General features: G+C 41.3%; 3 protein-coding genes across 11 annotated transcripts; 2 read left to right on the forward strand and 1 right to left on the reverse strand.

Annotated features, from left to right (window-relative positions):
- Positions 1-1,664: 1,664 nt before the first annotated feature.
- LOC115766308 (Ca(2+)/calmodulin-responsive adenylate cyclase) lies at positions 1,665-42,408 on the reverse strand. Of its 7 annotated transcripts, none has more exons than XM_030710187.1 (18): positions 42,152-42,408; positions 41,411-41,542; positions 14,687-14,948; positions 12,632-13,366; positions 12,438-12,565; positions 11,405-11,708; positions 11,034-11,288; positions 10,724-10,729; positions 9,507-9,701; positions 8,453-8,926; positions 8,192-8,382; positions 8,019-8,129; positions 7,663-7,903; positions 7,168-7,534; positions 5,852-7,095; positions 3,653-4,710; positions 2,300-2,967; positions 1,665-2,226 (listed from the first exon to the last, which is right to left on the reverse strand). In XM_030710187.1, the coding sequence occupies exons 3-18, from the start codon at positions 14,885-14,887 to the stop codon at positions 1,820-1,822; spliced, it is 6,585 nt and encodes a 2,194-aa protein (XP_030566047.1). In that variant the 5' UTR covers positions 14,888-14,948; positions 41,411-41,542; positions 42,152-42,408; the 3' UTR covers positions 1,665-1,819. The 7 variants fall into 7 exon arrangements, with proteins under 7 accessions (XP_030566047.1, XP_030566043.1, XP_030566044.1 ...); XM_030710183.1 differs by having other exon boundaries at positions 3,653-4,785; XM_030710184.1 differs by lacking the exon at positions 10,724-10,729 and having other exon boundaries at positions 3,653-4,785.
- Positions 42,409-43,196: 788 nt separating this feature from the next.
- On the forward strand, positions 43,197-48,971 carry LOC115766275 (SH3 domain-binding protein 5). Of its 2 annotated transcripts, XM_030710140.1 has the most exons (6): positions 43,197-43,470; positions 43,538-43,600; positions 43,674-44,092; positions 46,025-46,099; positions 46,189-47,418; positions 48,333-48,971. In XM_030710140.1, the coding sequence occupies exons 1-6, from the start codon at positions 43,429-43,431 to the stop codon at positions 48,559-48,561; spliced, it is 2,058 nt and encodes a 685-aa protein (XP_030566000.1). In that variant the 5' UTR covers positions 43,197-43,428; the 3' UTR covers positions 48,562-48,971. The 2 variants fall into 2 exon arrangements, with proteins under 2 accessions (XP_030566000.1, XP_030566002.1); XM_030710142.1 differs by lacking the exon at positions 46,025-46,099.
- Positions 48,972-49,543: 572 nt separating this feature from the next.
- LOC115766276 (integumentary mucin C.1) lies at positions 49,544-51,680 on the forward strand. 2 transcript variants are annotated; one of them, XM_030710144.1, is made up of 2 exons: positions 49,544-49,807; positions 49,876-51,680. In XM_030710144.1, the coding sequence occupies exons 1-2, from the start codon at positions 49,618-49,620 to the stop codon at positions 50,598-50,600; spliced, it is 915 nt and encodes a 304-aa protein (XP_030566004.1). In that variant the 5' UTR covers positions 49,544-49,617; the 3' UTR covers positions 50,601-51,680. The 2 variants fall into 2 exon arrangements, with proteins under 2 accessions (XP_030566004.1, XP_030566003.1); XM_030710143.1 differs by having other exon boundaries at positions 49,545-49,807; positions 49,861-51,680.
- The last annotated feature ends 844 nt before the right edge of the window (positions 51,681-52,524 follow it).

Raw genomic sequence — 52,524 nt, forward strand, 5'->3', positions numbered from 1 at the left:
TTCTCTCTGTCTGTCTCTATTTCTCTCTAACTTATTGCATCGCTGTGGTTCTGTGATATATACATATATATATATATATATATATATATATATATATATAGGTATTTATTGTGTATATATTTCTGCGTAATATCTCTTTAATTTTATATAATTTTTGTGGTCTGCATAAGTTAATCTGTGGGCTGTTTTGTTGTTATTTGCTTCTCTAGGTTAAATGTTCATTTGTTGTTACATAATTACGTAATATGTATAATATTTGCGCTCAGTGGCGTTCTCATAAATTGTTCACACAAAATATGGGCTTTATTTGTATTCTAATCTTTGTTTGTTTTTTCATTTTGTTTTTGTTTTCATTTTGTTTTTTTTTTTTTGTTATATCTGTTTTAGTTGTTTGGGTTGTACGTGTTTTGGGTTCATCACAAGACAGTTATCAACAATATCTTTGAGTTTCCCATAGTATTTGTGAATCATGTTACAATACATTCATAGCTTATATTTCAAAACGTATTAAATAGACATATACGATTTACATGCACATATATACATAGCTATACGTCTACAGATTAAACAATTTATGTTGCCTTATGGCAAATGAAGCTTTGCGTGAAAATTCGGAAATTGTGCAACAGCCAACAAAAAATTGACTTAGAGCCTTTTCGACATATTTTTTATTTTAGCAAAAAGCTCGCTTATAACTTAAATAATTATATGATAAGTACGTATCGTATGCATGTGTGTGTGTATGTACAAAAGGTGTGTGCGAGCCAGGCCTCAAGGTAGGCAACATTTTAACGCAGCAGCTAAAAGTAGGCTACGATAAATCGCACATGACGCTTGGCGTAAGACCAACAGATCAGATAGATATATAATATATATTTATAGTTAAGCAAATACAGAAGCCGTAAGTTTTCAATTAATAGCATTAACGTATTGGAACAGACCATCAAATTGTTACTTGCAAAATTTTTTTTTTCATTCAAATGTGCAGAGCGCGTACATGAAGGTTTAAATTTTAGGATAAAATATATATATATATATTTCGCTTTATTTACAACGTGTCATGCATTTGTTGTATTTATCTATTCGATTATTAAATAATATATGCCATACAGGTAGGCTACATAGTAAATGATGTACTGCTAGTATAGGTATATGTACTTATATAGTGTGTAACAAATTAGAAAAGTATATCTTATAGAGGCTAAGCGCACAAATTAATTATGTATCCACAAATCGTTTTTAATGGTAATTGTGATGGATTTGCCAATGTATACCTATAAGCATATACATACATACTTCGCATAATATCAATATTGGAGTTTATAGAATTCAAATCGTATTTAATTCTCAATACATTTTTTTGTTTTTGTGTGGGGTTTAACTGGAACGTTCAACTGGGCCAATGACTAAATATATCTATTTGTAATTATATATATTTATTTTTATATATACTATGTATATAATACCTAATAATGACAAAAAAAAAAAACCATACAATCCTATATATAAAGAGAGTGCCGTTGGCTACCATAAGTAGAAGAAATGGAAAGCAACGCATGAGAACTTGTGTCTCGTTTCTGTTTTCCTTCCTGTAAAACACATATGTATATATATGTATATCTATATAGGGTATATATATATATATATATATATATATATATATATATATATCTTAACAAACTTTGTTGTAGTTTTAGTATTGTAAATTAATAGACACCATTTGCATTTAGCAGTAACAACGTTTTGAGTGCTGGTTTTCTGTTTTTCTGGATTGCTTTGCGTGCTCATTAGCTTCATTCTTCCTTAAGTACAAATCTCTTTAACTTTGTTGTCGCTGCTGCTCCGTCGACTGTGTTGCTGCTGCCTGAGGTGCTGCTGCAGCAGCTGCTACTGCTGCAACTGCTGCTGCTGCCGATGGCTGCTGCTGTTGCTGTGCCGGCGACGCCGGTGGTCCAAACTTGCTGGTTATCTTGTGCGAGGCATTCACAATGGCCAGCTCATGCTTAGAGTCCAAATCACAATCGTACAGCCCGCTGAGCGAATCCAGGCTGAGCAGGCGCGAGCTGGCCCGACTCGACACCGAGGTGTCATCCACATCGGGCGCATTATACAGCGAGTTGACGTCCGACAAGGCGCCCTCAGCATCGGTCAGACCCGCCTCATTCAACAGCGAGATATTCTCCAGGCCAGGCTCATCGGTTATATAGCCTGTTGACTCTGCGCCGCCTTCGAGATAGAGAGAGAAAGACGAGTAGAGCAGTTATGGTTTGTTATCGAAAATAATTGCTGGTCTATTTACCTGTAGCTTCCTCGCGGCAATCATCGTCCGACCACTCCGATTGGCTCTCCAGCGGATTGGAGTCCATGGACTGGTGGTTGTGATGGGCCGCACCATACTTCAGTTCATCGTTTATCACATTCGCCTCCATGCGCAAGCTGCCATTGGTCAGCGGCGCCGTCTCCCCCCTTAGCTGCTCGTGCTCCTGCTCCATTTGCTCCTGCTGCTGCTCCAGCTCCTCATTCTGCGCCTGCTGCAGCTTTTCATTCTTTTGCTTGTTGTGATCACTCTGCAGCAGGCGCTTCTGTCGCACGTCGCGCCCCACCTCATCATCCTCGAACTCCTCGTCGGCCAGGTTGTCCTCCGTATCATCGCGTTCCTCCTGCTCCACATGGTTGTAGCGCTGTTGCTGCTGTTGCCGCTGCTGATGGTGGTGATGATGGTGATGATGATGTCGTTGCCGCTGCGACTGCTGCTGCGGCATCGAACCATCCAGCCTGTCGAGGCTCTCGTAGCTGTGCTGCAGCTCCTTGGAGCGCGGACGCTGCCGATGCGATCTCTGCTGCTGCTGCTGTTGCTGCTGTTGCTGCTGCTGCTCCTTGGCCGCATGCAGCTCCAGCATGGCCAGCGCATGCATCTGGCTGCGATTCTCGTGCAGAATCTCGCACGATTCCGTGTCCGAGGTTTGCCTGAAAATTATGGAACATGTTAGATGTGAAATCTCAATTTCACTAATTTGTATTTCTTCTACCTTGTCTACTATACGTACAATTTAAATCCCTATTTTGAACCGAAACGGTATGCTAATTTTTTAGTTCGGTTTGCATAAAAAAAAAATCTCGGAGCTAGGGAGTTCCGACCAACTAAGTCGTTGCCAGGGTGAGAGTATTAAATATATCAGCGCCTCAAAAATAATTAATTTTTGGCCTATCAATGGGAACGAGTAAAGAACATTTTTTGACCCATCCCCAAATTTTCGTTAGACGACATATATATACTTGTATCCAGCAATTTTGAACGTATTTTATAAGCCTCGTTAAGACGGCTTAACGTATTTTATTTGAAATCTAAAACCGGAATAGGCGGAATAGCTCAGGTTTGCTAAAATGGAGCTGAGGTATTTGCTTGTATCTTGACTAAGGTTCGATCACTTCTGTTAGATTGAAGATCCGGAGATACTTCGGATCCTATACAAGTGCGTAAGTGATTTGAGCTTGGTTATGGTTATGGTTGTGTCGATGGCGGCTGCTTGGTATTAGATACATATGGGGGCGGGTGTCGGAACCGGTTCAAGGAATTGGCCAATGGGTTATGGGTTATGGGTTATGGCTGGTTAGGCTGGTTAATGATTGCAGTTAGTTGTGCTTTACTCACATTTGACTGGACTCGGAGGGGTTCTTGTGGCGCGTTATTTCCTTGATGGCCTCGAGGCCGACGGGATGCTTGGATATCATGAAGCTGTTGCTCATGGGAAGCTTGCCGTTTACCTGGATGGCCATGGCGAGCAGATCGTGATCCTGCTGCTGTTGATCCTTATGATAGTTGTTGTTGCCGCTATTCGAGTTGCTGCCACCACTGAGATTGCCATTGCTGCTGGAGCCGCCCTCGAGCCCCTCGAGACCCTGCACGTGCCCATTGATGGAGCTCAGCTTGCTGTTGCTGGCCGAATAGCTAAGATCGACGTTGTGGCGAGCGCTGCCATTGCTGGTCGTTTGCTCGGAATTCGTTGCCACCGCCGTTGCGGTGGCCAGGCAGCGCGCCCGCGAGGATTCATTGAGCAGTCTTTGCAGTTCCCTCTCAAAGGGCGACTTGGTGGCAGCTGCTGATCCCGCTGCTGTCCCCGATACCGCCGCTCCTGCTGCTGGCTTCTGCTGGTAGTCAAAACTGTTGCAGCTGTCGCCTTTGTGCTGCGTGTTGCTGGTCGTGTTGCTGGTCGTCTGCTGGCCCTGGCTCTCAGTCGTCGAGCTTAGTTCAAAGTCGCGCAGCTGAGCCATGTCCACAATCGGCGATGTAGGATCCACTTGTATATCGCAGGGATAGAGCCATTGCAACGGATTCACGCGACCAACATTGTATCCAATGCCAATCCCAACGCCCAGCCCGTTGCCATGTCCGTTGCGCTGCAGATGGCCGCCATTGATGCGGGGCGAGTCCTCGTCGCCGTCACCCTCGCCCTCGGTGGTCTTCGAATAGCTCTCATCGGAGCTGCTCATAGATGGCGAATGCGGCCTGGAGCTTAGATCATCCGTCGATGACATCTCGCGACTCTCCTCAACATCCGTTGGCAGCTTGGGCAGCGGCTTCAGGTAGCTTCTCAGGGCCGGCTTCGGTGGCAGCTGCGGTAGCGGCGGCTGCTGTGAGTAAAGCGCATACTGCCGCTCCGGCAGTTGCTGCTGTTGCTGTTGCTGCAGGTGTTGCTGTTGCTGTTGCTGCTGCAGTGACAACATGGAGTTGGGACAGGTGTAACGTGGTGGCTCGTACTTTGGTGCATGCTGCATGGGCATGATCTAGGTGTTAGTCGTGAATGTGGGCGTGGTGCGATAGCATGCAAAGAGTGGAACATAGTTAGAGACACACAGATAGTCAAATACTTATATAATAAAAATACAATCAGTAATGGGGCATCATTCACAAGAGTCTGCACAGAATAGGTTTATTGTAATATATCAAAAATATTTGTGTGTGTGTGCTGTTGTGTGTGTCTGTTTATTTAGGGGCATGAACGGAGCTCCATCAGTTTATGAATACAATCTGAAATATCAGCTGCATCATTTTACTGAATCAATAGATATTATCTGCATTCCGAAATCTAAGATACCAACGGGATAAACAAAGGCAAGTTTTCTTTATATTTAACTATAAAATAGTTTTAAATATCTCACTTAATTAAAATATCTAATATCTCTAAAATCTCAAAAAGAGTTTTATTCTCAAGCTTACCTACAAAAGCAGTTTATATTGGAAGAAAAATGATAATTATATCGATTATTCATTAGATCCATAATAAATTACCGTCTACTGGTAACGAAATTATAGTACTCTCTCTCTTTCTCTCTCTCTCTCTCTCTCTCTCTCTCTCTCTCTCTTTCTCTCTCTCTCTCTCTTTCTCTCTCTCTCTCTCTCTCTCTCTCCCTCTCTCTTTCTCTCCCTCTCTCTCTCTATTGCACTTATAGTGGAAATATGGCCACATATTTGTCTAATTTCTGTATATTTCTTTTAGAATGCTCGTTTTCTATAAATATTTCGAACGGGTGTATACGAGTCGAGCCTAATGGCAGCGATTTGGCTCGAATCATAGGTCGATCCAGCAACTTTTTTTGTGTGCGCTGACACACACACACACACACACATTTACAAGGGGAATATGTACAAATAAACACACTTCATCCGTTGCTTTATGCATGCTTTGTATTAGTTACAAATGGATGGGTTGGTGGTTGGGCGGAGCTGGGTGGAGTCTCGGCTGGTTGCCTGGTGGATTTGCACGTTAGGTGGCTGCTGAGGGGTAGGAGCGGGCTTCGTTCAGAGTAGTATCTCTTTGCTCCAGATCATGAGGTCAACGTCTTCACTCACCTTGGCTACCGGTGCGACGCTGCTGGCATGCAATAGCGGCTCGCTCTCACGGCAGTGGCCATAGCTTAGGCTGGAGGACGATGGCTGATGCTGATTCAAATGCTGATGCTGGTGATACAGATGATGCAGTGGGTGATGCTGGCCATGCTGGTTAAAGGGCAGCGCCGGCGGCGGCGCATAGCTGCGCAGCTGTTCGCGCCGCGGCACCATGAAACAATCACCACCCAGCACACCGACCACACCCCCAACGCCACCACCATCGAGGCTATTGGCATGTGGATATGGCCGCTGCGCCGACGGCAACTGTTCCAGCTGCTGTTGCTGCTGTTGATGCTGCTGCAGCTGCTGATGCCTGCCACCGGTATTCGGATTCTCAATTATATTGAACTCGCGCAACATTACCGAAGGAATGGACTGGTGCTGGACCTGGTGCTGGTGCTGGATCTGGAGCTGGTGCTGGAGTTGGAGCTGCTGTTGCTGTTGTTGTTGCTGTTGTTGTTGCTGCTGCTGTTGCACTGCAGCCGTAACTGTTGCTGCAGTCGGCACCATATTTGTGGCCGAGTAGTGCAGCTCGCCATTGTGCCCATTCTCGCGTATATTGGGCAATCCACCATTGGTCATAAAGTTGGGCTGCTTCTGAAGCTTGCTGTTGAGCCGCTGCTGCTGCTGCTGATGTAAATGGTGGTGTTGGGCGGGTGGTGCAGGCAGCGGCAGCGGCTGTGAATGCTGATGCTGATGCTGCAGCAGCAGCTGCTGCTCCTCACCACACACATTGTACAGATGGCCATTGTCTTTTTTGCTATAGGTATCGGTGTTGAGACGATTCTCTTGGAACTGCGACGTCTTCTGGTAGTACTCGGCCGGATGCAGGCCACCGCCACCACCACCGCCACCACCAGCACCACCATGTGTGAGGGACTGATGCCCCTGCGTGTCATTCGAAGACGCCGCCGGCCGGCTGCTGATCATGGCGTTGCGCACCTCGCCATTGAGCGCATTGCTGCTGCTATCGCAGAGGAAATAGGTGACCATGTCGCCCTTGCCCTTCACCTTGATGGTGCCACGGCAACGGAACTCAAAGTGCGAGCCAATTAAACTGTCTACCACCTCCTGGGTGACCTGTGAGTAGCCGGGCACGCCGGTCGAATCCATGCGACTGGCCACATTCACCGTATTACCCCAGATATCATACTGTGGCTTCCTCGCACCGATCACGCCCGCCACAACGGGTCCAATATTAATGCCTGTTGATTGGTTTGGTTTATTATTAAAGTGAGTGCCACGCATGGTGCCCAGTGCTCTGGAGGAATACTCACCCACGCGAAGCATAAAGTTGTTGTAGGAGTGACTGTTGATCTCCTGAAGGGAGAGCCGCATGGCCTTGACATATTCAACAAGTGCGGTCATGTGACGACGCACCGAGTTGGGATCGTTGGGTTGAATCTTGTATTCGGGTATGAGGCCAACCACAGCCATATAGGTGCTGCCGACGGTCTTGATCTTGTCAATGCCTCGAAAGCGATCCTCCTTGAGCAGCTCATCGAAATCGGCAATGATCTCGTTGAGCAGGCGCAGGCACTCCAGGCCCTGATCGGACCCATCCATTTCGGTATAGAACTCATTAAAGTTCGGCACGCTGGCAAATATGACGCCCACCTTGGCGTAGCTCTGATGATAGAGCTCCTAAACAAAACAAAAAAACAGGTGGTAAAGTAGTGGGTCAATGGGTCAGTACGAGCTGTCGGGTGCAGGGTGCCGTGTGCCGCTGGCCGACCCGTTGGTCGGGTGGCCGAGTGGTCGATGTCTCTTACCATATTGTTACGAAATTGCGCATCGAGGAAATGTGCAGCCACATGAGCGGGCAGCAAATTGTGCAAAATGCGCTTGTTCGACTCCTGCAGCACATCCATTTCCTTCTTCTCCTGCGAAGCCTGCAGCTGCCAGAGAAAGTCCAGACGGGCAGTGCCCTCCACCAAACGCCCATGCACCAATATCGCAATCATAAAGATGACAATGCGCGCCAATGAGATCAAATGAAGCGGAATGGATGCTCTAAAATGTTGATTAACGGCTTAGATACATGCATATAAATATATGTATATGGGGATATGGATATAAAAAAAATGTGTGTATATGTGGGTCAGTAGAGTGACCCTTGACCACCTACTTGACGCGCGTGTCGTAGCACTCAAAGATATTCTGATGCGACAGCTCGATGAACAGGCCATAGATGGTCCCCATGCCCAGGACGAGCAGCGATTTGAATATAATCGGCAATCTGCGAAGGTGGAGAAGGTCACAGTTTAAAGAATTCCCGAATTAAACAGCAACCGTACTCACCTGAGAAACACGGAGACGGACAGAAAGGCAAAGGCTGCCGAGAGGGACACATATTGGGGCAAGGAGCACTTGCGATGTGCATCAATCGGTTTGCTGGGCGCCGACGTCATGTCGAAACCATGAGAGTCCAGGCTTTGATAGTCCAAAATGGATACGTTACCCGAGCAGGGATGATCCGTAACGCAGGTAAACTGGGCGTTAAAAGGGGGTCAGCTTTGAACGTACAGATGCCATTTGCTATGGCAAACGCTCTACACTTACCACATTCACCTGGCCCACAGAATAGATGAGTATAATGGTGAATATGGTGATGGCCATGCGCAGCGAGAAGCTCTCAGATATATCCCAGATGATCCACTTGAGGCGAACGGCCAGCAGGAGCATCAGTATGGCACTGACCCAGATGAAGGCCGTGAGGAACAACAGCAACAGGATAAAGGTGCGCGGCAATGCGGTCACCTGCAGTGCGGCGCCAAGTATTAGCAACAGCAGGGAACAGCCCATGGCCGTGGTGAAGCCCAAATCAAAGTCCTTATGGTATTCGCGCTCCTTGTCGCTCTGCCGGAAGCGCAGCGTCAATCGGTCCACATGCTCCGATTTGTCACAATCAACGGAGCGCGCATTTATGGCCTGGGAGAGGAAGCGATTCACCCGATTTGTCGGCTGATGATGAGCAGCCACAGAATGCCGCTTGCGGAACGGACGCTTGAACTTGTCCGCGACCTTAGACTGTGACTGTGGGGGAATGCAGGTAAGACAAAAATGGGTCAAGTTAGTGCTAGTTGTTGTTCCCGGCAGGTTTGTGGCAGTGTGCTGGCTGGCTGGCTGGCTATATCGAAGTACCAAAGTACCAAGTACCAAAATGTACACTAAATGGATCTAGGACATGCGGTTGAGAGCAGAGCTGTGTAGCGACATGCTTTGTGAGATTTGACGAAACTAACGCAACTGGACGAAATGGGTGCGTCACGACTGCACATGCGGCAAATGTTCAAATGTGAGCTAATCGCAAATTTTTATGAAACTTAACGACACTTAACGAAACTCAACGAAACACCGCAAATAATTAGTATTAAAGCCCGCCCCAAACTAAAAGCCATAACAGTTACAAAACATAATAAAAACGGTTAAAAAAAAAAACTTAACGAACACTTAACTTAACGAATCGAATACTTATGAATTAGCAACACAGCACGTAACGCACGAACGTGAACGAACGTGAACGACACAACACAATACATAACGAATACAAGACTGAACGAATGTGAACGAAAATTAAACATTTGTTTTTTTTTGTTGTTGCTCCTCTGCTCACTTTATTATTCTTGTGATTGTGCCTATGTATGCGACTAATCGTACTCGCTGTTGAATTGGGACTTGTGCCTACGGTCACTTGAACACTGCCCCCCCCACCGCCACCGCCGCTGCCGACGCCGCTGCCGACGACACTGCCATAGCCGATGCCGTGCGGTGGCGGGGTAGCATGCAAGATTTTTTGTAGACGTATTACCTAGATCAGAGAAGTATACACAGTATTCATATATATGTATATATATAGTTTGTATACGTATGTATGTATAATATATATATATTACTTAAATTGTAAATTAAAATAGTATAGCCAAAAATATAACGAGAAGTACGATAGTTAAATATGGTTAAGGTAGATAAGGATTAAGTTATATAGATAAGATAAAAATATTTATAGAGAAAATGATATTGAGACAAAGGATATAAATAGCTTATAGCAACAAAGGGCAAGATAAACGCAAACGGAAACGTAATTCAGCGACAGGAAACTTAACGAAAGTGAAACTGAACCGGGAACTGGAACTGAAACTGGAACTTTGATAGCAAATATGCAAAATAACTGTGGAAAATTTTTAGTGTATGTTTCGCGTTTCATATACTATACTTATTTTTCAAATATCAAGCAATATTTGGCTTTCAATATTTCTTATAATTCAATTGTTTAAAAATCTAGAATTTAGTTGGCCTAAAGCTGCTTTAGTGTAGTTAATTGATCTGATTAGCTGCTTTTTGTTAAATTGTGTCAAGTGTTGTGTGTGTTTTTTCTTTTTATTTATTTCTTCGATCAGTAATGATGAAATCAGAGGTCGAGTCAAATGTCGAGTGTTGCTGTTAGTGGGTATTACCGATGAGTTCAGTAACTACACGTTATTTTGCTTCTATCTTTACACAAGGTACGCACAACATCGACACAAACACAAAAAAAAAATTAAGATAGTTTATATTATAGTTTTGGCCAGTACAGTACTGTACAGATGTTAGTAGATACAACAGTACGGATTACGAATTACATATTACGAATCAAAAGATAACGATTACTGAGATCCAACTGTTCTACGCATATTACGATAAAAACTAATAAGTATTCATATGCTATGCAAGATATTGCGTCTACAAAACAAAAGGGCCCACAATTTCGAAAAACAATAAACAAGGAGTACGGAGTTATGGTTGGGACTTTTGGGACATTTCATACTATACTTATATGTAAGGTGAACTTACCGCATCCTGAAAGTAAACGAAAAGAAAGAAATCAACGAAAGAAATCATAAGGAATTGTCGCACTTTACAGCAAGCCGACGACAGATCATTGAGATTCGAGAGTATCCCTGGGATACATTTTGAGAAACCACCCAAGACTGTGCCCCACAAAAAAATAAATGAAAATTAACAAAAAGAAGGATATTACCCGGACATGCACAGAACTGAGCTACGACTACGGAGCTACGAGTCTCTGATCTCGAAACACTGGACTATGGTATTTCAACTAAATACTATAGACTAAAAAATTGTGGGCATGGTGAGCACTTACCTTGCGCGAACCCTTTTCCGACACCTGAATACTGGCCGTGGTTGCCGCGTCGGCGCTGCTGCCACGTGCCGCACCGCCGCCCAAGGCGGCGGCCGCCGATGGAAATGAACCGGTGGCAATGTTGGAGAACGGCACCGGTTCCGAGAACTTGATGGTGTGCAGCAGCTGCATGACCACATTCGAAACGTTTCTAAACGACAACTTGCGCCGACTACCGATCGCCGAGCGTACACCAAGCGTGTTTAGCATTAGGGGCTGCAATAGAGACATTGATGCACAATACCAACAGGTAAGAGTTAGAGATGGGCAAAATGAGTTCAAACGCTACAGGCAGCAGCTAATTGAAAGATCGCAAATCGCATACAACTCACCTTGCGTCGATGCGGCGGCGGCACAATGAAGAACGTGTCGACGCCATGATCCCGCAGATACGAGGAGCGCTCATCGCCGTGACCCGCCTCCACCTCGTACTCGCCCGAGAGCGAATCAAGGGTGGCGCGCGTCACATGCACCCGCCCCGGCTCGCCGCCCGACTCCATGTGGTTGGCAAGCGTCACATCATTGGACCACACATCGAACTGCCACTTGCGCAAGCCCAGAACGCCGCAGAGCACACGGCCCGTATGTATGCCCACGCGCATGTTCAGGATGACATCGGTGGCCTCCACAACGGTACTGTGCGGCAGCAATAAGATGGATAAGGCGACGAAATTAAAGAAGACAACTATTAATGGCGATCTTTGACAACCCGAACATTAAATACTCTTGCCGACCGATTGTTCCCATCCGAGCCATATATAATATACTAGTTTAATTAGATACAAATTTGCAGCTATCTGAGCAAGATATCTTAAGAAACAGAAAAGGTTATCGAACGATTTTTCCTATAAGACTGTATGATCTAGTAATTCGATGCATATACGATTTACCGCATATATGAGGAGCATAGTGAAAATACTAAATGCCGAGTTAGGTAAAAATATCTTAAGATCCGACATATGGGCTGCAACAGAAAAATGCATCTATGGCTGAAGACGTCTTCTTCTTCTGTGCGCACCACATTTCGTGACAAACGTATAATACCATTAGCAAGGATATGAAAATTTAATCAGTTCCAAAAATGCGAATATCAAAGGTGAGCAACAATTAACCAGCCAAATATGTAATACTCTAGCATAAATCTAGCAACTGTTCTATACATAGTCTGGGTGGAACGGAATTTTGAAAAACCGCTTTATGATATGCTTAACATGTGCTGGAAGCTTATTGAATAAACTTCAGAAGCTTAGAAAAGCATTTTACACAGCCTAATTAATATACCTTTAGCAAGAGTTTTACAGATCGATATATTTTTAGTATTAAAGAAAATATATACATTGTATTTGAAAGATATGATATACTCACGCAATGGCATCGATCATATCGAGTCCCATTTCCACAGCGCATTTGGCATGATCCTTGCGCGGCTCCGGCAGGCCAGAGACGCAGTAATAGCAATCGCCCAATATCTTGATGCGCAAGCAGTGGTTGTCCTAAAAAAAAAAACCCGAAAGATTTAAATCTTGAAGCTGTGCTGGGGCAGCAAGGTTGCAACTCACATGCGCTAGCTGATCAAAGCGGCCGAAGAGCTCGTTGAGCAGGCGCACCAGCTCCTGGGCGCTGCACTGGGAGGAGAGCACAGTGAAGCCGACTATGTCCGCAAACAGGATGCTCACGTTCTCGTGCTTTTGTATGTAGATGCGATGGAATTGTCCGGCCACTGGCGACAGTATATCGTTCTTCATCTGCATGGCCACGTGCTGCGGCAGCACCGAGAGCAGCAATCGTTCCAGCTTCTCGTTCTCGTCCTGTATCTCGAGGCGTGCGGCAATGCAGTTGCGTGTGTCCAAAAATGCCCGACGCTGCGCACGCTCCATCATAATGTTGACCACCAGGCCGGCAACATTCACTCCAATAAAGATGACAATGTTGGCTATCAGCTGATTGTATTCCAGATACCGCAAAGCAGCTGTAAAGATCTTATAGACCGTAATGCTGATGTGCACCGAGGGCAATGCAATGCCAAAGGCGACCGCCTCCCAAATCTGCAGCGGCATCATGGCGTACGCCAGAAAGACCACAAACACAATCTGCCAGACGCCCTCGGCCATCACCTCCTTGGTATCCACCGGAAATACGCTCCCCAGCGTCGGCATAGACACTATGCAAATGCTGGCCGTAAACAGCAGAATTCCATAGCACAGCGTGGGCAAATGGTGATCCTTGATCACCGAGCACTGCAGCAGCACCAGCACAACGGCGAATAGCAGACACAAAATCGAGTTGAAGATATTCTGAGATCAAAGAGAATAACACATAATCAATTGGGTTGCGTTTCGTAAATGGACATTAAGAGGTTTGACAAACACTAAGCTGATTCTGATGATAATCTCTGCAAATAAGCTACGTTCATTGAGGATTCAAGTTCGGATTCGAATGTCGGCTGGCGTTAGGTCTTAGTAGGTCAAGCTGTTCGGTTATAATATACAAATGCGTGGCACATGATTAGAAAATATATCAGATCATGAACTAGCTTCGGATAAACTGTATATGTATCCTGAACCCATTGAATATGGGTAGAAAGGGTATAATGGTTTTGTGCAAATATATGTACAAGCAGAAGCAAGCATCTCCGACCCCATAGAGTATATATATTTTCTTGATCAGCATCAATAGCCGAGACGATCTAGTCGGTCTGTTTGCCTGTCCGACCGTCGGTCTATGTATAAATACTATGTATAAACTTATCGATGTCAGCACGTATAAGAGCTAGAGACTTGCCATTATGAACATTATGAATTTGCCCCGTTTCCAAGCAATCGATTAAAATCGATTTCAAAACACCCCAATCCCTACCCCTGGTCCAAGCAGCATGTATCAAATTAAGTTTGTTCAGGGTTTAAATAACGCGAGTCTTTAAATTAGTTCGAAATAAACGTAATATTTGATTAAGTTGCGCTTTTTGAACTTGTTATACATGGCCCATATATTGTTATACGTATTATTACGTATACGACATATACTTATACGCGTATACGCAATATTGCTTATAAGAATTATTACATATACGTAATAACCAAAATAAAAATGTTAATAGTCATAAAATATGAATAAAATAATAATAATAAAAAATAATAGCCCAAAATACAAACTGTAGCTTAGGAACAATCAATAAATATTTTTCAGTATTTTTTTCACATCGACTTGTATGTCTTTAACTTTTGGCATCAGTCTTAGTTAAAAATTATGCGTATACGCAATAATCGAAATAATAATATTAATAGTAATAAAACATGAATAAAATAATAATAATAATAATAGCAAAAATACCAACTTTAGCTTAGGAACAATCAATCAACAAATAATGTTCTATCTTTTTTCCACATTGACTAGTATGTGTTTAATCTTTGGCATCAGTCTCTGCTATTCGCTGTCTCTAAATAGTTATGCAAACATATTTATAGCCATTTAAATCCAGTTGTTGTTTACTTTTTAATCGAGTGTCAAGCCCATCGACAGCTTGCATATGCAAACAAGCCCGGCTAACTATCCGGAACAAGCTGGCTTTAAGCAAAAAGTTCGCACGAACAGTGCGCATTACTTGAATTACTTACATGAAAGGTGGCCGCATTGTTGAAGGCCAGGGATAGGGCGGCCATCACACCACAGAGCACCACCACGAGCGCAACGACGCCCAGCACGGAGAAACGCTGCAGCTTGAGGGTGTAACGCTGGTAGAGGCATTCCAGCTCGTCGTTCTCGAAGCGCAGCGTGTTGAGCGGGCGGCCGCGCGTCGCCTTGACGGCATGATCCATGCGGCTGCCGTCGCCGCCGCCGCCAAGCGGCTGCTATCCAACGGTCTGCCAAGTTCAAGGGCTGCAATGAAACAGGTGGAAATTAGTTAGTGGAAGGGTGATTTTTTTGGCTTTTGCTAGGTTTTTAGGGTTCGACCTTGAAATGTTGCACGTCGTTTAGGCAAAATGTGTTTTGGCATTTTCCGTGGCACGCAATCACTGGCTAGGAAAATTGTGCCGCCTGCCAACCGCGCCGCTCGCCCGCTGTCACACAACTTAAAATAACATTTTCATTTCATGCCCTCCGCCAGCCGTAGCGTCGAACTTCACGCCCGCTGAAAATAACCGCTAAAAATAAGCAGCTCGCTCTGCTCTGCGGCTGTTTTCTGGCGTGAAATCAATCAATGTTCATGTCCGTTCGGTCAGTTTTCCCGTTTTCCGTATTGTGCCGGCTCCCATCTGTGGGCCACGCCCACGCCACAACAATGTACCCGCATACCACATGCCCCCACTCGCCGAGCCAAGCGGCCGCTTCTGCGGCGACAGTCAGCCAAAAGAGAAGATAAATCACGATTTGTATGCGGCAATCCGTTAAATTCATTAAAATATTATGCACAAATTCATTTTGTGAACACTCAAAGTTACTCGCACGGGTCTACGCAAGCAGCATGGAATATCAACGAGAGTGAGAGAGAGAGAGAGAGAGAGAGAGAGAGAGAGAGAGAGAGAGATAGACCGATAGAGCGAGCGATGGGTAAATTGTGAAAATTAAGAATGCTACTTAACAATAAGCTCGACTAAGAAATACCCTCATAGTAACATGTAGAGTTCAGAAATCTATTCTTTTCTGCGCCACTTTCTTGGCTAACAAAAAATAATATTATAATGGCTATAAAGGGTGGGTACAATGATATCGTGCCAATGTCTGTATTAAGCGGAAGGAAGTATCTCAGTCTCCATACATGCATACATATACAAGCTGGATCAGGACGACGAGCTAAGTCGATCTAGTCAAGTCCGTCTGAATGTCCTTCCGCATGTCTGAACTATATATGAAATACATATACCAAACGCAGAACGAGTATATTATTGTTTACGATATATCCTCTAATTGTTATAATATAGACAATATAGCTCGACTCCAAGCTTGGCATGTATTTAATTTGTTCGATGTCACGCCCCATGAATATAAGTCAACATTTTTAAAGGTAGCGCCCTGCGCTTTGGTATGTACATATAGATCGTTATATAAACATCGAAGTTACTTAAGAATGACAAAGAGCACTCACAGTCGCTGCATTAAGAGTGTATGTGTGTATCTTTGGGTATGCATAGATAGAAGCTAGATTGTGTGCAACGACAGCTTGCCGCGGGGTACAGAGCATCTCCTAGTCTGGCACTCCTGACTAGAGCACTCGTACTTACTAAATTAATCATTGCCCAGCGCACTTTACTTTTGCAAATCAACCCACACCAAACGTTGTACAATTAATAAAGTTTAACTTAAGCAGAATAATAATGGGCAACAGAAATTAGTGCATCGACGTCAGCCATGAAATTAGCACACACCGCCAATTTATGTTACACACATAAATATGCAAGTAATTGTTGAAAAAAAAAGTAAAATAAATTGAAGCGAAACATGAATTTCATTTGACGTAAATTGATAGTCTGCGGTGTGAAATATTTACACTTGCATAACTCAAAAATGTTCTGAAACTAGTCGGGGGCACTTGGCGTGCCGCAAATAGAATATTTTTTGGACAAGCCCACACGCACACACATATTCGCAAGCATTTAGATTGGTTGGAATAGCTGTGGATTCGGGTTAGAGGAGGAGGCGTCGTGCGGAGGGGTTAAAAGCATTAAGTATGTGCATGCAAATTAAAAATATTCACGTCTTACAATTATAATTATAAATGCCGCGAAATGCAAAATGCGCACATCAAAATTTATTAAAGCTGCCAAATGCGAAAGAAATCGTCAAACGGACGGAAAGCCAGGCAAACAAACTGACAAAAAGTCATCAAAACATTTCTGATACACCAGGGGATGGCAAAAAGTATGTGTTGACGATCAATTTTGATGTGAGTGCTTCACAACTGTGCAAACATCAGCTCAAATGTTGCGATGTAGCGATAAACATGAGTTACTTTAATTATGCTGGCAAGTATCTTCAGCTGGGGATATACCCCGCAAATTATCTGCTAAAGTTCAACGGATTTCAAGTGCCTGCTGAACTGAACTCAACTGAACTGAACTAAATGGACTTAAATTGAACAGTGCACAAATATTGAGTCAAATGGCTTTAATTAATTTATAAAGCATAGAGCGCATAGAGTATATAGAATCAAAGGGAGAAGCAGAGCAGATGGTAAAGTTAAAACAAACAGCAAAGCGAGAAACAAGCAGAAGCAAAACAAGGCGTATTGTGGCTTGCAAAGCAGCTAGGCTTGCCACAGCGCGAGAAACTTAGCAAGAAAAGCAGCACGAAGCAAAGCGAGAAGCAAAGTAAACTGTAGAAGAACCCAGGTCAGGGGAAAAATAAGAACTAAAGCAAGCAGCAATGTCAGGCATCAAGGTGATGCTCAAAGGAAGAAGCTCGTAGAGAAGCAAAAACAACTTGGAAGCAAAACAAGAATCAAAGACAAACGCAGCGCAAGGCGAGAAAAGAAGCTTAACATAAATAAATACCTTAAGCATTAAAGAAGCTTTTTCTCGTTTTTTTCGATAGAAATGTCACTCGAATATTCGACGAGGGGGAGTTCATTGGAAATAGTTATGCTAGGGACTTCATTGGTGCCGCGAACACAGTTCTTTAATAGGTAATTTTTGGACGAAATGCAAAAATCAAATCGAAAACCGTTTCGCAAATTCTTATCTAGCCTGTAGACTTAAATGATTCAACTGATTCACATTAGGCCCTTCTCCTAAACAATTATAAAAAGACTCTCAGCAATGATTTGGCTATCTTAAATGATTTGGCTAAGCTCATTTGAATTGATGCAGCTTATAGCTTTCAAAACAGATAATGTAATGGGAATGTTTTTGCCAAATGGCGTCATCTAACGATGATCTGCTTTATAGTGACAGCTTTTGAGCATCGCATTATGAAATGACTTGCCAAATCAGGCAGCCATCGTGCTGCCGTTTAACCAACGCAAATCTTTTAGACACGCGCAATTTGCTTGACCAGCGTACATATTTTTCTTTTCTTTCCCATTTTTTTTTTTTTTTTTTTTTTTTTTTTTGGCAACAACTCTGCTCTCTTTCTCTGGCTGGTTTCGCCCACACATCAGCAACAAAAGCAATTTAAAAATTGGTTGGGAAAAAGCGAATGTCAGAAAAACACGAAAATTTCTTGTGATTTTCAATGTTTCCGCTTGACGGATGGATGCGACCAGTTTCTACGGGGCGCTTAATGAATTTCTTTGCCAAACACACTAGAAGGCGGCAGACACTCAATTAAAGGCTACGCCCTCCTACACGCCCCCGCCTACAACGAGGGCAGCCCATTGTCAATCAGTGGAGACAAAATTGCAAATACAGCGTCATGTAAAAGGCTACAATTAGAATTTTTACTGATTTGTGATTGCTGATTTCCGAATCAAACGAATCTCAGCAGTGACCCATCTTTGATTGCATCAATTGGCAGCAATTAGGATGCTCAGCGCCACAATCATCATGAGCTGCATTGTTATCATCATCATCATCATTAGAAGACTTGGTGGGCGCAAATATGTAATTATAATCAATCAAATTGATAATTTCCAATTGCCAAATTCAGATGTTCGCTTTTGTTGGCCAGGAAGCTCTAGCAACAAATTAAGCAAAGCCAAACAAGTGCCAACAACAATAACAAAACAATAACAACAACAACAAACAACAAAATGACGCACACGGCTGTAAATATTGAGATACAATTAGGAAAAAGGAAACCAAAAAGTGCCGACCACAGATGCAGCCCAAACAACAGCTACAAACCACTTAAAGTGTATCAAAACAATTTTATAGCTTATTCTCCAAATGGGTTAATGTCAAATATATCTGAACAATCGGGCAAGTACTTTAATGAAATAAATAGGGCTGGTACATATTTTCTCTTGCAAACTCAATGCATTAACAGACAGTCAAATGAAAATGTACATTCAAACTAATATGAAACTGGGATGATATATAGTTAATAAGCATGCTTAAGCACTTACTATATTACAAAATAAATAAATTGTGGGCTTTAGGGACCGAGACCCCGTGAAAACAACACATGTATTCTTCGTAACTCGGATAAGGAAATATTTGTTTTTGTATACCCTTAACCCATTAAAAATGGTTATAATGGTATATGGATTTATGCACCTGTATGTAACAGGCATAAGGCAGGGTCCTGAACGAGGGTCCTCCTAGTGTCCCCGCTGTACAAGTTTATTTCCGATAATTGATAACTAAAAATCGATATCGAAATCCTGTATTTTGAGCAAATCTTTGAGTAGATTCAATCACACAATAAATGTATGTACAAATTGCATTTTCAACTTTATAAATTATTCACCGGCGACGACGAAGCCGGATAAAATCTTCAAGTACTTTACTTCATCTAGGCAATAGTGAATGCTGTCAGTTCTTGGAATAAGGTATCGTTACTCTCAATTATATTACTTAATTGTTTCACTTTCCGGCACTTTTCGGCTTCTAGAGAACGTGTTTTTGCCGTCAGTGCAGTTTCGTATGCAATTAAAAACATTTCCAATGGCCTATGCTCAGCTTCACTTACAACCCGCCCCAGGCACAAATAAACTCGCAAACACACGCATACGCCATGTGGTACCATAAATATTTATAATAAAGGCAGGCCTCCCGTTCGCTTGCCTCTGCCAAAGAAAATTCAATCAGACAATAGTTTCCGATTGCAATTTGCTGATATATAGTGTTGCGGCACTCTGAGGTGCAACGCCCACATTAAACCATGCGTGGGCATGGCACTATCGGCCTGTAGCAAAATGAATTAATTTTACATACATTTTAAGCAGTAAGTTAATTAAACCCTGAGTGGATGGCGGCTGCGGCACGCGCTTCAGATTTTTCGCTTAAAATTTGACCTTTTAAGAGTCTATTTGCAAAATGAAAACGAGCATATTGGTTTTGTGTTCGTCCTGTTGTCCGTGCACATAAAGACGGGTAAGTCGACATATAACTCGTAGCAGAAGATTAGTCATAACCCCTAGAGATCAAGATCAATCGCTAAACTCTATCTTCGAAAGGTTCAGAAATAGTTAGTTAGTTGAAGATCTAGCCCAAATTATATTTGTGTCCTCATGGATTGACCGTTGAAAGCCATTACTTACGTTTCACTCCCTTAGAGCCGCTAAGCCAATCATCAAAAGAGTTCTTTTTGATCCTGTGAACAGAGAATTGTTCAGTCGGTTGCAACCACACTGCATTGTTTTTACTTAACTTTTATTCATTTTTTTTTTATTTATAAAATGCCGACGACAAATCAATTAGCGGACCAACATGAAGCAGGGCAAAGGCTCAAAGGAAGCGCAAAATAATTGTATTATAGGCCAATTTTATATGGCTTTTGGTGTCCCCCTCCCCTACCACACCCTTGGGATTGGCCACGTCCAAAATATATCGCCAATCGATTGGGCCAATTTGATGTCGCATGTGGAACCCCTACATGTGTCGGCCTCACGCTGCCCCCCTCTGTCACTGGATTGTCCAGATGGTTTTGCCATGGGATATTTTATTATCATGTATTGAATTCAACTTCCATTCCAAACCATAGTGAAATATATGCATGTATATATATACATAAATATACATGTATATATGTGTCAATATTTGTGTGCGTTTTGTCTCTCAATTAGTTTCCTCAGCTGCTGTTGTTGTCTTGTTCTTCCTGTGATGTCAGCATCAGCTTGGTCGGGCTTATTTATGAGCATAATACGAATATATAGGTGGTAACTATACCAAACACATTGCTCTGGGCCCGAAAGATGTTCACTTGTGCGTCCTAATTGTCAGTGAGTCATTGTCGTATGTCCAAAATACGATTACGTCTTATATGAGATTATGCTTAGATTTTAGTTGATTTGCGTCGGTTTCTAGAGATTTGCAAACGCGCTTGTACAACAATTTAGCCGAAATTTTAGACCATTGCTACAAACTGTAATAAATGTAAGCTATACTCTGTTCCTCTAGGGTAAAAGGAATATATTGAAAATATGTTGAGTATGTAGGGTATATAGAGAATTCATATTTGGCATATATGTGCGCAGGCATATATTGTTCAGGTTCCATCAATACGTGGGTTCAACTGGAATCTAGTTCTTACCTTGAAGCGAACCGCAAAGAATATTTTATGGGTTTGCAATCCTGATTAAAACTACATGTTAATTTATATAATGAGGCAACTAATTGTAGCACTTCAATAACAAATCAGCTCTATAAAACTTGCTTTAATAAATAAACAATAAAAAATAATAAATAAATTAGCATGAGCTAATATCAATATGTATTAATAATATGATAGCTATAAGGCATAAATATAGTAAAAATTGTCTTTATCAGCATACTAACTGCTTTAAAGCATAGTTAAGCTTAAATGCAAAATGGTTCTACTGTTTTACTAATATAATAAACCTCAATCGCTACTCCTTATACTTAGTATCGTATTGTGGTGCATCATTTACTTGATGAGCTTTGCTAAAGCCCAGCTTAAATGCTAGCAATTTATACGATGAATGTATTATCTAGCTGTGTTTCTTGAATGATGCGCTTATCAGTCAAAACTTGTCTACTTTCCGTTTGTGGGAGTTCACTGTGGGGTTGAGGGACGCCGTATCTGTAGCTTATTTACCGTTGGCTCAGTGCCTCTATTTGCACGGCCCCTTGGCTGGCGGCATTGCAGTGCAATGCACCGGGGCAGCTGATACAACCAAGAACAGCAAGAACAACAACAACAACGACAACAACGACAACTGGCAGCCGGCAGAGAGATGCCAACGGCACCTGGCACTAGCCCGTGTCAGCCGCCAGCCCCACACGCCCCCTCCCAGTGTGTTGATATATGCAAATAGTCGCATAGCTGCCAGCCGATAAGTCGGGGCAGGCGATCTTCGGTGGTGGCAACAACAAGCGTGAGCAACAAGCCAAGCGATAAGCGAATACCAAATGTGGGTAGGTGGATGTGGATTTAGTTGGGTTTGGAATTGAAATTGGAATTGGGCATAGGAAGCGCTAACACTTTTGTCGATTGCCATTTAGCTGTTTATGGCATTTTTTGCGCCTAATTAAACGCAAATCGCAAAATGCAAACGCAAACGCATTGAGCATATGTAAAACTGTCTGAATCGCTACGTGGCTTTTGCCAAGGCAACGGGAACGTGGGTGGGGCTAGCGATTGGCAAGGCGAGGCAAGGCAAGGGCATGCGAATTACCACAAAAGACCACATCAACGCAGCGCACCAACAGTGGCAGCTAAACAAAATCAATAAAAATGTATTTTTAACACATTTTTCTTTTGAAAATTATGTTGTGGCATATCGCACTGCGCTGGGCAAGAAATGGTTAGATATTGTGCAGCTGGGATAGATTTGGCGTTAATCGCGTGTGAATGCATCCCTTTCGTTTTTCAACAAGCCTCCAACAGGCAATGCTCTGCCCCACAGTTCGAGCTGGCGAGGTGTGTAAAAATAAAATGTATGAATAGTTCAGCAACATCAGCTGCCCAGATGGACAGCACACACACAAAACAAGCACACATACACAGACATATGTATGGGGTGTATGTGTGTCCTCCATCTCACAGCATCGCTTCGGACAGTAATCTCGTTCAAGAATTTATAGACGTGCGTTGCTGTCAAATCGATTTTCAATCATGACGCAAATTAAACAATATACATATAACAAGTAAGACTGCTCTAGTTGGGAGTGCCCTACTAGAAGATACCCTGCACTCAACGCCGAGCTGCCCTTACAAGCAATCTAGCTTTCTTTTAAGCCCACGAATAACGCAAGCTGCGCACTTTTTGCAACACCTGTGCTTATTTTTTCCACTATTCCATACTATGGGAAATGCTTTAACCGTATTTATTGACCGATCAAACGTGAATATATACCAAAGCCGAGCTATACGACCAAAAATTAGTTTGTTACAACTTTGGGAAACGTGCAAGGTATCTAAAAACTGAATTATTTTCGATACTTTACAAGAGTCTTAATAACAAATATGGTATTTTTAGATCTAGCTTGTTTAGCACTTGCTCAGCAAACAGACAGGCAGACGGACGAACGGACAGACAGACAATCATCCTGACGCCTTCTTCTGCCTGTTACGTGCACTCGCACAAAACCATTATACCCTTTTTATCAATTTCGAATGGGTTCAGTGCATATGAAATTCTTTTTGCAATTTTATTTCATATTCTTTATTTTATAAACTATTTTTAAAATGCATTATTGAAGCGTAACATTCGTTACCCTCGATTTACTTGTATGGCAAAATGAAATTTCATGCATATGTAATACCCAATTTCAAGGGCTCCCACACGAATGACGAAATGTATTACAAAATGACAAAAATGTTATTTCGATTTTGCAATCCTTTTTTTTCGCTTTCCTGTTGTTGCTTTTTGGACTTTTGGCAAGACTACAAGCGAGTAAAGACTACACGAGTACACGTTTCGGCCTGACTGCTGAAATGTTTCTAATTAGACAAGAGATTGACGGCCAACATTCACCAATGATGCCCCGACCCGACCGCCCCACCCCTTGTGGCACCTGGCAGGCAAGCAGGGAGGGGTTGGAGTGTGGCAAGTGCTTGATGTGGGGATGAGTTGGTAAATTAATGACTGGATGACTGCCTGACAGACTGATCTGGTCATGGAAACTGTCATGTTAATGTTCGCGGTGCCGCCCACTCAGCATTCAGTGAAAGCCTCAAAGCAGCAGAATGATCTGACAAAGGTCACTGCAGTGCTCAGTGCTTTGCAATATTTCAACACTTTCTAGACGAATTCCTAAAAATTTATATATTACAAATACGTACATACATATTTTTATTTTACTCTAGAGCTTTTAAATTATGTTAATTGAAGATTATTTGTAGATAAATGTAGCGTAATAATAAATGTCAAAATAAAAGCTAGCTCTACATTCGAACTAAGCTAAAATTAATTTATCTGATGTATCTGATTATAGTTATGGATCAGTTAGAAATGTGTTGTTAGCAATTAACATATATTTACATGACTGTCACGATCTTTAATTCAACAATCAATTTCCATACTAATCGTTTATTCAATTAGAATATTTATAAATCGATCTATCGAAAGTTCATATCACTAATTGATCACTTAATTAATGAATGTAGGATTATATTTTATTACGATCTTCCGATCAGATTCTATTCAAGATTTGAATATCACATTGATAATGCACATCACATTGATAGAAGGTTAGAGAACAATCGAAGATCTATGGAAGATCAGTAAATAAAAGTTAAGATAACAATCGAAGATCAATGGAAGCTCATGTGGCAAAAAAGGATCAAAAACCTATGGAAGATCAGTTAACAGAAGATTAGATAACAATCGAAGATCTATGGAAAATCTGTTTCCAGAAGATTAGATAACAAAAATGTATGGAAGATCAGTTAACAAAAGATAAGATAACAATCGAAGATCTATGGAAGATTTAATGGCAACTAAAAGATTGACGATATGTGGAAGATCACGGATCAGATCACAAGTCGGTAATATATATTAAACTACATAATTATAGTGGCGATCAATTGAGGACCAGAAGCATATCAAATAGATCGGTACTTCAGACAAGCTTTAATCAATCTAGAATATAATTTGTATAGTCATAAGCCGAAACTAATTATAATGGCGATCAATTGAGTCTATATAGAAGAATTAGAAGCGTATCAAATAGATCGATGCTGTTCAACTGTGTGGATCAATTGGGGATCAATCAATAAGGAATTTGCTTAAAACCCATTTAAGAGCAGTTTTTAGGCAAATCAACTTTAAAAAAAATAGTCGTTACACCAACAACCACCAATCACCAGCTGGTGATGCTTCAATGTCAAGCGATCCATTATGCAAGCTCCTTAGGGGGCACTTGTGTGTGGGTATTTCTGTTGTGCACAACAAACAGATAACTTCATTGTTAAGAAATGCATGCCTGGCACGCGATTGTCGCTGCAGTTGGTGACTCTTATACGACGACAATGGATGACAAATGTCTATAATTTGGTGGCAATTTGTATAGAGAAGGAGTGCACGGGGCGCACTAAGTCGTCGTTGGGTAAGAGCTTGCTCTCATGACAACGTGAGATTGTGTGTGTCTTGTGTGTGTTGTGTGTGTGCTAAACATCACTTGAACTGCCCTTAACGAGTGGACGTTCGAATGCGAGACGAGTAGCTGGGTCGGCACTTGGGCGCATTGTTGACTGGTCGATATCATAACGAGACCCATTTAATGGCATCACTTAACGTGCATTGTGATTATCAGCAATCCATGTAGTTTTGCGCTTAGCTGCAAAAACATTGATTACATAAGAAAGAGAGAGAGAAAAAAATAAAATAAAATAAAAACAAACGAGAACCTTGAGAGTTGCACTTGGATCGAACTTGGGACTCTGGTGCGGAACTCGGCCTGGGTCTTGGGTTTGGCTCATGTCATGCCGCATCTAATGTCTCATGCAGGGCACGAAATCGCAGCGCAATCCATAAAAGATCGATTGCTGGATAGTGAACGGCTTGGCCAGTGGCCAACCATTATGAATGTCAAATATTTGGACATTTCAAGTGAAAAAGCGCGTAACCAGTGGCAAACAGAATCCAGCAAAAAGACCAAAAGACCAAAGGCGACGGCTGACAACTGACAAGCGATAAACCGCATTAAAGGCATGAAACGACCCAAAACGCCCAACAAACAAAAAAAAAAAACAGAAAGCACGGCTATCATTGGCATGCCGAAGATTAAATACCCTTGGCAGCAAATGAATCAGAAGTGCTTTTATATAAAATGTTATATTCCAATCAACTATTTCAATAGCAGTCACATAGTTTGGGAGGTTCTATGGGGATTTGTAAATCTGAAATCTGAAAAGCCATATGCTAGCAGCAAAGTGAAATCAAAATCAAAATATAAACAAAAGTCATGTGGCTTCTGATACTGATCAAAATATATATGTACGTCGGTCACAGACGTCCCCTTTCATATGTAACACATTTCGTGACAAAAGTTATAATACCCTCTGCAAGGGTATAATGACTGCCATATGAATTGCGTGTGTGTGCGTGTGCGTGTGCCTGTGTACGCATGTCATCTAAGCGACCGCGAAAATGGCCCAGCAGGCAACCGCGATGAGCAAAGCACACAATGTCATTCATACTGTACACGACGTATCCGCACAGTGGTATCAAGCGCAAAGAGACGACGGTGAATATTGTCTGCCCTCTTTGAATGCATTATTATAAATCCAAAATATTTATAAACTACATTACATGACCGTATATGGGTACTGCAAATATATTGATGACACTACGTAAATATCGATTGCTGGAAGTGCCTATACTTGATATAATAACAGAAAACACTTAATTTCAAGTATGAATAAGTTGTGCTTATGCAACAATTGCTGTGCAAATATCTATATTGAGCAGAAGAGCAAACTATAAAGAACATACATATTTGATACATTGGAAACATGTCCGCATGTCTAAACTATGTACGCCTGTCCGGTTATCTACGTTTCTGTATGTCTGTCTATCTGTATTGATCACGTCGATCTTTGATGCAATTAAGACAACAAAATTCGTTTGTACATTTTCGTATAGTTTCCGCACGACCTTAAGCATATATGAAAAGAGGGTATTTTAAAGTAGATCCTTTCTATGCGAATTTCATGTTTTCAAGAACGACTAACATTCATCAATGTATTCAAATATTAAGTATGTGCACTTAGATATAGAAAGATACGTTTCAAGTTAGGTTTCAAAAATATATAGCTTTAAGTTACCTGTGCTCTCTTCAAAAGCTCTATCTCTGTCTTTCTTTTCTTGTCCTTTTCAAAAATGGAGATTTCTTTGCGATTCTCACGAGTTTAAATTGGGTCTCAATACTTAACAGAGTATTTTTTCTGCAACAGTCTGCTCCACATAATAGCATAGCAACTGTTTCCTCGCTTTTCACTTAAAAGCGTTTAAAGTGTTGAATCTTAAATAGGCGGGCAGATATCTGAAATGGATGCAAAGCGAGAAGCGCTAGAAGCGAAATAATATTTCAAGAGCCAAGCAAACTGCACGTTGTCATTGACTTTGTCCTTAGAAATTTCAGTTGCCGTTTGCTAAACAAGAAATGGAAAAACGGAAGCCACAAAAAAAAAAGCGCAGCTAAGCGAAAATTTAAGAAATCAGCGTCATAATAATGAAAATCCAAATGCCAAGCAACTGTTTTAAGCAAGCTGCGAGCATTCGGGCTGTACGGCGGGTGGCCTGTTAAAAGGCCTGGCAAGGACACACAAAGGAACATGAAATGTGGGGGTCATCTGAAAAGGACTTGCAGCTGATGGCTTTGCTGAGCGACCGGCTGCATTGGTGGTCAGCCTGAGCCTGCTGCCTGGTCCTTGAACTTGACAGCGACAAGCAAATAAAACAAGTTGCATTCAAATACGTTTTGTGCACACATATAATTATATAGATCCCTTTTCATATCTTTCAACAATTTCCTTAGCTTGAGCACTCAGCAGATGACTTGGCCAACTGGGCCGACAGCTGTCGTCAGGTTTGCAGCGTCCGGTATCCAAAGAGCCACACACACACTCTAATATACACTCCCGTAGTAGCCGCAACTTTGCAACGGGTTGTTGAACCAAATATGCCAAATGAATTGCATCCACGCAGTGCAGTCGAGGGTGCAGCGACCCACGCACAGGAAACAGCTGCAACTCCAGCAGTAGGGCCAGCCAAGTGTCCAAGATAAGGAAGTTGCCCAAAGTCTCCAACTGCACAATGCATCGGGTGAACCACCTGCGTGTTGAGTTTCCGGCTGCACCGTTTAATAATGGCTTTGACAATTGAATGCTTCAAAGGACTGAGGGCAAACAAAACAGATACATTTATCTTATCTTCGCGGAAACAAGAATTGAAATTAACTACGCAACGCGGTTTTTCCGTTTTTCAATGAATAGTAGTCAGTTTATAGGTAAATGGCAAAGTGACGCTGTTAATGTCAGCACTTAACATACAACTGTTAGCTATATGATCCAACTCTCTATACTTTCCTATAATGACACTATTAAGCCCGTTAGATAATGAGTTTTTTCTTTGGTAGAAGGCAGTTTTATTATTCAAAATTTTAATAAGAGGCTAGTAACTGGACTGTAACTGGAAGAACAACATCAACGACATGTTAACATCAAACTCTTTTTGCTTTGCCATCTGCAAGCCGATAGCTCATCCATGTATAGAGTACATATAAGCTGCAAATACTTATAAATACAACATTAATAGGGTATAAATGAGTTAATTTGTATGAAATTTTAATTCTGTTAATTATTGTCTTTTCAACAATTTCCTTTCTTTACATACTTTATACATAGCTTAAGTTGATAACGCGCAAATCTGTGCAATTTTCACAAGAATTATATCAAGCAACTGACATTTGTGGCAGTTGTCTTCCATCCCAATCACATTATAAACTCATCAAACTGTGTCGCATTAATTGACACGTCATTTTGATTGGAAGCGACCGATTGACCTTCACATGCCCTTCGGCAGGGCTTACAGCTTGCCGCGCCCTGAAGTCAATCTTCAGTTATCTAGTGTGCTTAAACATATATGCACATGTTCTCCGTGATGTCAGGAATATGAATCGATAAAAGGCTACCTATTTGGCGACCATGAGGCAAACAACGACAGGCAACAATAGCCTGGAGCAGAGCGCTTGGGGTGGCATATATAAGTAGTTTCAATATGAATGCCAAAGAGATTGGCAAATGTTTACCTGGCATGCTGCAGATAGGCGAATGAGGCGGTGTGTGTGTGTGTGTTGTTCGTGGGGGGCAGGGCTTTACTTATTATCATTGCGAATGTAATGTTAAAGTGGCAGCAAAATCTCAGTCGAACCATTATGACATTGATAATGAAAAATAATTCTTTATAGCTGGTAAAATTGCAGTCCAATACCCAAACCACTTGACGCTTATCGGCGCCACTTGAGAACTGATTACATTCCCCCACAGCCTGCTCGCCACAACCCTACGGTACGCCCAGTAAAATACAATTCAATTATTGGCGTTGATTTTTATGGCTACATCACGTATACGCACCAGTAGCTCTAGTTCTAGTGCTTGTATACCCTTGACTAGCGTTCTACAGCAAAATTATAATTATGTATATCTATATATATAAAACTGTTTGTCCTGACTGACTGACCGACTGACTGACTGGCTGACTGATTGGTGGTCAACGCACAGCCCAAAAACTTAAGAGCTAGGCCGGTGACATTTTTACTGTAGTTACCTTGTGATAAAGGTTCCACCCTTAATATGGAAAAATCGCGAAAAACGTTTGCATGCAACTTTTTTGTTTACCATCCGATCGGCCTTAAACTCAATTTCAAAGAACTTTGTTCAAATTCATTCACACTTTTCCAAAAATACATTCCTCCTTGGTGGAAATGTTGGTCAAAGATTTGGTGGATGGCGTTTCGCCCTTAAATTCATTTTCTTGGATCTACATAAAAAATCATTTTCTGCATAAGAGCTAAATGAATATGTGTTTCAGCGATTCGGTAAATCCCACCCGCAACAGTGGTAAATTGTCGGAGAAAGAACCTTAATATATAAGTAGTCTTAAACGAAGATATAACATAGAATAATGTAGCTGATATATACACGAACATATAATACATGCATATATAAAAAAATACATGCATGAATACAAATGTGCACACTCGAATTCTTGAGAATAGCATAGAAGGGCGTTATTTGAAAGGAACATGCATTCATGCATGGAAGCCTTTCAAGAATTATTAAGAATCGCTTAGAAGGGAAACATTTAAAAATAATTTTTTTATATGAAGCCCAGCGTGGGCAGTTGTCAAAAAAGTGCGATAAGCTTGGTCTGCGTTTGGCAGAAGAGCAAATACTTACACACATGCACAAATGCACATATCAAGCCTCCATACTAAAGATTAAAGTAAACTGGGCCCGAATTTAATAATTCAGTGAATCACAATAAAAATGATTTGATTTGTATTGCTCTTATTTTTGTTGCTTCACATACTATGATAGTTAAATCAAATAAGGGTATATTCTTCTTCTGCATAGCGAAATAAATTTTCGCCAATTTTTTTTTTATGACAGGTAATAATAAATAAATACGCGCTCATAAATTTTGCACGCATTATGATAATTAGGTAGGAAGCTACCCATCGGCACTAAATACACCGATAAGGGGCCGGCGACACCGGAAGATACTTCGCATGGGTTACTCGGAGGGTTTTGTGGGTGTGTCCCAGGGGTTTAGTTCAAGTGGTTTATGCATGTCCACAACGTCCATTTTGCGTCATTGCACTGCAGTATTATTATTTTACACACACACACATAGCTACTTTCACAAACACACACACACACAGACACACAGCACACAAAAACGAGCAAATAGATGCACATTTTCACATTTGCAATGGCATACAATTTGCGCCAGTTCCTGTGGAGCAGACGGCACTTACGGCAGTTGCTGGGCAGCCGTAGGGACAGTGAGTGTGGCCACTTCTAACCAATCCGGAAGTCAACTGGCCGCCATTTTGCTGCCAATGAGTTCACTGACACGGTCCCATCGATCGTCACATAGATTGTTTTGGGAATTCAACGCATCCGCATTATCAGTTTTTCCGTTTCTTTCAGCAAAAGTGTGCGTCAGTTTGTTGACCTAGTCCGTTTACCTTCTGTATCGAATCGAACCGAATCCTTGGCATAGAGTTTTGCTTAGTTATATGTATACAAGCTGAGTTTTTAGCTGAATTTGCTCGTGCTCTATTATCTATTTATTCGATTTTTTGTGCATTTTATTCGATTTTTGGTGGCTATCGATAATCAATAACACCAAAAATTCTCCCCCTTTTGGTGTTAGCTTAGATTTTCTGTGACTATACGAAAATAACTTTTTAAAAGTTTTTTGGAGGTACATTTTTATTTGTTCATTTGTCAGAGCCATTGATTCTTTTGCTGAGCTTTGCAGTCGCGTGTAAATACTACTCCGGGCCGCTAGGCTGAGGCTTACGACACTCAGAGCTGCCGGAGCTTAGCTAAGAACCGAGGTATATTGTTAATACTTATATAGATACCAAATGGATATGAATTTCGTCTCACTGAATAAAGTACAGTCCACTAAACTCTTAATTAATATTTTGAAGTATTATTCTTTACCAATAATGACTTTCATTCCAAATTAAATCATGTTGAATATCTATCCTTTGAATTACGAAAATAATTTCGACGCAAATATTTTTACTTATTAATTATGTTGACTAGACAAAATTTGTAGTTCTGCCAAATAGGCTTATAAGACGGAAAGCTATCGTTAAGTTAAGCCTTACTAATTATGCGCCAAACAGTTTTGATACTTTTAAATCTGTATTCAAAAATTTGGCGTCAAAACCTTTTGAGAATCACAAGCGTACAGCATGTGACAATTGTAAAGCTATCGATATTTGCTTCTTGTAGAAATTAGATAAAAAGTATAAAATTCAAGTATATATATTCTTCATGAGCATCAGCAGCCAAATCGACCGCTCGATGAAATCTATAGTGTTCAAAGTTAGAACTTAGGTTCTCCATAGGAAGTCAGCCATTCCCGACTTAAGCACGCTTTCTTGGTTTTTGTTGTGTATGTTAAGTAGCTCTGGAAATTGTTGTTCAGTTGGGCTATCATGGCAAAAGTTTGTTGGGGTTAGACTTACGTCTAATGAACAGCTTTAGGCATCTTATTGTGTGGCCTGGTGTTCTTTCCCCTTTCCAGTCGCAAACAAGGAACTCAGTGACTGGCTGATGATATGCGATATGCGATGATATGATGGATGTGTATGTGTGTGGACGCGAGTCAACTCGTAAATGGAGGCGAAATGCGTCGCTTGTTGTCAAAGTTGTCGCTAATTTGCTGCGCACACAGAACGCCTTCGTGCCACACTTGCCCTACCCCCTTAATGTTACCCTTACGATGTCATCCCCTCATTAAAAAAAAAAATAGAAAAAGATTTCGTGAGAAGAGAACGAAACTCATTTTAATTAATCAATTTGTATGTGGCTTTAAGTACGTCGTTCGACGTGCTGTTGTATTTTATTATTTTTTCTTTTTTTTTTTGCTGTTTTGTTTGTTTATCATTTGCTTACTTTATGAAACTGCAATAAATTGTCAACGATTCTGGCCAGAAAGAAAAACAATAACAACAAAACAAATTGCCTGCGAACTGTTGTTGGCCACTTAATTGTCATAATTGCCTTTACATAAACGGTTTCGGCTTAGAAACTGTTGCCAAAATTGTGACGAACTGACGTAACGGTCGTGACAGAGGAAAGTATGCTCGACTAAAAGATGCCCTTCAATCAAACATACGCAACACACATTTCTCTTTGCCCTAAACGGAAAGAGTGTTTGTCTTATAGTAAGGCATATATAAAGACAAATATGTAAAAAAATCGCATTTGAAAATATTGCCTCTCTTTGCGATTCTCATGCCTTTTAAATATTTATTTATTTCCTGTTTTCATGCAGAGAATGAGGGTAGAGTTATAGAACAGAGATGTAGACATAAGAATACAAAAAGAAATATCAAATCATGTTGGTATAATTAATTGCACTATTTGGGGAAAGAGTCAAAAAAGAAAAAAAGAAACCAAATTAACCTGAGCGCGGATATACTGATATAAATATGTAAAGAAAGTCATCAGTAATAGCTTTGGCTTGTCTCCCGATGGGCGAGCCAAAAAACACCTTATCTGTAGCTTCAATGGCGCCGAGAAAATTGCATTTATACGAACTGACAGGTCTGTCACGGAAATTACACAAAATCAATATATTCTTTTTTACTTTATGAACTGGGCTTTTGAGTCGTTTTAAATGCAACTGCCTCGCCTTTTCTATTCAAACTCGTCATCTTTTGAGTAAAGAAAAAGTTTCCTTGAATTAGAGCTTAATGAGGTTGACGTTGGTTTAAAACAGATTACCGTAATTCTTAAGGCTTTTCATATTTCTCTCTTCTTGGTGCATATAACTTGAATTGATGGAAACCTTTTGCCTTTTAAATAGCTATCAAAATGATTATCCAAATGCGTTTAGTGATGACGCATCTGGCGGCAAAGTAGTTTTAGTACCCATTCCGATGCAAGTGCTGATGCATTTCTTAAGCACTCAATTAGCACAATCGCACGTTCAAAGCCGACAATCCTCGAGCTGCCCATGACATATAACACACAACCCTTCCAGCCCCCCAGGTTGTTCCATCAGGTAGAGACTTGCGTCAAGCATATTCATTTGTGCCCCACAATGAACCATTTTACTTTGCGGAGAGAGGCAACAGGCATGTGACTGGTGATGAAAACGTGTCCATTCTTATCGGCTACTGGAATAAACGCACGTCATTGAAGTAAACAATTCAACTGTTCAGAGCAAGTATTAGAGTGCCCGACTACCACTCTTGATTCTGCTAGGCAAATAAAATATTTATAAAGTAAGGATTTACAAATACACGCGAGTGGTTTCAGAAGAGTAAAATCGACTTGAAAACTGTATGTAATGATAATACAATTTACATTTCTAGCTCCTTGAAATATATACATAAATATTATAGTTTTCAAGATCGATCAGCTAGCACGGACAGGCCAATGGACGGGTTAGGCTCGATCAACTTAGCCTGATTAAAAATATTGAATGTCCCGATTCCATAAAGCCATCTTCTCATGACCCTAACATGCATATGCGGCTTTTGATTATACCCTTCTCAGCCCATTTTCAATGGGTACTCGTACAACAAACGCCAATAAAAAGCTAACACAGTAGCGAAAAGTCTTTAACAAACAGCTGCAAAGGGCAAACGCTGACAGGCACAAGTGGTGCACAGGCCAATTGCCTGATGAAATGCGCCCAGCACCAACATTGGCCACTGGAGTGGCCAGCTGAAGACAGAGGCCGCAAGCTGTCCAGTGTGGCAATTGAAGCCGTGCGGCAGTCCGACAGTCAAACTGTCGGCTTCATAACGCAAATTGCTGTGTTAATTGTTTGCTCGCCAAGCGGCTTCAATTTGACAGCAGACGGAGATAGCTACTGAATCGAATGAGTTCATGTGGCAGATAAAGCAAAAGATGCAGAAGAAAGGCTAAGAAGCGAGGAGCTGAAAGGGGCACAACAAGATGGTGGCTGGACACTTGCTTTTGCAATGTTGCTAATTGTGGCGTTAGCAAATACAATTTCCCTCTCTCCAAGCATGTGTGTGTATGTGTCTGCCTGTCGAATGCCTCAAATGGCTGTCAGTCAGTTACAAGCTATCGGTCTCCTTCTCTCTCCCACTGTCTCTCTCCTTGCCCAAGCACTGTCAGTTTGTGGCCGATGATTGATTGGCTGCTTTGATTGATCGTTAACCAGGCGCTGCGCGGCGCGGCGTTTTTCAATTTCGAACCAGTTCAATATGATGATCATGATGATGTTAATCTTGTTAGTCACATTAACACAAAAGATGAAGTACACACACTCAACATAATTGCTAAACGGCATTAAAAGCAGCTGCCAGATATTCAAGTTATTGAAATATAGTTGTCAAAACACACTCAAAAACCTCTTGAAAATTCCTTGTTTTATGTTTTGACAGCCACACGACAAGTGGCATTTCGGCTATACAGAGCTTGCCTAGTTCAATGCTTGTTAAGAAAGATGATTAACAATCGCGTCATTAGCGCTGGGCATATATTTATCGTCTTCTGTGCATGGTATCGGATTTGTCAGTCAATATAATAATCTTATGCCCCAATTTTCAATACCCAAGTCTTTTCAACTAACCTGACTTAATACATCCCTGTTCATTACTTTCTATTGTCGATAGCTGGCCATCGTTTCTTTGGGATTTCGTATGCATTTTTTGTTATATGATCTTATTTTCAAATTTACACAAAATCTACTTTGATATTCAAGCTCAAGTAATGCCTTTTGATCAACTTGTTAAGTCTTCTTCCATTGTTGTTCCATTCAAAAAACGTTTCAACTAATATCTTTGGATACAAATATTTCTATCGATAACTGGGATATCGATTCTATGGCATTTTGTAGTCGACGCTTGGCACTTGCTTCTCGTTAATTCGTCATAGTAATACCTACAACAACAACAACAACACGCGCTTTGTTTCGTCAACGGCGCGAACATTACAAATTTGTTACGCGTGCGCAACAGCGACGTCGCGTCGCTGCCAGCGCTGACGCTGACTGCGCATACATTTTGGAATCGAAGCGCGCGCTTCGGCTGGGTTAGCCTGGTCAGCTTGATCAGCGATTTTCTATTTCACTTTTAATTTTCACATCAGCGACTTGGTCGCCGAGTGTTGTATCTGTACAGTTGCAGTTGCAGTTAGTGCCCCGTCGGTGCGTCCAACTGGCGGCACGTCTTTGTCAGGGTTGCCAGCGTGAGTTCATTTTAATTGCCAGCGCATTCCGTTGCTTGAATATCGAGCCTGGCCCAAGGGGCATTCAAGCTTCGTTAACCCGTTTGCAACAGGCAGTCGAAGGTTTGTGCTCAAACCGACCGACATCACACGTAAGCAGCAATGCCTATCGATACATTCGATAAATGTTAGCAAAATGATTAAATGAATGCGATAAGAAGGGAATTATACAATACCGATATCGATTGTTATCGACACTTGAAATTATCGTTATTGCTATCGAAAGCTGCTCTATAAAGTAATCGAACGAGTAACTGTTATCGTTACAATAATTTATTGTTATTAATCTATAGTGATCGATATCGACACATCGAAAGATCTACTAGCTGGTGTAGCATCCAATTTGCTATAGCATTTCCATGAAGCATATTCAACTCAGTTTTCTCATATAGTTTGAAATGTATGTATATATTCCACAATTTCCGTAGGTAATTGATAAATTAATCGACTGTAGCATAGAAAATGACTTTATTATAGCTTCGTAGGGTATTCAAGCTGCGTTGTGGCTGCTGCGGCTACTGCGGCTGCGACTGTAAGTGATTTGCGAGTCGCAGTTAACTTCTTGGCAAGATTTTTTATCTGAATGTGTATGTGTTTGCCTCTGTCTGTCTCCGTTTGTGTTTTATATTTCGCAGCTACTCTGTTTCTGTTTCTTTTTTTTTGTGTGACTTGCGGGTTTGCCTATTCGTAGTCACCCTGCCACATTTGGCCGCAAACAAATTAATTTTTGCGCCTACATAAAGCTAATTGACTTGAATGGCCGTACGGCCGACAGATCTGTGCGCTTGCGGCTCTTAATTGTGGCCGCAATTAATAAAGCCGCAGCTCAAAAGGCAGTCCAATATTATCTGCATCTTGGCGCCACCCACATCAGCAGCAGCAGCGGCAGCAGCAGGGGCAATGAAAGCCGACAAAACGCCGCTTGACCTACAATTTGTCATGACAAGAGGCTGACACAGGCGAGGGCGGAAGGTTGCGGGGGTGGCCGAGCATATTGACGCCAACGTGAGGCACGCGTGGTTGGGTCAACTCAGGTGGCACCTTCAGCGGAAGCGTATCAAGTGCATGCCACACACACACGTGCGCGTGCGATGTGGTCTTATTTTTTTCGTTTTTTGTCGGTGGAGGGGGCGAGGACGCAACTATGCCAAATGCTTTGCTTAATTAGAAATCAATTGAAACGCATGCAACGTATAAGTAACTAGCTAGCAACAACAACAACAACAAAAACAACTGCAACTGCAGCAACAATCTGACGACCCAAATAAGCTGCCATTTGCCCCTCAGCGCCCCGCGTTGCCGACAACGTTCTCGTAGTCGTTGGGTGGCATGCAAACCAAACTGAGTGCAACGCAGCTAAAACCAGTTTCTCCGCGCCCCTACCACAAAACAAACCCCTCCCGCTGCACTCGCCCCCTTTGCGGTTCACCTGTTTTATCGTTCATTCGCTGTGTCAACTTGGCTATCTTAAAAATGCTTAATTGCTCGACTTGCATAAAAAAAAAATGCAGAAAAAATATTGATAGCCGCAAGCAGAGGCGGATCGGGACACCAGGCACCCAGCGAGAGCAACATCCCGATCATGACCATGACGTTCCCTCAGCTGCCGCAGGTGCACGATCACACCTCGAAGACTATCGCCGAGTTGTCATCGCACAGGCAGACAATTAATGATATTTTATGGTCTCAATTGATTGAATAATTTTATAGCCGGGGGATGTCATTTAATAAATCAGGTTTATTTCTTGCTTGGAATCTTTTTTAGTACATTTGCTTGATTGAGTTTGGGGGAAAACTTTTGCATTCTCCATTTAGATTTCCCAATTTTTCAACAAAAAGTTGAGCAGAGAAAAATAATAAATTGTGTTTTGTTTAAAAATAGATGTTTTATTTATACTATTCATTGTGCCATATATCTGACTGGCGCTGGAATGGCCAAGTCTCTTGCTTACATTCCCAACGAAATAATTCACTTATTTCTCACCCGTCTTAGTGAATTTAAAAGTAAGGACGAGCAGTTGATGGGGATTCCTTAGCTTCGTTTCAGCATTTGCTTGTAATTTTGCTTCTTAACGTTTATGTATATACACCTGGGATTGTCTATTGAAGCGTATTAGAAACTGTTTACAACCAGAAATAATATAATGAATAGATTGATAAGTAGTATACACTTATCTAAGCAACAAATCTAGAAATTCTAGAAAACACCATAAGAGCTGATGTATGTACACATTAAAGAAAAGTAAAATTGACTATATATATTTTTAAAAAACAAAGTTAGATGCTATATTTTAAGGGCGTGACTCTCAGCGATAGAGACTGTGCGTAACTGCACACATTAGAATATGATTTTCGATCTTTAAGTTTGAAATTCGATCCGAATTGAACGATCGGTCAAAACTTAGGTTATTGTATGAAGATCTGTTTTATACAATAGCTCAACATTTTATTTATCATCTGTTATACATAGTTTAATAGTTAGAACCGGTCGAAAAATATGTTTGTATGAGAAGCATTCCTGCTTTCCAAGATATCTCACCAAGCGCAGGAAAAGCAAGCCTCAATATGGACCTATTGGAGCAATCGGCAGGAGACACAATTATGCAAGGGTATTTATTCCTGGCAGCTGATTTTGTGTTTTTGGAAGTTTATGTAATTAGTCTATTTTTCTTGTCCCTATTTTGTGCAACAACTGAACTGTCGTATTAATAATGTCAACAATAACAATTGCAATAGTAATATTAATAATACATGAAACATTATGAATTGTTTTGCTATCGTATAGCAGGGGAGAATGCGAGTAATTTCTTTGTTATTGAATTGACGCAAGTGACACGGACACCCACACAAGCATTCACCTGCTCCCTTCCCCCCACACACACACCCCCCACACACTCCTCTCGCCACGCCACATTTTATTTTAGTTCAGGTTCCAGTCGAAATGTTGTTGTTGCCACTCATTGCACAATTTGTATGCACGTCACGTTCTGCGGCCTTTGAGTTCGACTTTGTCACCTGCCTGTCTGTCGTTCGTTGCACCCCGCCCCCGCGCACAGACACCATGCGCCCCACCCTTCTACATAATGCACAAAAGACAAAAATCAATTAAATGACAAAGTCGATTTAAATCTTTTGGCTTGGCTGGCGCCGCCAATCCGATCCGAACCGATCCGATCTATAGCTCCACAGAGAAAAGCTGCAAATCGCAGTTGCCTTTCAAATTGGGATGCTGCATGTGGCATGTGGCATGTGGCTGCCACACCGGTGCGGAGAAATTGGGCATGGGCGCAATGCACAGACAAAGCTGCATTTGGCGCATCAACGTGATAAAAACGTTGTTCTTGCTGCCTCGTCGCGTTGCGTCGCTGCTAAACGTGCTGTTTTGTGTGAATTTGCAATGCGTGCAACAACAACAACAACAACAACAACAACAGCAGCACCAGCGGCAGCAGCAGCGGCAACAACAAGAATGCGGTCACAGTTCATTGAACCGCTAGAAATGCAATGCAAGTTGCTCATAATAATGATGCAGCCAGATGATTATGATGTTAATGACGTGCCACATGTAGATGATGTACATGGCAAATGATAATAATGATGATGCAGACGACGATGCTGGGCCTTCAGTGGCAACTGGCACTTAGATAGGAGAAATAAAGCACCTCCAGCGGCGCTAAAATCGAAGAGAAGTGGACTACAACGAAAGAGATTCCAGATTCTGTGTGTGCGTGTGTGTGACACTACAGCCAAATTCAATGCTAAAAGGGCAAGGAAACAAAAGGGATTGTGGCCTCTTGCGTGCTACGTTAGACGCTTGCTACGGCGTTGCACCAACGGGGGTCACACGAGTGGACAGCACGGAGCACGAAGCGATCTACTACTGGTTTTACAACACCTTGCTAATTATCGGCTACCTTTAACAAGCTGCCGATAAGCCGTTCTCAATTAAACCTATTGGCCAGATTTTGCCAACGGATTTTGCCCGTCACCGCGGGCAGCTAAGTTCTTGAAGAGATCGAACAACTACCCCAATCATATATCCAATACAAACTTATTCCTAAGGCTGTCAAGCGGCTGGTCACACTGACTGCCAACAACAGTAGTCATTCGCTAATAATAACCTACAGCTTTATGCATGCTTTTGAACGCTTTGGAAAGGAACATTTGAGGATGCGAATTTGCGTATCAATCAACAATCTACTAAATACAGTAAAAACTCAACTAATGAACAGCTTACTATCCATTTAGCCTGTCAATTTTGTATGGTGCACATCTTTTTCCATACAAATCTTTGAAAACTTTGTTCTACAAAAGGCTTCTAAATAATTTACACTAAAAGACTTGCATAGAAATGATTTGAGTACAAGATACTTTTATCAAGTGTCAACTGTAGCTACAAGAGCTAAATTGTGTTTGTCTTTTTGTTGCTGGCCGCGAAATGCGTGTGAAAATTGCTTGGAACAACAACAAGAAGCGAGAACCAAACAGAAAACAAACAAACTCGTTTTGTTTCAGACGATCCAACGAAATGCGGGACCAATTGCAGACTTTAGCTTCAGTTGCGGCTGCTTCTACCCAGAGTTTTCGCTTCCTTTGATCTATTTTCGGCTGCGGAGACGCAGCTAATCGGCACTGGAAGCCACTGGAGCAATATGCGAAACTCGTCACCAGACATTTAAAAATAACAAACAAAATCACAATCCCAGAAACAGAACATACAGGAACTGAGTTTGCTAAATATACATGTCTGCTCGCTATAGATTATAAATAATAATGATATATACATATGTACATATGTTATACCTATCCCGAACATGATTATGACTGTATTTTTCCATGACAGCCTTACGATATACGCATGTGTTATTTTTGAAACTAATATCTGTTATATAAAGAAGGCTCCTGCAGTTGGTCCATTAACTAAGGGGATACAGTGAAGCGTCTCTTGAGATTTGAGTTTATTTGGGCTGCTAAAAACCAAATTAAAAAAAAAAAACTTTTGAGATTGATAATGACCAAAAGTACAAATAACTTTGATCTCAAACATTGCATTTTTCTAACCATATTTGGTAGATGCCCATTTTGGGAAAGTATCAAACATATATATATGTGAATATATTGTACTATTTTCTGTAAATTTGAAAGTTAAAATTTTAAAATATAATTGTAGTAAAAAGCTCCTCGAACCGAGGCTAAGGAAATGTCCTATAAGAAAATCTCTCCTCACAGTTATTTCAACTGTTCACAATCGCATTAAAAATACCAAATTCTAATTGAAGTTCAAAAACTTATCTATTTTGCTATCAAATACAATTCGGACGGAGCCTTTTCTGTATCAATATTCTCAATCCGCTCTAAGAATAGTTTATCAGGAAACTTCTTGAAAAAGATTTCTTGAACAAAAAAAAAAACGTTGATTTAAAATTGGAACTTTGTAGTTGTGAACTGATCGACTAAAGAAGCTGCCCCCTGGTAGAACATTTATGTAACGCTATGTACTTTAAAGCAGAGATCCATGGCTGGGAAGTGTTTGGAGAAGAGACCCCCAAAATAAAATGTTAATCCCTGCTAATCAAGCTCAACGTCTGTGTCACCTGTTGGTTTGTGTGTTGGGGAGGGGTAGGGGAAGTGGCTGGATGCGGGGGGGAAAGAAAGAAGAGAAAGTGAATGGGGCGTGTATATCCAATAAGAATATTAATGATAAGACGCTTATCAAAGCAACAGAATGAAAAGCCCAAACAAACGGGGCAACAACAAGTAAGGAAAAATACAATAAAAAAAATAGAGAAAAAAATACAAACAAAATATTAGAAACTTACCCAAAAGCAAACGAAGACGCGTTGCAACGAAAGTTAACGACGTTTTTTTTTTTATTATTTTCTTTTTTAATTAAGTGTTGTTTTTCTTTTTGTTGTTGGCTTCTTGTTGGCTGGATTACGGTTAACGCAGCGCTGCAAGATGAAATGCGTATAAGAAGCGGAAACGAAGAAGAAGCAGCTAAGTGACAAGAACGACAACCGCGCGTGCAGCAGTTAATGTTATCCTAATTTAAAGTTCTGGCATTTAATGAAGCCCACACACACATGCACACAGACAAGTGTCTGTGCGTGTGTGTGTGTGTGTGCGCTGGGAAAGGGGTTTGTTGCTGCACGGCGGGCTGCAAAAGTTTGCGCTTGCGTCACGTCAACAGCGCCGTCTGCAACCCAAATCGAATTTTCCAAAAGGCAAAAGAGGCAATACAAAAAATAAGAAAAATGAGAAACAGAAACAAAAACAAAAAAAGACACCGACACAGCAATAGAAGTGCCAGAGACCAAGAGGAAAACGAGTTAAGGCGCAGACAGCAAAAGACAATGCTGCCATCGCAGTCGACGTCGCCGTTGCTGCCGTCACTTGCTGCAAGCAGGCAGATAAAAGCAGCCAAAGACGGCCAAAGCAACAACAAGAACGCCAGCAGCAGCAGCCACAGCCGCCTGTTGTTGTTGTATATTTTGTAAATAGGTTTTGTTTACGCGCGACTTGTAAAATTTAATTGTAGTTTTTGATTTGGCCAGGCTTACGTTTTAATATGTTGACGCTTTTTTAGTTGCGCCCGCGCATCTTCCAAGCAAACAAAAAACAAACAACTCAAAAAACCAACAACAAAAACTCCAAGGAGCACCGCAAACTTTACACCAGACACCAGAACCGTAAAAAAAAAAACCAAAAACACTTTGCTCGCTGTGTGCTGTACACTTGCGCCGATATATTACTTTCAAGCTGCTGCTTTCAAATAATTATTTTATGTTAATTATTTCTTGATTTTGTTAGTAGTTTATTTCTTAAGACAACAGTGGCAGCAGGTGTTGAACGACGCGACAACCGCGCGCAACGAAAACAAAATGAAGACTAACAACTAACGTTCGCAATGTGATTGCAAGCGCAACGCCCCAAAATACCAAATGTTGCAAGAACACTGAAAATATACCAAGCGGATGTGGCGCTTGGTCTATAACAAAAAGCTTCAATTTAAATATGCAAATAAATGTTTTTATGTTAACTTTGCTAATATAATATTCATTTGCTTATAAGATGAAAGTAAGCATATGATTTTAAATGAACAACTATTATATATAACCCACCAATTTGTACGGTCATACTGCTGCGCAGTGCTGCCAGACTGTTGCTGTTGCTCTTGCGTAAACATATTATTCTGCATGTGCACAAAGCTAACACTAGCGGGCGCCACTGTGTATGCTCGGTGGTTGTGCGCAAAACAGAAACAACGAAATTAATAACAAGAAGTAAAAAATAATCACATTGTCACGAAGCTTGAATACCCTAGCAAGTGAGCAAGTGAGTAAAACATAAATTTGTTTTTAGCTTCAAAGATAATGTAGACGTTTGGGAAAGAGTATTTTTAATGTGTGCAAAGCATACGCAAATTAGGCACGCATAATTCAGCACGCCAATTGATTTTCGCGGAGCACGTTGCAAGCTGCATGACGCAGTCAAAGTGTCAGGCCAGCTTTTAGAGTACACACACTCTCGGTCGGTCAGCTGGGACGCTTTTTCGTATTGGTCTGTTTGCATTTGGCAAAAAGCTCCGCTCCGCTGTGTTGTCATCGTTATGTGCTGTGTGTACACGTTGTTGTTGTTGCTAAAAAGCTTTTTCAACTAATAACTGCTGCGCTTAATTTTCCAATTGGTGAATCGAGTTGACATAGTTAAACCTGCAAACCGTTCCAATCAGAAACAGACAACAGTGACTGCTGCACTGCATCCGCCATGACAAGCAACTGATATATCTCTCCATTCGACGGTTATAATCAAAGTTCGTGCGGTTCGAACATCTGAAATGTCAACGGAAAGTAATACGCCCGTGGATCCGCGTGTCCAGGTATGCGCCCAAATCTCATATATACATGCATATATGTCCATATCCATAATTGCTCCCATTATGCCAGATCGAGCTGGAGAAACTGAACACGGCCACCGACAATATCAACAAATACGAAGTGGAGCTCGATGTAAGTTGTTATTGATTTTTTGCTCTCTCTTTCTCTTCGCTTGAGTATCCACTTTATATAACCGTCCGTGCAGGAGGCCAAGTGCGAGTTCAAGCGTCTGCTGGCGGAGAGCGTGGTGCGCATCAAGGCCGCCGCCCACAAGCTGGGCAACTCAATTGACGCCGCCAAACCCTACTACGAGTCGCGCATCTATGCCGCCCAGCTGACCAAGGAAACGCAGCTGGCGGCGGCCAATCATGAGAAGGCTAAGTCCATACACGCCGCCGCCAAGGAAATGGTTTATCTGGCCGAACAGGGCCTCGGCGAGAAGTCCACCTTGGACACCGCCTGCCAGGAGATGCTTAGCCATGCGGCCAGCAAAGTCAACCAATCCCAACTGGAAGTCACCGACACTCGCAACGCCCTCAAGATGTGCCAGCTGAAGCTCGAGGTGGCCAACAATCGCGTGGGCAAGCTCCAGGGACAGCTGAAGCAGGCGCTGCGCGCTTCCAGGTATCTTGACTTGATCTCAAAACCTTGCCCCAACTCTAATACCAACTGCATATCCTCGCAGAGCATGTGAATTCCAATCGGAATGCCAAATGTAACTGTATTCCAATTAGGCTTTGGAAACTTATTATATTCCGCCTAATAGGAACTATTTTAGATATATGAAATATTTATCTCATTTTATTTGTTGATATTATTTATTATTATTAGACAACCAATCCATTTTATTAACATATTAACCGGAAACATGGATATTTTAGATCATCAATAGAAAAAAGTATTATTATTATTTGTAGTATCATTATTATTATAATTGTTATTATTAATATTATTGTTTTTATTATTATTATTAATAGTATTATAATTATAATTATTTTTATTATTATTGTTATTATTATTATTATTATTATTGTTATTATTATTATTGTTATTATTATTATTATTTTATTCTTAATTATTATTTTCTTCTTTTAATTTATTATTATTATTACTATTATTTTCTTCTTATTATTATTATTATATTTATTATTATTATTACTCTTATTATTCGTCTTATTTTATTTATTTATTATTATAATTGTTATTCTCTTATTATTATATTCTTCTTATATTATTATTATTATTATTTTTATTATTATTACTTATTATAATTATTATTATTATTGTATATTATTATTATTATATTATTATTCTTATATTATTCTTCTTATTATTATTATTCTTCCTTTATTATTATTATTATTACTATTATTATTATTATTATTATTATTATTATTATTATTATTATTATTATAATTGTTATTATTATTATTATTAGGATAATTATTATTATTATTATTATTTTTTTTTTTTTATTATTATTATTATTAATATTATTATTATTATTATTATTATTATTATTATTATTGTTATTATTATTATTATTATCATTATGTTTATTGTTATTATTATTACGTATACTGTTATCATTATTATTATTATTATTATAGTTAAAAATTATCCAACTACTTGATTTTATTGAAAATCTCCGTCCACTACACCCAGCTATAGCCTGAAGTTCGAAACCCGAACCTTGTTTAATATGAAATTTTAGAAACTCATATTTTCAATTAGTTACGCTTTTCCCCCGTTATCGCATATGTAGTCTTTTTATTCATCCCCCAATATCATATAATAAATGCATATATAATCTGTTTTGAGGATGATCCAACTAGCCATAAATCCTGTGTTAGACTCTGCTGCACATTTCTATTATCCCTATCCTATCGAAAGGACAATTGGCGTCCATAAACTATAGGTCTATCGAACTACTATACTACAAGCTTGGAACATGATCCATCTTATATATAATTAGATAGTATAATATTATAACATAATACTATATTGTATGAAGTATCTCATATTACTCTATATATATTTTGATATTAATTTTCTTTTGTAATATACTAAAGAACAAGAGTCCGGTCGCGAATACCAGACTATTGTTCGGATATAGTTTTGTAGTAGTAGAATGCATTGGCGAAAAATCTAAAAAGATTGGAAGTTTTAATAGATTGGCAGCTTGTAACTATATCCTGTGCATATAACAAACATGATGAACATGATGTTCCATGCGGATGAAGGATATTTGTTTAATTATTTTCCGGACAAAAATAGATCCTCAAGGCTAAATTAACTGTATCAATATTTTGGGCACATGTTAGTATTAGATATGTGTCCTGTGCCCATTTAATGTGGTTAAAACGAGGGGTGTGTCCGTTGTTGTGCAGAATTAGATAACAGGCGGAAGGAGGGTTCTCTGGACAATGCTAGCTCTGCCAGGATAACTTTCAACAGCCATCGGCCGTGCCGGGCTGGTAAGCTTTGATCCTTCTTGGTTTGGTTTGGTTTTCCTTTCGGTTCTATTTCGTTTCACGTTTGGTTTCTTTTTCATAGATTGCAACTCAGGCGCAATTTACTTTTGTTGAGATACTTTAGCATTTTGCACGCTTTGTATTGTACCCTGTGCTCGTGAGTATGCCTCACCTGCTGCCTAGCCACGCCCACTAATATGCGGTACACCCGCCCGTGCCCCCTCTTCGCCCCTTGTCCAAATGCAGGCCCTACTACGAGACGCGCGCCAACTACAATGGACTGCTGAAAGCGCAGAAGCTGCGCGTCAACGAGCTGGAGACGCGGGTCAGCGCGGCCAAACTAACCTACAACGAGGCTCTGAAGAATCTGGAGCAGATCTCCGAGGATATACACAGGCAGCGACAGCAGCGCAACAATCTGCTCAACTACGAGGCAATGCTCCGGCAGGTGGACGCCGTCGATGCGCTCACAGCGGGCGTTACCCGGCAGCAGCAGCCGGAGCCGGCAGAGTCGGAGCAGGAGCAGGAGCAGCTGGAGGATGAGTATCTGCGCATGCCGGAACGATTGGGCAGCGGCGCCAGCTCGCCGCGCCAACGTCAGGCCGATCCGCATGACTGCCCGCATCTGCTGCATGACTTCGAGGCGGTACTGACCTTTCCACAGAAGCTGGCCGGTGGCATGCACAAATCGGCCAGCACCAGTGCCACGGATGGCGACAACAATCTGTTCGCCCAGGCGCAGGGTCTGCACGGTCCCTACGAGGTGAAGCCGCGCTCCGAGTCCGGCAGTAGCTCACTGGCATCGGCGTCGGCTTCAGCGTCGGCGTCCGTCTCGACGTCGGCGCCGCCAGCGGACAACGACATCGATCAGTGGACGGAGATACGGTTGTCGCACTCGGACAGCACCAGCTCGAGCTACTCGAATCAGTCGCTGCTGGAACAGCACGGCCTGGATGGAGCCGGCAGCGGTGGCGGTCATGGGTTGGGCTACGGCCTGGGCAGCCTGGAGCCGGACGCGCAATCGCAGCACTCGACCTCATCGTCGGATGAGCCCAAGCGCAAGGTGACCTGCACTACCATATTTCAGGACGACAGCAGCGCCATCGGCATCGGCATCGGCCAGCAGATGAGTCGCAAGCAGAGCCTCAGTCAATGGCTGTCGCGCTCGAACAGCTTCAAGACGAGCGGCCGCCGGCAGAGCCTCGATCTGCTGATCGATGCCGGCGACAAGGTGAAGGATGTGTTCAGCTATGGCTTTCAAAAGGTCGGACGGACTCTGGAGCGGCGCAACAGCGAATCCGAAATGGCCAGCGATGGCGGCGAGGCGGATGCCTTGCTAGCCTCAACAACAACAACAACAACAACAACGACGACGACGTCGTCGACAACGACAACGGCGGCAGCAGCAGCAGCAGCAGCTATGAATGTATCCAATAACAGCAGCAGCAGCGCCGGCGATTTCTTTCTATTTAGCAGGTCAGTAGATGGCAATGGTCGCAGCAGCGGCGCCGGCAGCGGTGGCAGCAGCCTACTGTGCGCGCTGCAGAATCGTCTGACAAAGCTCATTTGATCTGATCGGTGCCACAGGAAACAACTCGATAATCGATAGTCGATAACCGATAATCCGATTTACTGCTAAACTGCTATTCAAAATTCAAACTGCACCCACTCTATCCAAAAAAAAAAAAAAAAAAAAAAAACTACAAACTTCAGCTACTACAAGAACTAATCAGCTACTGCAACTAACCAAATTCCTCATGCTCGAACAAAAAACGAATTGGCTGCTTTGATTTGGTGCATTTGCTCTTTGAAACACATTCCATTACAACCACAACAACAACAACAACAACAACAACAACAACAACAATAACTATCTACAACAACATCAACTACTATAACTACAACTAACATCATTGCACGCACGCACGCTTCTACTAAAAAAAAAAAACAGAAAACAGAAAACAAAAGTCAAAAATCTACTCTTAAAATTTGTATGTACTGCAAATATTTAATTTATATCTGTTTGTTTATGTGTGTGTGTATGTGTGCTTGTGTGCATTTTGGCGCCATGAAATAACTTGTACATAACGTAATTATTTTCAATCACTTTTTGAAAATGTATATAGAACGTATACAGTTTATACAATTCAATTCTTTTGATGTTATATTTAAAATCAATTTAATTCATTGTTGCAGTTATTTCACGGAGCCAGGCACCTTTCAGTGTGACCATCTTTATTTTTCTTCGATCCGTCTCAGCATTTTTCATCACTTTTTGCTTTAAACTTCAATTTTCTGTCTCTCTTACACGCTTTTTGCGCTCATTCTGTCTGTTGCCTTGGCTATCTCTTTTGTATGACACAACTACAACAGCAACAACTACTTTACAGATCCTCAGAACCCAAAGAATTACTATCCGACGAGCAGGTTGAGAATTTACTGTTGAACCACATGGTTGATGAGCACGGGGTCATCATAGTGGAGGAGTTGAAGTCCCCAACTGCTGCAACAAGAACAACAACTAGCATGTATCACCCACAGCAACAACCACAACAACAACAACAACAGCATCATACGTTAAGCGTAGCGGGCGCTGCGCGTGCTGCTTTATTGTTTTAAAATCCCACATCTTAACTGTACTTAAATCTGGACCTGCTGCGCGAATAACCATGAGACCATTTCAAGCAATTAGTAAGAGGCGTACATATCACACGACATCATAGACCCCATTGAGCTGATGCATTGAAAGGAGGAGGTAGGTGGATCTGAAAAAGCCCCGCCCAATCTTTGATATGTTTTGTTGCTACGCATAGTTTTTGGCTATGTTTTAATCCTAATATGTGCAATAATGTTGTTTAGCGTACAAAATCAAAAGCAAAAAAAAAAAAAAAATACAAAGTTACATTTTATGCTGTTCAGAAAAGCAATTAACAAACGCTAGTCCTAGGCGAAAAGCATACAAATCAGTGAGAGGAGGAATATATTATTAGCAAAAACCATTTAAAAGAGATAAACCATAAAATACAAAATAATTATAGAAATTATACAAAGTACGTTATAAATATACATACATATTGATATTGACATACACTGTCGCCAAATAAGTTTTACCATGACAAGAAACTTTTTTATTATTGGAACTGGGCATGGGACTCGATTTGTGTGTGTAGATTGGTATCAGCGCACGTTAATACAAACGTGAGAATTCCATTAAGTCGTAATTTAAATCGGCGAATCATTTTGCGCGTATAAATAATCGTGATTATATCGATAGCGAAGCACGTCGACTTGCTATCGATGATTTCGACGGCACTAAAGTTCTCAGCTGTGCAATTATTTACCACACTGGCAATAAAAAATACAGCAGTTTGTGCAACAGCTGTAGCATGTAAACAGATCATTGTTATCTAAAAATGAGGCAGTTAGCATAATGTTAGCTAGTTAATTATTAAAAATTGTATTTTTTAATATACTTGAAACTGCGCCTCGAATTGAACTAAATTGAATTGGTATTTTAAATACATTTTGCGCCTTAAGCATATATCGATATCAACTATCGGATAATTGTCCATCTCCACTGTAGCCGATCTCCAAGAAATTCCAAATAAAAGCAAAAAGCAATCTGCTGCCAATTTTAGCAACAACAGCACATTTCACTCGACTGCATCACGCAAAATGAACGTGCTTCCGGTGCTGCTGCTGCTAGTGCAGCTGACAGCCATGGTGCTGGCAGGAACTAATGAAACCGCAACTGGTAGCCCAGCTAGCTCCAATGTGACCAAACTGGCAATGGTTAGCCCAAGCAGCAAAGCAACTGCCATGGATGCAGGTGCAGGTTCCAGTGCAACTGTAATTGCAGCCACAGGTAATGTAAAAGTGTGCAAATCAAGCTTTATTCTACTAACTCCACGGCGGTAGCCAACCAATTGCAAGTGGATAAGGACAAGCCGGCCAAGGTCAACGGCACGGAGGAGCATGCCGTGGTGCTTGCGCGCGGCGTTACCAATACGGATACCGCCACAGTGCAAGCGACACCAAAAGCGAACGCAACAACAACAACAACAACAACGACGACGCAAGCACCACAGGTAATCAAATCAACAGCAGCTACGGCGATAACAAAGCAAACAAACACATCGGCCAAGTCAGACAAAATGCTGGCCGATGGTGTATCGCTGAGTGACATCAACAAGAACAAGAAGGAGAATAACAACAGCAGCAGCAGCAGCAGCACTATCACGACGCCAGCAGCTAATATCAATGCCAGCGCCAGCAACAGCAGTAGCAGCAGCACCACGACCACGACCACCACGTCAACAACAAGGAGCACAACAACTACAACCAGCACAACCACAATGCGTCCCAAAAAGCCCACCGTCACAAGCAGTATGGACAAACAGCTGGAGGGTGAAAAGCTGGATGCGGCTGCCACAGGCGCTGGTAACGTTGCACCACACGTTCTGCCCGTGCAGGAGCTGAGCAGCAGCTTGACCAATCGCGGCGAGAATGAGTATATTGTGCCCATTGTAACAATAATGCTAGCTGTGCCACTTGCCATAGCCGTATTCATCATTATGTACCGGCGCTTTCGGGATTTGTGGACAACACGCCATTACAGGCGCATGGACTTCCTGGTGGACGGCATGTACAACGATTGACGAAGGCGCCAGCAGCAGCAGCGGCCCGGCAACGGAGCTGCCAGCGGCGGTGGAGGGGCTAGTGACGGTGTGGGCTGTTTATCAATTGCTGCCACGCGGCTGCCGTAGCGCAAGAGAATTTGATAAAGCAAAGCAAATGATTGGAAAGATAATTAGTTGTTAAGTTTATTATTATGATTATATTTCTTATTTTGCATGGAATGCAAACAGAACAATTGCGCGAGCAGGATAGCTAGAGGAATGTGTGCAAGGGGCGAGAGAAAGCGAGAGGGAGAGAGAGGCACTGGCTAAATATACACATTGCTCAGTCAATTAAAACATTGAGAAAAACACTAGATGAAATGTTTATGTAGATGTGTATACGCGCGTGTGTGTACACACATGCTGCATTAATATGTGTTAGCTTTAAAACGCAATAGTAATTTCTGAGAATATATACATACATTTACATATATATATATTCGTAGCGGCCAAATTGAATATTTTGATAAGATTCGAACGTAGCGCAAAAACTGAAAAGTTAAAAACTGATTTTTAAGAAAATATTGCTAGCATTTGATTACATAGGTTCAAATTTTGTTTATGCATTTCGATTTATGTGTGTCTATATCTAAAAAAAAACTCCATATACATTTATACCTTTCAACCAAGTTGTAGATACTATTCAAAAAAGAAAGGAACTTGAGGCGCAATTAGCAATCAATCATGAAATTACTATACAAAATATTTGTACACTATACTATAACCATAATGTGCCTTACCAACTCAGATCTTAATAACGCTGTATCAAACATACATATATATTATGTACACATGTGCACATATAGCCAGCCACATGTGTAATTAATATATATACCTACATCAGTGCGTCTGTAACTGTATCTAGTAACAGCACTGATAGACTCTGTAATCTCGAAAGCTATTTGGCATAGCATTTGATCTATGCCACTTACAAAAAAAAAAAATCTAAATCAAAATGCAATCGGTATAGCCAGAAAAAAATCAAAGCGCGCATTTATTACATAATTATTTGTTATAAACGAAATAATTACAATAAAGCAAATGCAGTGTAACCAATAATAATACGAACGTTGATTCAATATGCCTTCTGGCAGCCAAATGGGATACGTGAAACATGCGTAACACGAAACGAACCCAACACAAATGTAAGCAAAACATTTCAAACGCATTGGGAAAACGATTTCACTGGACCATTGAGGCATGTTCTTTGTTCTCATATTCCGGAAAATGAACACGCACTGCGCCAACTTGAACAGTCGGAATAATTACGTTATTCAAGTAATGAGCAATTGCCATTTCGAATACTTATTGGCCAGAAAACAGATTGGGATTTTTTCTATTTATCAAATTGAATGTTTATTAATTGTCGTGAAGATTTATTTTGCTGTTTGGATCATGTTTAAAATATACTTATATGGATATGCGAAAACCTTAATAGTTACATTACCTTTTATGATTTAACTAAATAATATTAGAAATTTACATAAAAAAAGAGGAGTACAACCTTTCTATGTGATTCTCAGGAAACAGATTTTCGCCCTTAGCGGTACAGGAGAAGGAAGGGAGACTAATACGGAAAAGGTTCAGGGATTAAGTGATACCGAGCTAAAAATTAAATATGGTTCAGTTCGCTACATTATAAATATAAGTATAAGATCTTGATGGTACTTGAGGCTATGAAAGTCGTGTAGCAGGGCGACAGGTTAGAGAGGTCAGAGTAGTTTAGACAGATGAATACCTATACTTAATGGGTCAGAGATGCATCCTTCTTGACAGGCGCAAAACATAGGACTACTAAACAATATGGCTATATAAAAAGCGTCTGTGGAAAATGGGTTTTTGTATGGAAAACTCTTCTGATTTTAAAGATATCCTGACTTCATTTTTAAGAAACTCCAGAGCA

Source organism: Drosophila novamexicana, unplaced genomic scaffold (genome assembly GCF_003285875.2).
Source record: "Drosophila novamexicana strain 15010-1031.04,08,12 unplaced genomic scaffold, DnovRS2.1 tig00001089-arrow-arrow-pilon, whole genome shotgun sequence".
Taxonomy (NCBI): domain Eukaryota; kingdom Metazoa; phylum Arthropoda; class Insecta; order Diptera; family Drosophilidae; genus Drosophila; species Drosophila novamexicana.

What these genes read in the sequence shown, in the direction of transcription:
- LOC115766308 (XM_030710183.1), bottom strand. Translation starts at nt 14,887, where the DNA reads ATGGATCATGCCGTCAAGGCGACGCGCGGCCGCCCGCTCAACACGCTG. An exon ending in GCTTTGATCAGCTAGCGCAT is followed by an intron (nt 12,566 to 12,631) that starts GTGAGTTGCAAC and finishes TTTTTTTTTTAG; the next exon opens with GACAACCACTGCTTGCGCAT. An exon ending in TCCGTCTCCGTGTTTCTCAG is followed by an intron (nt 8,130 to 8,191) that starts GTGAGTACGGTT and finishes CCACCTTCGCAG; the next exon opens with ATTGCCGATTATATTCAAAT.
- LOC115766275 (XM_030710140.1), top strand. Translation starts at nt 43,429, where the DNA reads ATGTCAACGGAAAGTAATACGCCCGTGGATCCGCGTGTCCAG. An exon ending in CCGTGGATCCGCGTGTCCAG is followed by an intron (nt 43,471 to 43,537) that starts GTATGCGCCCAA and finishes CCATTATGCCAG; the next exon opens with ATCGAGCTGGAGAAACTGAA. An exon ending in TTGTATTGTACCCTGTGCTC is followed by an intron (nt 46,100 to 46,188) that starts GTGAGTATGCCT and finishes GTCCAAATGCAG; the next exon opens with GCCCTACTACGAGACGCGCG.
- LOC115766276 (XM_030710143.1), top strand. Translation starts at nt 49,618, where the DNA reads ATGAACGTGCTTCCGGTGCTGCTGCTGCTAGTGCAGCTGACAGCCATG. An exon ending in AACTGTAATTGCAGCCACAG is followed by an intron (nt 49,808 to 49,860) that starts GTAATGTAAAAG and finishes CCACGGCGGTAG; the next exon opens with CCAACCAATTGCAAGTGGAT.